Source organism: Parasteatoda tepidariorum, chromosome 3 (genome assembly GCF_043381705.1).
Source record: "Parasteatoda tepidariorum isolate YZ-2023 chromosome 3, CAS_Ptep_4.0, whole genome shotgun sequence".
Classification (NCBI taxonomy): Eukaryota; Metazoa; Arthropoda; class Arachnida; order Araneae; family Theridiidae; genus Parasteatoda; species Parasteatoda tepidariorum.
The window spans coordinates 93311607-93383695 of NC_092206.1; the positions used below are offsets into that span (position 1 = coordinate 93311607).

The following is a 72089-nucleotide window of genomic DNA, read 5'->3' on the forward strand; positions in this document are numbered from 1 at the left end:
AGCTTCATACAGTAAACACGCAATTATCCATGCTCCAGAACTAGGACAAATTTTGGTGAAATTTTTCATGATATTTGATAAACTATGAGACTGTCAGACGATATTTTGTCCGAGTACATTTTTGTAGCAGGAGATTTCTTCGAGTGTAATAACAAATTTTGTTCGAGTCAGTTGAGAACGAGCAGTAGTCAAAATGCTGTTCGATCTTAAAAAAACGTGACAAAAATTGTTTCAGAAATTTACGGTATTCTGAAGAACTAATCCAAAAAATTAAGAAACGATTTACGGAGAAAGGGACCTGAAAATGGGACAATGGCCCCACAGACATTACGGTCACATAATGAACTTCAGTGCTTCAGGTCCGCCAACATTTTTTCCCCTTTTCTTGTGGAAATTAAAATGTTTTTATCTATCTCCATTCGCGTTACTCTCCGGATTTCTCACTAGGCTGCCTCTCATTCCTCCCAAAAAGTAAAACATGTAGGCCCCATTTTTTAAATTCTTCTGTGTATAGGGCAAATTGAAGGTCATCACGAGTCACAGAGCGAACAAATCTTAAAAATGGCGATTAAAAAATGTCAGCCAGTCGCCCCCCGATCACAACTTTTTTCGCCGAAAATGCACCCTATAAGCATTCTATTATAGAATTTTTATAAAAATTTTATATTGTTCAGAAAATTACTTTATTTTACTCTTCTTTCTTAAAGTTTTTCTTCATTTTAGAAAGGAACCTTAAAAAGTTTACTCTGTATTGAGAAAAGCCTTAAAAGAAATGCCTCCATTATTAAAATCAACAGTTTTATTAATCGTTCAAAATTTTCAAGTTTTAAAAATGCTACATCTGGCTACTGGCTAAATTACCTAATTTTAACGGTCACTCTTTGAAATTCAAACTCTCGAAATTATTTGAGGATAAAGAAAGAGGTTATTTTTTTTAAAATTGCTATTTGATTTCGTCGAATTTCTTAGAATTTGAAGTAAAATATAAATTTTAAAGCCCACAGAAAGTTAAAAAAAAATGGTCGCCAAGAAGCGAAATTGTATCGCCAAGTTTGGAGTAGCAAAAGGAAAAATTCTTGGAGAAAACTGAAGCTGGGATCACTCAAATTGCATTAGTCGCTTCACAGAAGCGCCTCTCGTTAAGTGGCGCACTTCCTCTTGGGGGTTAAAGATTGGGGAGGGGGTGGCTAATTGGACCTGGGGCTTCACGTTACTCCAATGGTCAAAACGCCATCTGGTGGACAGAGTAAGTGTGCGCCCAATCTCCTTTTTCTTTCCCGATCTTTTTCCTTTTTTCAATGAAACTTTCCCCTCAACATTGTTGGTAAGTTGTTGTGACTGCTGAGTGGATTTTTTAAGGCTCGGAACAATTTTATGAGGAAGGGAGAGGCATACTACCACAGCAATGTCATTACTATTACTATTAAGTTTCCTATTACATAAGGAATACAGAATTTCTCTGGAATGAAAATGCGAAATGTGCAGAACAGGAACTATCTATCACTCGTCCATACGTTTCAGCATATCAAACTCGCATCGCAATTTGGAAATTCTCAAAAAATAGAATATTCTTCATAAATTTGTAAAGATTTAAATTTTTTTTTAAATATTTACAAACTTTTAGTATATATTTCAAAAATCAAGAAATGTTAAGTATGTATTTCATAAATTATACCTTTAAAAAAAAAAAAAAAAAAAAAAAAAAAAAANAAAAAAAAAAAAAAAAAACAATTATTTAATTTTTTTTTAAAAACTAAAAAAAAATTATTATTTTTTATAAAAATTTTAAGATAAATTAAATGTTTATTTATTTAGAAAACTCATGATTTTTTAATGATCTCTTAAAAAATGAATGATTTATTAATAATTTTTTCAAAAATCATGATGCTCTACGTAAGTATTTTAGGAATTATACAATTTTTCAAAATTGTTAAAAAAATAATAATTTTAAAAACTTTCTCAAAAATTAATTAATTTTAAAACAAAAGTTTTTAAATAAATATCTTTAATATTATAAAATTTAGAATAAATTCAAAGTCAAAAATATTTTTTTTTCAATTTTAAATTTAAAGTTTTAATTTTTTTTAGTTATTTAAATAAAGGGTTAATAACTATTTAGCTTTTTAACAACTATTTTTAATTAATTATAATTTTGAAAAAAAAATTTCTAATAAATATTTCTTAAATAGCTTGTTATCTTTTCTAAAAATGAATAAATTTTAATATTTAATAATTGGCAAACTTAATTAAATAATTTTGCTACTGGTCTTTATGCATTCTGGGAATCCAACAACTCCGATAATGACTACAAAAATATTATTCTTGTGTTATAAAAGTTGCCAGAGTCCGAATTCTTCACTTTTCAACAGTATTGGAAACTTAAAAACATTTTAATATTTAATATTCTTATATTTAATGAATAAATACATTTTAATATGTGATAATTGGAAATCTTATTTAATTACTGTTACTATTAATCTTTATGCATTCTGAGAATCCAACAATTGCGACAACGACTGCTACATTCCTCCCAACTTTTCAACATTCTTTCCAACTTAAAACACAGTTCTCAATTTTAACACTTTTTGAAAATGTTCAGGCAGAAAATGAAGGAATTTTTCAATTATCGTTTTAATTTTTATGACAATAATTATTTTATTATTATCTTTATTATTTTTTATGCAATTATTCTGAAATTAATAACTAATTTTTTGTTCGAACAGGTGAAAAGGAGATACACAATTTAAATAAAAATATGTAATGAAATAAAAGAAGAGGATATCTAATGTTAAGAATTAAGTTCTCATTACTGGAAAAACAAAATGAATAGATAAAATAGCAAAAACTTTACGATGTTTCCAAGCATTTGAGGGTCATGACTTTATCACATTTCAACAGTTTCGGGGGTGTCGGGGGATCAAAGTTCGACTCAGAGAGATTTCTAAGAGGGTTCGTGTGATGGCAAACCTAACCCTTGGAGCAGCGATGAGGTCTAAAAAATTCATATAAGAGATCAATGGCAGCATATTTTTTTCATAGAAGTTGAAAAACGGCAGTTTTATTCGGAAGTATATACAGTTGGATAGAAGACACATCTTTTACAAGTAAAGACACCTTTTTTCCTTCTCCCTTTTTCCTTTTTTTTTTTCCTGAACAGTTTAATTTTTGCATAAATAAAAGGAAGATGAATTCAGAATTTATCTTTGAATAAAAAATTTAATAGAGTTTAGGTTGACGTATTAAAAATATTCAAATGGTAAAAAGGACAAAGATAAAAATAAAGGAAACAAAATAAAACGAAATAAAATCAAGATAAGAATAAAACGAAATAAAATATAACGATAAAAATTAAACGAAGTAAAATGAAATAAAACACGACGAACCTTAAGTAAAAAGTTCTTTCATCGTCGTCTTGCCTAAAAAACATCTATTCATACTCGATATCATTTTTTAAAAAAAAAGATATTTAATACTTTTAAACCACCACCTGAAAAATGTAGAATTCATCTTATTTTTTATTTGGAATCAACTATAATTTTGCAGAAATTGGAGTCAAAGATAATTTATTAGACTCCAATTCTGGCTCATTGAAAGCTAGGCCTCGTACGTTAAATGAAGAAAAGTTTTTAATCTTGCGAAAATTATTTAGACAATTATGCGAAGAAAGATACTTCTCGAATGAATACTGTGATAATTATTTAAATCATGCCTTATATCAAAATTACTTAGTTATATTTGGTAAAATAATTAATTTGCAAAATTAATACATTTATCACAACATTAAATATGATATTTTATAATTATGAAATGTAATACCTATAATTATAATAACACATAAAAAAAAAGAAATACATTGCTTGAAGTGAACTATCATTGAGTAATGCTGTTAATACTTTTCTAGTTTTCCTTTAAAACATTTAATGAAAGGTAATCCGTAGTTGGAATTGGTATCTTGGAGAAGTCTGGAGTTGGAGTCGAATATTTAAACTACGAAATTTCCAGATGGGTTTCTTGTAGCTATTTGCGAATGAAAACATATCTCGTTTGAGAATATTTTTTAAAGTATAGTTTGGCTTGGTACGTAATTATGAAAATATTTAAGTCATGTATTGTCATGTTAAGTCATGTAAAATATTTAAGTTATTATGTCATCAAATTTTGTGCCATAGCAGTTTTCTACTTTTTTTTCTTTTTATATATATTTTTTTAAAAATAAATTTGAAAATCGTATCAATTGAAAAGAATGGATAGATTTCTGAAGGAAAAAAAAAAAGGTAGAATAGAGATTTAAGTGGAATGGTTAATTAAATAATGTAAAAATCTTTTTTTTCGTGTTTTTATCGACGAAACAAAAAATAAATTAAAGAAAAGATAAAATGAAAAACAGACAAACAGGAGAAAACAGAAAAGTTAATCAAACTCTTAATGAATTCGTTATAATGAGGTGTTGTACTTCAAATACTCGGATATATTTTCACTAAATGAGTGGTTCGTTGTAACGAGGTGCTGTTACACATCAAACACTCAGACATATTTCCACTGAATGCGTTGAAATAAAATATTAAAATTACCGTTTCTTATATCCAAATTTTATTTGTGGAAAAATGTTTACAATGTGTAAAATGTTTCCTATTTTATCTTGAAATAAAGTAACTCAATATTTACCCTGGGGGATATCATTGTTTTATCTTCACTTCACCAGATTTTGGCGATCATTTGGGGCGATATCGTTGTGGCAACCCTGGAGGGGAGCGCAAGCGCCGTCGGCTGAATTTCAAAGCAAAGAGGCGCACAGTTCCATATTGCTCTTCCTTCGGAACGGAGAACACTCTCTCCTGTTTACAGACAAAACCCTTCACGTGACACGCTCCTGTTTTTCCTCTTTTTTCTCGGGAGTTTCTTCCGCTTCGGCGACTATGACTTTTCACCGGATTGTGCGCAATTGTTGTTTCGGTGCTTTTGAGAACTGTGTTTAAGAAATGAAAGTTTATTTATAAATAAATATCGGAGAATTCGATTTATGAACAAGAAACAATATTTCTTATTTTTGTAAAAGAAGAACAGTGGAATTATTCTTGGTTGAAATCGTTCAAGAAAGAAAACAACGTAAAAGGTGAATTATTTTTATGACTATTTATATTTCTTACTTTGGAACCTACGTCAATATGCAAGTCGCCTATTACGTCTGTTTATTAAAATTGTTTACGTTAGTTGTCACTAAAAATAGTACACATTTGAAATTGATTTCACACTAAAATTTAGTTAACGAATTGAGGTAGGAGAATTAATTTATAAATAAATTTGTAAAGTTAATAATTGTTTGAAAAAAGTAGATAGTTTATACAAACTAAATTAATAGGTATTCTAATTTAAAAAAAAAAAAAGAATTATGTCTTTTTTCCAAAGATCTATTAACAAAATTTAATAATTAATTGATTGGGCTTTACAGGGTAAAGAATATTCTATTATGGGACAATCTAAGAGCAGTTATAAACTTTCTTCTTCAAATGCAATAAATTGCGCGTAGTTCATTTCAATTTGTTGGCAATGTATGCGAAACTAGCTTAGAAAATTGATCACGTATTGTGCACATTTGCCATGCATATTTAATCGAGAGATAGACGTTGATATATAAAATTATAAGTTAGTACGAAAATGATTTAATTTTTAACTCTGCGCTTGCTAACTTTTGTAGAGATTTTTGTCAATTGTGGTTCTAAGTTTAACAAGTTTATATTAATTATCAACACAAATTGCTGCCTTCACGGCTATCGCTTAAATGCGTACATTCACAATAATGCTGTTACAATAATTTTTCATTCACAATAATTTTATTCTGTCATGCATAAAATTGTCTTGAATATTGGCCGTGCATACTTAGTTTATCAAGATTTTTTTTGATCTGGCATCGAACATTTTATGATCTACTGCATCATAATAACAGCTGACTGTATAACGATGAATTCATATATGTGCCTTTATAAGATTATTCAGCATAAATTTATAACTTTAAAAAAAGTCTTTTTTTTAATAATTCGATTTTTATGAAACTATTCTACCAATTTCGTTCATATTTTGCATGTTGCCATATAAAATTTACATTAGATAAAATGATTATAGAATTATGTACCTTACAATTCAAAAAGTAATCGACAATAATTAAATAAAATAATGAAAAAATTTTTTTTTTGAAAGTTACTTTTTTGCATAGCGTCACTTTTTGGTCAAATAATTGTGTGCGAAACTTTTTCGATTCGCTTAAAAGTTATCGAGATTTGGCGAAGTACGCAAAAAGTAAAATTATTTCTTGGAGGTCTAACTTTAGACAGGTCTCCAGATCAAACTATAGGGACCTTATCTTTCAAATTGCGGCTACCCACATATTTTAAGGATCAGGAATCCAAATTGGTCGAAAAAAGGTATGTTTATTCAGAGAAAATGCGTTTTGTTCCGGATTTCGTTACTTAAAATGCCGCCTGTACTAATTGATAGTATAATTAAGCTTAGACCTTCAAGCCATCGAGCCTTAGTACGTGAAAACCCAATCAGTAAATCAAAAGTTATTCAAGGTGTTCCATTTTTTTTTTTATTTTGCGCTCTGTATATTGATTATCAATGATGCTATTAAAAGGTATTCACATTATCTGCTAAGATTGAAAAGTTATTGTCTCGATAGTAATCCGTGTCAAAGATGGGTTCTTAGACAGCCGAATTTACTCGATGAGTTATTGCAATTCACTCGTTTCTTGGTATAAATTACATGATATTGAAAAATTCGTGGAATATTTAAGTAGCTTTTAAATTCTGAACTCCGTTAATCTCTTAGTTTGTTTGTTAGTTTCCGGTAAGCATGGTAACCATGACCTCGAAATAATTCAATTGTGTTTTCTCTTATTTTACGTCTTACGTAGTTTATAACATCGTTTGGTCAAACTGTGTAAGTCCCTTTACGTTTTGAAGAGTATAGTTAACTCGATCTATTATGCCATCAGATTCCACATTTATCAACTAATCTCAGTTTTATTTAGTTCTCCTTTGCCATGAAGCATATGTAATTTTAGCTATAAAATCACTGTTTTATTGTTGTAAATTAATTTGTCTAAATTATAAAAAATTATGCCCACTGTAACAATATAAATTATTTTTACTGCAATGCATTATTTTTTTACAGCATTGCAAGTTTATTTCCCGTTTCTGTTTCTGCACAAAATGAAATTGTGCTGTTATATGACATGAAATTAAATGAGTCGATGTGCGCCGGCATAAAATAAAATTGTGTCAACGTAAAATAAAATTGTGCCGATATGCAAGGATATAGAAAGAACATCTTGATATAATGGTTGAATGTATAAACATTTCATTGCATAGCGTGAGATTTACGTTATTACCTATTTTATTTTTTTGGTTATTTTATTATTTCATAAATTGGTTTTATTTTATGTCTGCTTTTTTTTTTATTTCCTTCCTTATTTGCGCTTATTTATCTCCGATTCTCATTATTAAAACCCTTGGTGTCCTTACATACATTTTGAAGGACACCAAATCCCTTTGGAACACTGTAAGAATGTTGTAAAAATAATTTTTATTGTTTTAGTCCTGACAATGAATTAAGCAGTTCGTCATGTATAATTCTAACTTGCGTTTCACAACTTTTTCTCCTCAATCATCGAATTATTTTAATTTTGTTTTCTCTGTCATATTAATTAAAAAACGTAGCAAAATAATATTTTTGTTCCTTAAATACTTTTAGAAAAATTCCATTAAAAAGTCCTCCACGAAGGTTATTTTCTCCCAATACTTGATCCAGGAGTTCTCTGGTCTTCTGGATTGGGTTCAAAATTACAAGACAACGGAGTTGAACTTTGGTAGCCGTACACTCAAAATTGGGTCGGTTGTTAAATGATGGTTATAAAGTATAAAGTAAAAAAAAGACATGTTTATGAAATGCAGTGACTAAGATTTCTGGAGGAGTCTCAAAACAATGGAGTCGGAATCGAAGAAAGATCTTTAGGAGAATGAGTCAAAAAATTTTGACTGACTCTTGACTACGGTTAGTTAAAAAATTGTTGGGTATTTTGGTTTAAAGGAAATAAATATTTTGGCAAGTATTTTTAATTATGTGAACAATAATATTATTCAAATGAATATTATGAAAATTATTTAAATTGCGACTAATCACAAACTTAATTTAACACAATTGATCGATTTATAGCATATATATGATTGAACTATTGAAAAAGAATATAAATTCAAAGACTAAATTCATTTAGTTCACTTAAAAAGTTAGTTATAAATAAATGTAAACCAATTCTACTTGTCATCTGCAATAGTAACCTACTTTGTTCTAGAATTTTCCCAGAAAAAACTTTTTTCTTATAAAATTTCTAAGAAATTTGTGGAGTGTGCGCAGAAGATAGTGTCCTTTTTTCAGTTCAGTTCTTTTTTCATAATGCTACGGTTCTTTTTTATAATGGTTTTGCAGTTTATTTTTATAATGGTTTTGTACAATTTCAACATTTTGCACAAATAGATTTTGTTATTACAGTGACCCCGTCACATCTTAAACTAAACTTAAGCAATTACTGCTAATAATTACAGAGGATTTGTTGATTTAACATGTCCCTAATTGCAAAAAACAAGGGATATGAGAAGCTTACCCATTATTTATTTCATTATTTTTTCTTATTTTATAACCGTTTTTGAGCAGTCTATCCTATCTTGTGCTTACGACTACCAATGTTCAATTCCGTAGCCTTGTAATTTTGAAGTCAATTCAGAAAACAAGGGAGCTCCTGTATCAAGTATTATGTGAAATTTATTTTCGTCAAATACTTTATAATTGAACAAACTCGCATTTAAGTTGCATGGAGAGGAAAACAACGAAAACCTCCCACAGTCAGCCCAACGGCAAAGGGACTCTAGCCTATGATCCGTATACTACTGAAGATATTTTACGTCTGCACTGTCGTAGTGTCGTGCACAAGCCAGGTGTGGAATTCGTATCGACCAGCCACTGTTGGGATTCGAACCTGGTTCACCTCATTGGGAGACGAATACTCTACCTCCTGAGCCGCCACGGCTCTATTGTGTCATTATTAAAATAATCTGGAAATAATCAGTTAATTCAATAATTCTTATTTTATTCGCTAAGTCATTGCTAAACTTAAGAAAGAGTCACTTTGATGACAAAAAGGTGAAACGTGAACAGTTATTCCTCCATTTGTCTTGTGAGCCACCATGACTTTTCTTGTCTGAATCATATTTGCTTATTTGAATTCATACCAATCGTATTAACAAAGAGGCAGTTATTTTACATTAAATCGTTCAATTCGAAACGTTCTAGAATTCTAATAAAAGTTTTTTTTTGTTCTTATTTTAAATTGAGTGATGATGAGTTTCACAATATTTTGTGAAGTTTATTTCTTCAACTGTTGTGATATGTAATTTTAACTTTGTGTACTCCGATGACTCTGCACTCTGAGGCTCCGTCAACAGTCACCACTCCCAAAATAAAAATTTCCTATACCTTAATAATTAACAACCACAATACTTAAAGAATTTCAAAAACAACGTAAAACTACTGCATTTGTATTTTAAATGATTTAGTGCTTATATTAGTTCAAACAGCCTTTTAAAATGCAAAGATTTAAATTATACACTTTTTAACTCTAATTGTGCGTATATAAACTTTGCTTATTATGAACTTTCCAATACCTTACTATGTATAAAAATCTAACAATGGTGTCGCAGTTTTCCATTGTCCGTGCATTTTTATTGGCCTGAAAATCACGTGGTAGGATCCAGTTTTTTCTAATTCAATTCCATATTGTTTTGGTTGTCATCAACATAAAATTAATAAAAGTCATGAAGGTATTGTTTTGCATGAAGTATTTCTGTATTCCAAATGCAAAGTTATTTTCCTACACGACTATTAAGACCAGGGCTCGAAAAAACTCAGAAATTTTACCTGTCCCCGAGGGCGTCTTGTCCAACAATGCACCCGTCCTCCGTTGAAACTAACCCGTCGCTTTTAAATAAATAAAAATATAATTTTCTCCTATTTATAACAAACATTTATATAAATTGTACAATGAATTAGTCGTTACTAGGTATTAAATGGTGGTATATAAGATATTTAGTGCTGCTGTGTGTGTAAAAAAGAATTAAAGTTTATGGTGATGAGATAGAAAATCATTAATGTACGAAAAGAAAATCATTCAATAAAACTTAATCAAACTAGCCGTATAATAGAATTAGATAAAATACTGGATATAATCATCCTAATTAACCTAGCCATTAACTGATTAAATTTGCTGCCACACGTGGTGGATAACTTAACAATTTAGTGGTAGTATAAAGCTAAAANTTTTGAAGGATTTTATAAAATGTCAATATATGCGCAGTATGTTGCTGTATTGTGGGTCATTTTGCTGCCTTGTAACTTACAAGACTCTTGTAAGATAACGAAAATTGAAAATCTATCACGAACATTAACGGGAAAATGGCCGTCCGCGCGGACGTCGGATTCGAGAAATTCGTTGTCCGCGGAGAATTTTTGACCGTCGAGGACGGGCTGTTTTTCGAGCCCTGATTAAGACGCTACTAATTCATGAGTTTAGAACTAAAAGAATTTTTCATTTATTTTTTATTTTATTGTTATAATGTAATTTTGCGCTACATTTTTAGATTAAGTTATTTAGAAAGGTCATCGAATCCTATTAACCGTTTTATAATTATTATTTTTGTGCAAATAAAACTACTATTCTGTTATAAATAACAGTTAAAGAGACCTGTTAAATGATTTAAAACTCAACGATCAGCTTCATGCATAATGCGAAGCGAGCAAAAATTTTATTTAATGTATCCACCCGTTTTGCAAGCGAAAATATTAAATTACGGTTGCGTATTAGCTTGAACAATATTGTGTTAAAACGATATAAATGTTATTTTAAAAAATTGCTTCTGTTCACCAATAGACCTAAATATTTATAATTCTAATATTTGGAAGTAGGAATTGGAGGCGCAAGCGTAAGCAAACAGAATTCCTTTTAGTACATAAATGTTAAGTGAATAGTTTTAACTTTAGTATAAAAACTGTTCTTTCAAGAAACAACAATTATTGCGAAGCAATCATCGGGATTGGTGAGCGGTAGCGAACTGGGGGGCCAGCCCTCTAGTTACTTATATTTTTTAAGGATTCAATGAAAACTTCAATTTTAGTTTAAATTGGATTGAAACTCTCCAACTACCAACTTGACTGGCCTGCTTTAAACGACAAATACCGCTTTCAAACCCTCACAAAACATTGATTAAAAAAGTAAAGAAAAACAAGCCAAATCATTAAAGTTATTCAACGTATCTCTAATCTACTCAAAGGGGAAAAAAAATCAACTATTTAATCTGATAATCGATTTTTGAAACTGAAAATAACAATAAAAAAAAACGTGTTTTCTTTAGCATCTGCGTATAAATCGAATTAGCGATCTTAATTAATTTGATTTCATTGACTTCCTCCCCCCCCCCTATCGACAAAGTAGCTGGTTTTAATCTCGAACTGTTTGTGATTAACTTTTACGCAACTTCTGCTGCTGTAAGTATAAATAACTTTACTTATTAAGGCCGGAAGCAATGTTAAAATAAAGTTCATTAGCTGTTGCAAAGAAATCTTTAATTAAATGAGAGCGTTTCCGCTGTCAAAGGGAGTTAATGAATTTCCTGATGGAAGTTAATAGGATTAAAACCACGTGATATTCTCCCCTCATCTTTTTAATGGGTATCTTCAATCAGAATGGGTAAGAAATGAATTGAAACCATTCGAAGAATCTTCGAAGGGCATAAATATGAAAATTCTGAAATGGAAATTTTACCGTTTGTAGTACCCATTCTTTTCATTTTAATACTAAATATGTTTCAAAATTAAAATCGAAATGTTGATATATGTTTTGCGCAATGGGAAATTTCATCGACACTTACTATACTTACTGCTTTCATCATCAGTTTTTAAGCACTTGTAAGATGCATCAGTTGCGGTTCTGCAATTCTAAAATACTTTTAATCATTTATGAAGAAATCAATTTTTTTTTGTTTTATTGCTATTTTTTTTAGTAATAAAATGGTACAAATGGTTAAAGAAATGAAAAATACGAACTTCAAATTGGAGAAAATACATTTTTTTTAATTTCCTGGAAATCCATTTCTATTTATAGGAGAGTTAGCATCTTTTTAAATGTAAAAAAAAATAATACAAATTCTTAAATTAATAAGGAAATGCTTTCTTTAAATTTGGTTAAAATTAACAATTTTTAATTATTATTTTGTTTTATTGAAAACGAGTGAGAGTTCATGAAAATATAAGTTCTAGTTCTTAAAATAATTGTAAACTGTGTACGTAAAGTTACATTTTAGATTACTTTCAAGAAGTTTTGGCCTATCTGATTTAGAGTCATCCCCGGCAAAACTAATTATTTTTATTCTAAACATTTATAGCTTATTTTAATAAAAAACAATTTAGGCAACAAATTGTAATAGAATTAAAGGATTTGGTTTCGTTGAGAAACAGCATATTTTAAAACATGTGTTTGATTAAAAAAAAAAAAAAAAAAAATTTTTTTATGACAGGTTTTTTCCTTTCTTAGCTTCTAGTGATCTATGCATTAAACCCATAAATCAACAGAAAAGAGAACAGAAGATCTACCAAGACNTAATTAGCATTAATTTTAACTCCCTATTGCAACGAAAATAATTTTTTTAAATAATTAAAAAAATCTGTAATACTTTGAAAAATAAATGTAGTGTGGCGTTTATAATTTTTTAAAAATTAGTTGACGTGTCTAGAGAAGTAATTTTCAAATGGGAAAGTTACACCTTTCCATGAGGAGTGAGTATGAGAGTGTTAGGGGAGAAACCTGCTTTCCAATGATGCGCAGGATGAATATCCCTCTCCCCAATAATCCAACAAACCTGAAATGTATTACATTCCCTCGCTCCCCCCTCCCCATAGAAACATCACAAACTAGCTGATAGAAATCCATTTAAGAATGAGTCACAGTCTGTATAATGTTTGAGGGGTGTTAGTGGAATTGCCTCTGTAATTGAATCTTTTGGTTTTATCCCGCAGTTATATTCCTCTAATCCGAAAACGTTCTTCTCATCTGTGTTAGGTCGAACATTTGGTAGGTTTTCTTTTCTTCCATTATACGATAATTTCATTGGTCTTACAGTTTTACCAGCTTTGCTTTAATTGCATATTATCAGTAAACTAGGGGTCTCGATTTAATTATTATTACTATACAAGGCTTCATAAAACGAAAATTTAATTTGTCTTGCTTTTTCCCCAGCTTGGATCAAACTTCAAATTGCTAATAAACTAGGTTTTATTAGAATGATAATTTTCTTTGCGATATTCTTCAGCCAACTTTACTCAATCTCCACATTATTTAAAAACTAGGTTTCACTAAAACGGTAATTTCACTTGTTATTCTCTTTGACCAACTTGGCTCAAACTAATTATTGATAAACTAGGTTTCATTAAAAAGATAGTTTCATTTGCAATATTCTTTAAACAACTTAACTCAAGCTACTTATTATTTATTAACCAGGTTTTAGTAAAACGATAATTTCATTTGCAGCATTCTTTAATCACCTTAAGTCAAGCTTCAAATTATTTATCAACTAGGTTTCATTAAAACGATAATTTCATTTGCAACTTTCTTTAACCAACTCAAGCTCCAAATTATTTAGAAACAAGTTTCATTGAAACGGTAATTTCATTTGCAACTTGTCTGAGCAGTATCCGCCAAGTTATTTACCGGATTCACTAAATATAGGGCGTCATAAAAAAACGTAAAATTTGGAAGTAACGCAATGTTCACATATAGATATGGGAAAAAAGTATTTTTTTTCACGAAAAGTCATGTATAAAGCATTCCATTTATGTTTTATATTTTTGTTATCTTACATATTGTCCTAGTGTTTCTTAAAGATAACATAGGAAAACTCGCTACACAAACTATTCCGAAGTGTCCATTAGAATGAGAACACCATCAGAATACATTCATTTCCAATGGCATTATTAAGAGGATGGTGTTCCACAGGAGAAATTTTTCCAGACAAATTTTGTTTCAATTCCATTAATGCTTTAAAATTTAAAGTTTTAAGAAAAGCGAGATCAGGTAAATTTGGAGTAAACACTGAAGTTTCAAATGTGGAAAAAATATTTTCAAAGTGCAAGTAAATTATTGTTGGATTATTTTCCCACTGCGTAAACTTTATTTGTTTGCATTGCATGTTGAAAAACTTTTTTTTTTGTATTTGAAACTTTATGGTTTTTTCTTGGTTTACCAGAACTCGCTTTTTCTTTACTCTAAATTTTAAACTTACCTAAATAGGTAAAAAAGAATTTGTCATAAAGGTTTTCTCTTGAGATAGTAGACAGTATGCATCTCTGTGTTATAAAAACATAAACTATTTAAAAACCCTTCCGTTAAAAACGATATTTTCCCCCTGTAAATTTGTGAAAATTATGTTTCTTCGAAATGTCTCGTGCCACTTCTGAATCTCAGCGGCATGTGTGGATCGAATCGAATGTTAAAACTGAATCGTATATTGCAGAAAGCACACGATGTACTTGATTTTGGAAAATTGAGATTTTACTTGTTTTAACACAAATTGTAAAAAAAAGAATTCAATTTAGGAATCAAAAATATATTTACTTTGATTGCATGCTTTTGCCTTTTTTTATTTGATTATTTTCTTGGATTAAAAAAAACCTGGAAAATCATTTAATTTCATATTTTTACTTATTCATACATTTAAAATTTGGAGAAATAAATCAATGTAATAGTTTCCAAGCGGGTTGAGTAGTTTCAATGGGTAAAATTTATAAATGTTATGAAATTACGTTATATTACAAAGTCTATTCAAACGCTTAAATGTGTTTTTGCGAATTGTTAAATAACTACGGGAAATGAAGATTTTACTGTGAAATAGTAAATTGTTCGTATGTGAATTGTTCGTAATGTCGAATGTGAATTGTTCGTAAAACGATGAAAATAAGTATTTAATATAATCAAATTACATTTTGGAACTGAAATATTTAGAACTGAACTCTATTTTTCTTCGAAAAGTTTTCGTTTTAAAAAACAGTTGTAAAGATTCTAAAAGAAAAAATTTCAGAAAGCATAGAATCGACAGTGGAGGAAAAAAGAAAATGGCGACGAAGAAAAATTTGCAAACGATTTCCATAAACACACGCATTGTGGGGACTTCATGTCTAGAATTTTTGTTCTGAAAATGCTACAACCACTCATTTTTATTTCATACTTTACCTCAATGGAACATTATCATAATTTAAGTATAAAAGACGACATAATCCATTTCGAAAACAATGTGGTAAAGCCTAAATTGTCCCTCTTGGAGAAAAAAAGTGTTCTAAAGAATAGAACTGTGTTCCTCGTAACTACTTTTACATAAAAAAATTTTGTTATGGAAAATTGTAAAAGTGGACTCGTGTTATGTATATTTAACGGTTAACCGTCTGAAGCGGACGTTTACAGTTGATGGATCGGTCACATGTGCATTTTTATTTGTTGCTCAACTGAGAATAGAACAGAACAAAATGCAAAAATCGTGAATTCCGTGGAGGGTTTTTCCTCTTCAGACAAAAGACATTTTAGCGTTTCATGCCACTGTTGCCCGTGCACTAGACATTAGGTGAAGTAGAAATTTTCGCAGTCTGTTTACGTTTTTACGTCGGAATAATATTTCCATTTGTGTTTGTTTCGTTGCTGCGGAAAGGACTTCATTTAAAACTCTTTATCATTCAGAAGATTTCAAGTTTCTTTCCTCTCGTGATGTATTTAGTTTGGCGCCATTATTTCAAGTTGTTTTTCTCAAAATCGCGCTTTGAAAAAAAATTCAACAAATATTATTTTAAAAGCTTTTCCTTTTTATGAATAAGCTACTCGTATAAAAACTGCTTACGTGTTCTGTGTAAAAGCTGGGTTTTGCATAACAGTCTGAACTATTGGTTATTATGATAAAATAATAACAATTTTAAACTTTTAATCATTTAGTATTTATTATTCATCAAAGCAAAAACCAACGCAAATGTTTAGAAAAATAAAAGCTATTTAGTTTATCAAATTGACTATTTGTTGTTCTTTGTAACCTTTTAGTTATTGCTTATAATAATTGAAGATCATGGGGGGAGAACGATTTGTGTCCAAAAGTGATGATTGGATCATCATTTTTTAAATTTCGGGGATTACTAAATTTTGATAAATCAATAACGTGGAAAATTGGTTCTTCCTGATAGTTATTACACTGTGAAAATGAGCAATTCTCGATAAAAACTGTTATTGTCCGTGCACGGAATTCGTTTTTTCTCAGAATCAGCTTTCATCGCCTAGATCTTCAATTGATTAAAAAGCATTATAATGCTTTAAAAGTTTTGCAGAAAATGTAAAATTATTGTAAATTTCCAGAATTGACGAGTATTGTTAGTAATAAATAGTTAGTTCTGTCCATTTTTTAACTTTAACAGCAAGTGCAACCTGCTTTTTTAAATTCAATTAGTAATTTTCCGGACATCTCAAGTACTAATAATAAATAGAGTTCTACACATTTTTTGAATTTGAAAGAATTAGTACTAAACATGTTTTTTCCTTTTTTCAAATTTTTTCTTCATAATTTACTAATGTTTTATTAGTATGCATAGTGAATAATTATACAAAATAAATAGTGCTACAAATCATTTGATTTTGTAAGCATTCGTCAGAGATTTTTTGGTTATGTATTGAAACTAGTTATAACACGCAATTGTTTCTTGATATATAATAAATATGAGCCTTTATACGTAATAAATGGTTATTGTAACAAAAACGTAATGCATACAAATTCATCCATTATAATCTCTCTCTTTAAGTTAATTAAAAATTATTAGAATCATTGTTCTGAAAAAATTAAGACTGAACTTGTTACATTTTTTCAATTTGCTTGACTATTGAAAATAAATAGCTGAATACTCGTTCTTCGTATGGAGTATAAAATACCATAAATAAATAATAAATCAGCTAATATCGCTATAAAAATATTCACAAAGCAGGAAGGTATATGCCGATACAATTATAATTTTTTTTAAAAATAGTTTTAATTAATTATTAATATCTGTGTTGCCTTTCATTCTTGAAAGTGACTTTACATTCGTAAATTGTTCTTAGTTGTTGAATTCATTGGTAACTTCCCCGATGTATTGGCACTTAAGTAATTTTAGTTTTTTTTTATTTATTTAAAACTCAATAGTTTGGCCAGGAGGGCAGACCATTAAGATCTTTACCTCTTAATATTAATTTTACTTATTGCGTTTTCATCTTATCTCGAGAATTATTAAGCAAATCAAAAAGTTTTTTAACTCTAATCAAATTCGCTTATCTAAATATAATTCTTGGCAAAAATTATTATTTAATCATTATTTATTATATTTTATTGTTACATTTTACTATTTTATATACCAATGTTTTATTTAATAATATTTTATTTAATAATAAAAAAAAATTGAAATGTGAGATATCAAATTTTTTGCCTAATGTTTAAGAATGTAATTACGATGCACCTAATAAGGCAAAATCTAAAATTTGAACAAAATCGTTTGAATAGTTCTTGAGAATTCGAATTTTAAAGAAGTCGAATGTTTAAAGTTTGATTTTCTGGGAACTATTCCACAAATTTCGTTCATACAGTGAAGTTTGAATTACATTCTTTAAAATCATGTAAAATTTTTTATTCCTAACAACTCAATTTTTAAAAAAAAAATTATATAAATAAAAAAAAAGAAATAAGAATTATTTTTAGATAAAGGAATTATAACATTATATTTCAATATTTTCATGAAATAGAACAAGGTTTTTTTTCATGGCAATATATAATACTTTAAATGTACAAAATTATGATTGGATGATGACCTTTTATTTTACATATTTCGAAAGATACCGCCGAATGGATTAAATATCCACTATCAGTCTATTTGTGAAAATTAAATGAAAAAGTATTTAAAATATTTTCAAAATTTTCCCTTTTCTTTTTATTCTTCCAACCGATTTGACAGAAAAAAAATGCCTCTTAAATGACCATATTTTGCATTCTTTAGAAAAAACGAAACGTTTTAAAGAAAAACGTGAATTCTGTTCTTGCAACTAAAATAATTCACTTCATAAAAAAATTTTTTGGTTCTTTTTCCTTAAATTTAACTGCTATTTATTCAGCTGTTATAAAACGAGGAAAGACTAAAAGAATTAACTTAAAATTATAATTAATTCTATGCAACATAATTTGATTTTGTTAAATTTTATTCCTTAAAACGGGATTCTCAATAATCCATTTATTAATTAAGGAGAGTTAAGACAGATTAGGTTTTCCTAGAGAGCAAATTATTAAAATTAAAATGGTTATAAATTATGTATCTGACTGTATCTAAAACTCTAACGATGGTGTCGCAGTTTTCCATTGTAGTCGGTGCATTTTTTTGGCCGGAAAATCACATGGTAGGATCCAGTTTTGCCACATAATTTTCGTATTAATTTGGTTGTCATCAGCATAAATTTGATATAAGTCATAGAGATAGTGTTTTCCTATAAATATTTTTGAATTCCTCATTTAAAGATATTTATTTGTACTGTTATTATTACGTTTTTGATTTTGTTTGTTTTCTAAATTAAGGAGTTTAAGTGGATTGTTTTCATTATTATTATTATTAGAATTGCTTGTGGCAAATATAAAATTGAATTTTTTTAATAGAATTTTTTTTCCGATTTGCTTTAGACTTATATATAGTAATAACTATATATAAAGAAAGAAGAAAAAATATTATTTCTATTGGCTATTTCTAAGAGAGAATTTCAAAAAATCTTTTATTGTTGGATCGAAAGTCTTTTAACTTATTTCGCCACCGCTCGTTCTAGCAGCAGCACTCATGGATTTAATTCTGTTACCCCCCGGACAAGTTGTTCTTTTTCTTCTCTCGTCCGGCTCGTTCCTCTTTAATTGTGTTTTCCTGATGAGAAAGCAATCAGGTTAGATCTAAGCCTTAAAAAAAAAATCAGAAAGCCCCGGATAAAAAGTGAAGAACGAAAGAGGACACCAAATCCGCACAAATGATTAAAACTAAAAAGAAAAAAAAGAACTTCCAATTCAACACAGAGGTGGACCACGGGTGGGAGAAAGCTCTTCTTGATCGATTAGATCTCATCGAAGTGAAAGCGTATAGGAAGTAAAATAAAAATATCCGGACCTTTCACTTCCGATTCTTATCTGTAATGGTCTCAAAAAGGAAGAGGTCAGCCTAGGACATTAACTCTCCTAGGACAAACCACTCGGACTGTGTCAAGTCCTATTTGATGGCTTTTATTTTTCTGTCCCCCTTAACAAAATGGAACGCGTTGACGTCTGACAGTAAGTGGACAAGTCCAGTTCCTTCTGACCATTTGGATTTTTAGACCCTTAATCTGACGATTTCTCTGACGTAAGACAGTCCTCCAGACAGACAATTTTCTGCTCGATGTTCCTGGAATATATATATACTTTTTTTTTTGTTCGTTATCTTCCTTTTTCGAAATGATGTCGAGACCTATATCCATCTTGTGTTCACCCACCCCTGAATTGTCGTTTGGAATTTGGCGTCGTTAGGGGGTTGTCACGTTCTTAGAGGGGGTTGACGGATTGAAAACAAGGTCCCTGTCCTTGCTGACACGAGAGCACTGACTTGGAAATTAAATGGTACGGTCCTCCCTTTCTAACTCACTGACAAGCAGCAGTGATTGTTAAAATATCGTCTGCCCTTTTGCTCTCCTGCGGTTACAGTTTATTCCCTTCTTGGGAGGCATGCTGCATAAAAGTTAAGAGGGCAATTTTTTCGCCTTTGTCGTTGAAACGGTGTAATGATGCAATTCATGATGTCTGACGTTGCAGGGTTCTTTTTAAAGAATAAAACTATACTGAGTCATATAAAGTATGGTTTGGAAATTGACGTGCTTACTTGAAATAATTTGTTCCTTAGGAGTCCAAAGACATGAAATTGCGTTCTTAATCTTCCTCTAGTCTACTTTTTCATGTCAGTTTTTCTTTTCGTTTATTGTTCTTTCATCTTAATTACATTAACTTTAACTCTTGTTATTATAATTATATGACTGCAAATCCCTTTATGAATATAAAATCTATTTACAGTTCAATTAGTTATAGTTAAAGTGAAAGCCTAAACAAGATATGATTTGAAGGGTTCGCATCAAATATGCTAATTAATTAGTTCTAATTAAACGGCTGTAATACAAGAACATAAGAGGAAGTATTAGTTTTTATTTAGATTTTTGTAGTTGGAAACAGTTTTTTACAGCGTTCGTTAACTTTTTTAGCACTTTTTTGTAAAGTATTAAAATCAATGAATACCAAATTTGTTTTAGCAAATAACATTTTTATCAATCTATAAGTTGCTACACGATTTTTTTGCAATTTCTTTAATTGAAAGACATTTATATAGTGTTCGTAAGCCTGTTTTGTAAAGTTCTTAAAGTAACGGATAGAATATATATATATATATATATATATATGAAATGTTATAAGTTCATAACGAAGAATAAAACAAAGAAAAATAATAGACATATGAAAAAAAAGGGGGGGGGAAATAATAAGTAAAAAATAACAAACAACAGTTTATTAATAATAATAATAATAATAATCATAATAAAAAAAAAATCATGAAATGTTAATTAAAAAACCGGAAAAAAAGGATATAATCTTTTCTTCAGCCCACACGATTATATCCGCAAAACAGAGTGCTTTCTGATATTGTATCAATAAAGCCAAAGCTAAATAAATTAATACAATAGTGTGAGGAGCACTCAAAAATTTTTTTAAAAAGAACAACAAATTAAATAGATCTCAAAAAGTACAAATAAGTAAAATAACATGTAAAAACAGATAATAAAATAAAAAGAAAAAACATTAAAAAGGGGAGACATAAAGCGAGCAGCAAAATCAGTTCAACTTACATGGACGGATATTTTTCAAGAATGATTTAAAAATGTTTTCGCAGAAAGATTGCCAGATTACGAAATATGAAAACAAAAGCGCAAATTGAGTGTAACAAGAGGTACATAATAACCCTCTTGTTACACTCAAAAAAAAAGAAGAAAGAAAAATGGGGATCCCTATGTTTTATTTTAAATTAAATTACAAAACAAAATTTTGTAGAAATATGCTCAGTAGCTGATTACGTTTTGTGATACGACCTTTTCATTGCTATCAATCTAGTCTGGTTTAAATAAATCAGTTTGTGAATGCTCCCCACAAATGTCAATGTCATGTTATTTCCTTTTTTAGTGAGGTATGAACCCCTCACTCCCGATCCAGGTAACGAGCCGGGATGTGCTCGTTATGTGGGCAGTTCCCAACAACGATATCGTCATGCCATCCTGGAGGGATGGTCCTCCATTTAAACTGCGACCGTGTACCGCAATGGAACAGTGGACGTGTCATCTATATACAGAACATCTCTCGGTGTTGAGTTAGTTACGATTCCCTCCTCCTCTTCCACATCTTTGGATGGATCAAATTCTGGATGAGGATGAATTGATGCGGCAGCGTTTGTTCATTGAGGTTTTGTGTAGAGAAGGGGATGTCCAAGAGCAGGGATGATGCTGAGGAGAAGTAGTTCGTTTGCTTCATCTTTCTGCTCGTTCACGATTTGAGATTTTGTGCTGAAATATCAAAGAATAATACAAAAGTTAGTTGACTTAAAGCCTTAAAATTTAAGTTTTTCTTCTTCTTTTTCTCAAAACAAATAATTTAAAACGTTTAGTAAAATAAAGTTTTTTTTTCTTTTTAATATTTAGTTTGGATCGAATCTAGAAACTGTATGAAGCAGATAAATTGTCAAATCTCAAAAAGAACATTGCACAGTGCCATTTAATGTTTAGGCCACTTAATAAAACATATGAGTTTTCGTAACATTATGTTCAGAATGTTATGAACAAAATCTTGTATTTTTTGACCGAATTAATATATTTCTATTTATTAATTTAATTAAATTAATATTTAGACAACTTAAGAGTTTAGTCTTCAGAAAAATAACTTGAAAATTTTATGAAATCTTGTACTCCAAGATAAAATTAGGAGAAAATGCCTAAACCTAATCGAAACCGTGTCATAAGACCCCCCCCCGTGTCATAAGACCCGTGGTGAATGAAATAGCTTTTATTTTCATTTGAATGAAAAAATAGCTCTTCAGCTCTAAAAATGAAAAAATCATCTAATGTTAAAAAACCTGTATTTCTGAGAGTAAGTTATTATTATTAAATTTTTCGGAAGTATGACAAAACTCCTGTATATATAGAAATAATTAGAAAACCTATTTTTCCTACTTTTAAATTAATTTCAGCAACACATTTATTATATGACCTTCCAAAACTAAGGATCATTCAGTGTTTTAAAAATCTATTAACAAAATGAATGTACTTGGAATTTAATGTAAATGAAATTAGCTGATCAAACTTAAGAACAGAGAGGAGGATTAATTTTTTATCAAGTTCCTCTTTAATGTTGCGATAGGCTTCGTGCCACCATTTCGACAGTTGAGACACTCTATCCAACCTTCCTGAAAGTTTGATTCGGGATATTGTAGAATATAACTAACTAGCCGGTCATGTCTGACTGAAAAAGCGCAGCTATTATTCGATAGCACCATTTAATAATAATAATAAAAAAAGACTCACCTGTGTGTGATGTTGAACGTTAAGAAAACCTGTTTAAAAAATTGAAAACAATATCAGGTGACGAACATACCTGAAGTAAATCTTCAAGCGATAATAAACTGCAGAATTAAATTGGTGGAATTAAAAAACATAACTTTTCTTATTAAATTTTTAACAACGCTTGCGGCGACAAGTGAAAGGCCTGTTCTGTTCGTCATTCAACATCAAATAGTATCACGGCTTCTGTTTGCAATTAGTTTCATCAGATTTTTAATAAATGGCAGCAGAGCCGTGGTGGCTCAGGGGATAGAGCGTTCATTTTGCAATAAAGTGAACCGGGTTCGAATCTCTGAGATGGCTTTTTGATACGAATTCCGCACACCGACCACAGTGCTGACGTAAAATATCCTCAGTGGTAGACGGACCATGGGTCAGATTCCCTTTGCCGTCAGGCTAGTCGTGGAAGGTTTTTGTGGTTTTCCTCTTCATTTAAAGTAAAGGCGGGTTAATTCCATCAAAAAGTCCTCCGCGAAGGGGAATTCTTCCCAATCATTGATCGAGGTGTTCCCTTGTCTTCTGGATTGGTTTAAAAATGACAAGGTTACGGAGTTGAGCATTGGCAATCGTAAACTCAAGATTTGGGTCGGCTGTTCAGCGACGAAAATAAAATAAAATAAATGACAGCAGTAGGTTTGTTAAAAATACCGGGTATAACTACCCATTGAATAACTTTTGATGCAATGAGTGGATTTTCTTCGCATTCTAGGACACTATCTTAATGGATTGAGAGGGTGACCTCACATATGCTAATTAATTAGTGCAACCGATATTTTATGTTGCGAAATCAGACACAAAAATGCACTTACCTGGAAGAAATATTCGTTTTTTATGAGGGATTCGGATTTCTGTCCCCGGAAATTTAAGGGGTAGCAGCAATCTGGGATATATGGTCTTTACAGTTTAATCAGGAGAACGATTCTGACGTTTTGCGTATATCGCCATATCTCGAGAAATTTTTAAATGAATTAAAAAAAATAAAATTCATTTGTCCGAAGATAATTCCAAGCAAAAAATAAATTTTAGTTAATATTTATTATTTTTTATTATTTTATTTATTAATAATCGAAAAGATTATTATACATTTTTAAGTCGAATCCTAACTAGTAACCCAATAAACTATTGATATGTTCATATAAACAGATCTAAATTTATCGCAATAATAGCATTCCATGAATATTTCGTACACGAGCTATAATTTCTCAAAAGATTAATTGAAATTAATGGAATACATTATCTATCCAAGAGAGGAATAGGATATCTCTAGGCTATTATGAGACAAATAAAGTATTGGTACTAATGTGAAACACGATGAAGAAGCATCATAGTTTTTTTTTTAATCTTGTTAGACATATATCTTAGAATTATTACAAACATATTCTTAGTAGTAAAAATATGGGTTTAAATATATGTATGCTGAAAAATATTGACATATTTATGAGTTCATATCAAGCGATAACATGTTATATTTTTTCAAAAAATCATCACTTTTAGTTTTATGCTTTTCATTTTAAATAACCAATCCATCACACATTTTATGTAATTTTTATGTTAATTAATTTATCAAAATATAAAAAAAAAAGATACATTGGTTTAAAAAATTGAATTGGTTTTAAGATGACGTTACTGAAAAAGATACTAAATCGTTTTAGGACTGACAGCTACTCACTTCATTTATAAGCTGACAGCTACCCACTTCATTTATGAGACCACTAAGACTGATAGTTACTCATTTCATTTAAAAGCTCTTAATTACATTTTCATTACATCTGGAAAAAATGGGTTTATTGAAATCAAATGCTTTCCTTTTTTTCCTAGAAATCTTATTTTCGTAAAATTCTGAAATTATATACAAATTTTAAAATTCGAATACATATATTGTGAGAAATAAAAATAATTGTTTTGTACTATTTCGATTTATTTGCATGGTTTTATGATATATTTTAAATACTTATTTGAAATGATTTTTTTTATTTTCTTTAATAAATTAGTTCACTCTTAAATTAAATAGACTCAAAGGGAGTAGTATAGGGTATATAAAATGATTACATATAGTCCTAATTTAACTTTAAGTTTTTTTTAAGTTCTTACGTTCTCTTAGTTAAGTTCCTACAGAAAGTATTTTTTAATTAAGATTTTGAATTCGAAAAAAGTTCTTCATTTAATACGTACTTCTTCTTGCTGTAAGAAATTATTAGGACTTGATAACTGACAAATAATTTAAATGTTTTGGAGGTTATTGAACATTTTTAAAAATTACCAAATTGACGAAAATTATCCAAATCAATGAATATAATTCTGAATTATTAAAAATTTTTATGAGCTCAGATAATGCTGCGTTAGAAAATGTTTTTTAAAAACTAAAAAAAATTAAGTCGCAAATAATTTTTATTTTTACAAAACTGTAAGAAAGTACTAGAAATGTGAAGTCAAAAAGGAAAAAAAAGTCCACGAGTAGTGATGTCATTTTTGACCCATAGAGCGTGATCCGGCCTCTTTGAAATTTAATCGCTCGCTAAAAAACAGCCTCTACAAGCAGGGATTTGAGGACACCGTGAATTTTATTGAAAGGTTCGATATGAATTGTTTTCATTCCAATTGAAACCCAAATCCTAATTTATTGGAACATTTCATCGCAAGACCCCATTGTTATTTCTTGATAAAAAATGAAAAAGAAGGAGCCACAACAATTCATTCTCCTGGACTCTTTTTTTTTCTTCCCCTCTCGCCAACAACACCTGAATGCCGCCAAAAGATTCTTTCTCGGGAATGAAGATTCTCCTGTCTCGTCTTCTTCTGGATGATCCATTTAATACCGGGGACAACCAACGTCTCCATTCCCCAAATGGACAGCCAGGAAAATTAATCCATCAAGTTGGCAAAGAGATGGGAAAACTGATGGAAAACTCCTATTTTCCGTCCTCAGCACTTAGGCGGACGACCCAAATTAAAAAGCAACCGTGAAAATTTACGAGTAGGTTAGCGAATGGGTTGAGAAGATGAGTTGCGAGAAGGGCTTTTAGCGAAGTAACTCTCCGAAATCGTCTACATTCTCATCTTCTGGAAATCCGGGAAAAGGAGTTCTCCTCTTTTAAGGAAAGAAAAGATTTAATGGTACTTTTGGGACGGACTACGCGATGCGGAGATTGGTACAGTTATTGGTTTTTGAAATGACTGTGTGAGGATTGCGGTTTATGAAACTCGAGTGTTTTTCTCGATCATATGCATTAAAGTTCGTAGCACAACATTTGATTTTTTACTCTGTTCTTTTTTTATTTATATTAATAAAAGAAAAAAAATTTTTACGTTTTAAGGGACTAATGAATAATGAAAGCTGAGTGGAAAATTTTCATGTGACTCAAAATACATAAAAAATATCATATATATAGTCAAAAATATAATAGTTAGCTCCTAAATGAAAATTATTGTAATAAATTTTTTTGTTGTACTTCCGTTACAAATATATTGGATTATCTGCAAAAACCTGTCAGAATATAAGTGCTGTAAATTAACTGGATTGATAGTACTTTCGGAATGTACTATAAAATACGGAGATTGGGAGAATGACAGTTAACAGAGCTCTTAATATTTTCCCGATGACTTGTATTCCGATGACTTGACTTTTAAGTTTGTAGCTTGAAATTGTATTATTTCCTGTAGGCTTCCTTATAGAGAGGCTTTAATTATAGAAAAAAAAAATACGAAATCGAAAACTAGGGTAGGTATTACATTAGTGGATTCTAAGAAATGTCATGGAAAATATTCCTTACTACCGATTCCTTAGTGGAACGTAGCTTAATAATCATATTTGATTAAAATATTTTTGTTTTATTTACTGTAAAAAAATATACCATCTTGTTAAAAACAGGTTGCAGCTATTTGTGTTTGAAATTAATAAGTGAATTGTGGTTTAAGAAATTCACTGTTATTTTTCAATGGAATTAAATTACTAAACACTTATTAAGAGCATAAATGTTTACAAGAGTCCAAAGTTTGTTTCTGAATTTCATGAAATATGTTTTTATAGTTAATTGAATGATTCATTTCGTTTTTTGAGATCGATTATGAGATTTGGTGTTTGATACAATTTAAATGTGCTGATAATAATTGAAAATGCACTTTTTTTTAATTATTTCTTGTCATATCAATGAAAATTATATAAAAAGCAATTTAAAATTGCAAATAATGAAAAATACACTTAAATATATTCGTTAATGTAAGATAATAACACACTATAAAAAATATTTTAAAAATTAAAAACATGACAGTATCTTTATGACTAAGTGTAAAAATAAATTTTATTTATAGTTATATTGTTATCTTCAAGAGATGCACAAGAGAAATAATAAGATGAATTATATTATATACCTTGTGATATTGTTATTGCATTATGCTTCTTTATTACTTTTTCCCAAAATTAATAGAAGATTATAGAATTTTAAAACCATATTTTAGTTTTTTCTTCAAGAAACGTTCCAAAAATAAAAATAAAAGAAATTAAGCTTCGCATTGTTTGACAATTTAAGCTTTCAGAAATATTTCTTAAGATAGTGGGATAGTGCAATTAAAAATAAATATCCATTTCAGTCGATTGGAATAAAATAAATTCTTTCCCGTTTTATGTTTTCAGAATGCAAAATTACTAATTAAATACTTTTATTTTCGGAAACGTTTTTTTTTTAAATGTAAATGCTATAAGTAAAGTGATTAAAATATTGCAATTAGAGCGTTAGTTATAGTAAGAATTTGGTATATAATATGCAATTTAGGTATTTGTCTCCTCATGAATGGGAAAATTATAATCTTTATTTTATTTTTCTAAGAGAATGTCTTTACCTTTCTTGTTCATAATGTACGAAAATTTTGCATTGAGAGCTTATTTAATATATGATAAATTATTCATTGTTTAGACTTATAGACAATTTAATTTTTGGCATTGTTTGCAGAATAGTTCCTTTCATCAATTTTCGTATTAATTTCAAAGTAATATTACTTTGTTAAATACTGAAAAAAAAAACCCTTTAAAAATATGAAAAATAAATCGAGTACGAAAAATATTTTTAGCGTATAATCAGAAATCGAAATCATACTATGCACCTTTGATTGCAGTGTTATTTTTATCTGTAAATAAATTTTATTGCAGTCAGGTTTCAGTGAATAACGCTTAATAACATAAAAAACAATCATTGATATTTCTTTTTTCTTGTTAAATTGAAAATTCAATACTGTTAAAAGCTAAAATGAAGAGTAACTGCAGATAAAGAACTTTTGAATTCTAGTGTAATTACAATGAATAAAATTGTTTCTTTTGCATCCAGTTTTTTAGATTTACCAATTAATAGTTATCACAAACAGTCCAAACTTTAAATTCTCATTTGCCAGACATTTTAATAGATGTGTATTCTGGGATGCACATTTCATTGCACATTTGGAAGCAGTAACAAGAAGACATCAGGATTTAGTTATTAGTGTGTTAAGCAGTGTTTGAACTCTAACTTTCTTAAATAAAACGGACCATTTGAGTTAATTTAAGTAAAAACGTATTAATCAGCTAAATTTTATGATTCAAGCACTCATATAGCTTTCATAAAGCTATGAGTGAAATCGAATAACACCGCACACGAGAATCATTCCATCTTTGGCATTTATTTGCTTAACAATGCAAGTATTCAACAATTTGTCCAAACTTCTGCGCATTTTTTTAAAATCTTTCTTGACATTCTATCTGTTAAAACGATATACAAGATGTTTCGCACATATTGACATCTAAAATTGTGCACATTAAGGGTCACAAATAAGTAAATTAGAATTAAAAAGAGAGAAAGACTATTAACGTTTTAAAATTTGGACAAATCACTTTAGAAACCAATAAAAGCAAAAGTGGGATTAGAATAATTTAAAACGTATTTATTTGGGGTGACGCATGCATTCCTATCACACTCTGTAAAATCAAGTGGGTTTCATGATGATTTAAACCTTTCGTTTCATTTCTTGACTTCAATAATGTTTAGTTAAGATTTGAAAAAAAATTTTTCTTCCATCAGCCCAAGTCCATATTTTTCAAGGACATAAAGTACATCATAAAAGAATGAAACAAAATTGTTTTATAAACATTATAATTTATATTTATCTACATATTTATCAATTTTTTATAATTTATTTTTATTTTTTTACCTTTATTTTTAAAACAGCATCGACGATGGAAAATAATGTTCCACATCGCCTCTAGAAAGAAAGAAAAAAAAAAGTTACCACGCTGCAAGAATTTCCAATTACACTAACTGGCGTGTTCAAAATTTTTAAATCAAATATCAGAATCCCGTCTCATCTTCTAAATTTGTCAGTTCTCTAGAGATGGCGATTACTTAAGTGTTTTGGCGCGTCCGAGCAATCGCCAAAACCGCAAGTAGATTAATCACGAAAATGAGATTTCCGTATCTCAAACCGCTTTGCTCAGAGAGATGGAAAATCGAATTTCTGATCCGACACGAAGGGGTTGAAGGAGAGGAGTCTCCTTCCTTAACTGGGGCATTCGGAGAATCAGCTCGCCTTTTCCAAAAGCCCCACTTACACCGCTATCGACGGAATAGGCTCATCAAGTAAATTATGAACGATATTCAATTACAAGAGGATACGTAAAACGCCACTTCGCTCCCCAATCCCATACGTTTAATGGTTTAACATAAATTACATTTTATTGGACTTATGAAAATTTAATTCCCTTTTGCGCTCTTCTGTCTCTTTTCTGGTTGGCGTTTCATGAATATCTAATGGCCAATCTGTATAATGGTAATTTCGTACCGAAGGATTCCCAATGTCCTTAAAAAGCCCTGGTATTTTTCGACTGGTGGTGGCGGCGGAGTGATGGTGTGGGGATGGCTTTTATGAAGATTACAGTGGCCTCTCTGTGTTTTGATGTGGTTAACTTAAAAGCTGGCGTGTGTTTCGGGGCGGATGTGAGTACATGTGGCGGCCGGATGTTCCGGCTAATGGTCGCGTCTGAAAGATTAACTTCTGCTGGTTTGGTCTGCACTGGCTGCATTAATGCAAATTGCTGTTACTTTGGGAGAGTGAGCAGATGAATTTCTGTTATGCAGGCAGCGAATTGAATTTGTTAGAAGGGACCGTCAACTTGTGACTTCAAAATGCCAGGTTGGACATTTTTTTTTCCTATGACACTCAGTTTTATGTCGGATGAAACCTTCATTTTTTTTTGAGGTATGACTCGTGAAAAATATTGGATTATTCTTCATAATCTAATTTATTTCTTAAATAGCTGAAAAAATTTTAAAAAATCTTATATGGGTTTTACATTGAGTTGGTCTGACTGATAATTTGGTTGGACTTTCAGTTTTAAACGTTATTACTTTATTCTTTTACTTACTTAGGTTTTATATTGAGCTGGTCTAGCTGATAGTTTGCAGAGGCTTTCACTGGAACGTTATTAATTTTGGTGATTCTTCTACATTAGTTCTCTGTTGAGCTGGTTTAGCTGATAGTTTGCATAATCTTCCATTGAGGCGTACTTAATTTTGTTGATTCTCGTACATTTGTTTTCTATTAAGCTGATTTAGCTGATAGTTTGCATAAGCTTCCGTCAATTTTATTGAGTTCAATCGATTCCCGATTGTTATTAGTTTTGTGTACGTTTGGAGCTGAAACTCAACAATTCTAATGTTTTGCTATTGAAATGCACTTATTTGAAGGGAACACGCTTTGCTTATTACATTTTTAGCTCTTCCAGGGGTAATGTAATGAAAACTATTACATTTACTTTTGACAATAATACAAACCACTAAAATAGTAATAGTTTTATTTCTTAACCTACACGAGTTTTAATCAACAACTTTTCATTTAGAAAGAGATGTGTATATACATATAAAACAAATCGATTCATCGTGGACATGCCTGCAATAATCATACTTCTTATGGTTTTTCTTAACTAAATATTTGGATTAAATTTTTCTGTCTCCAAAGGTTTCAAGGAAGTCTGCATTATTATCTGAAGGTTTTAAGTGTGTAGTAAATTTTTGAAAACGAATTACGTACAAACATTTTTTTAGCGAAAATTTAACAAATGAGTTACATTGTTTTCTGATTAAAAAGTGAAGAAAATGTTAAAAATATAAGTCTTCGTCATAGACATGTTCAAGTATATAATTGAAAGTTTATAATTGAGTATGTAATTGAAACTGAGACCATTTCCGAAGTCTTTGAACATCTGGGTTTGTTTTGATGAACATCTCAAAAACCCAAAATGTAAATGACTCATAAACTTTTTCTACCCATATAAGTGAGTCTACCCATAAACTACCCATAAGCGTATTTTCTATCGGGTAAGATTAACACATTATACACATGACGCTACCGAGTTTACACGTGCATAATACATGATACTACGCACAAATACTACTGAGTTTAACACATTATTTAAATATTTATTGACGTTATAAAAACGACGATACCCTTAAAATTTTATTTTACTGTAATCATTTTAAATGTCTGCGCATTCCATAGGAATTTTTCGAAATCTTCTCCTGTAATTTCACTTTCTTCTTTCCAATCTTCGTAAAGATGTAATGATTTTTTTTCTTCAAATGTATCTACAATTTCATTCCCCCCTCTTTTTTTTCAGTCTTTGGATGGAGGTAAAGAGCGAAATTGTACAGCAGAGGCCAGCAATGGGGTTCTCCACAACCGGCGGTTCTTGTGGTCAAGCCAGCTGTGCTGCCTGCCAGAAACCTATTCGTGAGAGGTACCTGCTGAAAGCATTGGATCAGTATTGGCATGAAGATTGCCTCAAGTGCACTTGCTGTGATTGCAGATTGGGAGAAGTGGGCTCAACTCTCTTCACCAAAGCTAACCTCATCCTTTGTAAAAGAGACTACCTAAGGTAAGCTGTGAAATATCCGAACCTATAATTAAAATTTGTGACTCGTTACCGCGAGAGGTTCTCTCAGGAGAGGAAGCACAGGTCAGCACCAGCTCGGTGGTTGAGAGACCCCGACAGATCCAAATTTAAAAATATATATGAACTTGATGGCAACAACCGTACATCAAAATTAGAAGCTAGAAAGGTTACGAAAAGAGCCGTGGTGGCTTAGGGGATAGAGCACTCGCCTCCCAATGAGGTGACCCGGGTTCGACCCCAGCGATAGCTGGCAGATTCGGATTCCACACCCGGCTCGCACCGTCCACAGTGCTGACGTAAAATATCCTCAATGGTAGACGGATCATCGGTTAAAGTTCCTTGCCGTCAGTATAACCGTAGTAGGATTTTGGGGTTTTCCGCGTCCAAAAAAAAAAAACGCAAATGTGGGCTAGTTCAATCAAAAAGTCCTCCTTGAAGACAAATTTCTCTCAATATACTTGATTCTAGTTCCCTGGTCTTCTAGATAGGGTTCAAAATTACAAGGCTGGGGAGTTGAACATAAGTTGCCGTAGACTCAAAATTTTATGTCGGCTGTTCAACGATTGTCATAAAAAAAAATTACGAAAGAATCCTGGTGAAATGCTTTTTTCAGGTTAATATGCCTAAATTTAAAATCAATCTGAAGTTCGGTAAGAATTTTGGTTTGCAGGCCTGGTGGGGTTAAAAGATCATTATAAAAACCAAGTACCTCTTGGAAAAACCTCTATCTAATGGCAAATAATTACAGAAATAAAAAAATAAATACATAAGAAACAAGCGCAAAATAGTACAGAGTAACATTTTCAGAGTGGTTCGGTCAGCAAAAAAATTAAAAAACATATTAAAGAAAATAAATTAAAAAAAAACAACTCTGGTCATTTGTGGCCATAGATGGAGCCACTAGAAAATAAAAGCACTCGCACCCTTTGCCATATTGGCCTGCGACGACAACAGCATTAATTCATAGTAATCATTATTGTTCATAAAATCTTTAATGCATAAAATAAGTAAACAATTGTAACTATTTAATAGATTTTTAATGAGCAATGACTGTTTCAGATTATTTGGCACAACGGGCATGTGTTCGGCGTGTAACAAAACTATTCCAGCTTTCGAGATGGTGATGAAGGCGAAAGGAAATGTTTACCATCTGGAATGCTTTGCTTGCCAACAGTGCAATCACAGGTAAGGATATATTTTTGATGATTATATTTCCTTATGCTATATCAGTATAGTTTTGTTTTAAACAAAACTGATGAAACGTACTTGAGTTCAGAACGCAAATTTCCTCCATACTTTCTGTCGATACAACTCATATAGTTGTACTCAATTATCAAATATTTGTTGGGAATGAGATTGGGTGAAGTGAAACAAAATAAAAAGAAAATCAGATTGAAAGGATTAATATATATTTATTTTTTTTTTACGAAAAATGAAATGATTAGGTCAAAATTTGTCTTAAAAATTATTTTCTTAAATTTAATAATTTAAATTTTTTCTTAAGATTTGATAATTTTACGAAAATTTATTTCAAAACTGTAAGCATTTATTTAAAATATATTAATATTATGACAATTTACTAAACTTATGAAATATAAATGCAAACAAGTACCATATTTATGGAAATTTTATAAATATTCAACATAATTATAATTGTTTTGTAACAATTAAGGATAATCATAAAAATTGAAAAAAATTATAGGAGTGTTATATTTTTTTCAAAGTTATGTTTTTTCAAAGTTTTGGGAATCTTCATTAAAATAATGAAATTTCAGGAAAGTATATTGAAGTAATAAAAAAAAAATTCATTTTGTATTGAGAATTTTGAATTTAATTTTGAAATTTAATAAAGTAAATTTCTTATAAGCAATGAGCAGAAAAGTGTGCTCTATCCTAAGGAATTAGACAAAATTGTTCTGATGTATATTGTTCCACTTTAGCTTTTTCTGTTCTATTTTCTATCTTCTATTTCGTGGTCTTCTGTAATTTCGTCCATTAAAAAAAACTTAACGTTTAATATGCACAAAATGTTTGGTAGCAGAACAGTTTTTTTAATAAATTGGAATTAATAATTTTCTTATTTACACGTTATCTTTTAATTTTTCATTTTTATTTCTTTTTTGACTTATCCTTTTTCGACAACTGTTTCTTCTTTCTGGACTAATACGATAATCGGCGATTATTCACAACACTATGATTGTATAGAAACGACGTTTCTGTGATTTAAAATAATCGAGATTCAGAGTTAAAATAGAAATCAGTAACTTTGAACTTCAATTTGAATCAAAAAGCAATTATGATTTCTGTTTCTGTGTAGATCTTGCATTGTGAACAATGATATGATGTTGAACTTTAATTTGAATCAAAAAGCAATTATGATTTATGTTTCAAGTAGAACTTGCATTATGAACAATGATATGATGGTAGCCGTTACATCCAATGAATGATGATATCAGCTATAAGCAATGCTATAATGGTTGCAAGTATAACGAATAAATGACAATGTTAGTTATGACCAATGATATGATTAGTTCCAGCTATAAACAATAAACCATGATATCAAACATATAATCATTTTTATACTCTGTAAGTTAAGAAAAAACCATTTTCTCTACGGAGAGAGCTTGTTAACATCTAAGTGTGCAAACGACGTTGCACTGCCTACTTTTTGCTCGATTTCTTGAATTATGTGAAGCGAGGAAAATAAAACTTATTGAATAATCAATTAACAAGTAATAATAATTAATAAAAATGAGATCTAAAAATCTTAACAAATATACGCCTTTCTGCTCGCACTAAAAAAACCGATGTAAGAATAGTAAATATTGTTTCTTGCAGACGATTTTCCTCTACAGTGAAAAAGTAGAAGTTCTTATCTCGCATTTGATTTGTTAAGGGCATGCAAGCATCAGGCGTTTGTCATTTTTAGCTGTCCAATCAATTCTATGCTTTTGCTACGACATATAGTTGTTTGACTTCAATTGGACTTCAAAACTATAATCTTTTTTTGGGCTATGCATGTCGTGAAAGATAGCTGAAATTAAATTTCTGTTAAACGTATTTAACTTTTAAAATGCTTTTAAATTGTTTTGAAAGCATGTTTGTACACTTTGATAACGAAATAAAGCTGAACGATATGCAGTCGAGGATGATTACTTAAATCGTATACCACAATGGTCTTTTCTGAACTTGCAACGCAATATTTAAACGAAACATTCTCTTCTTAAAGAACAATTTCTAGGATAAACTACCCATCATTTTTAAAAATGAACCATTGACATTATTAACATAGGTGAATTCTTGTCTAAAGGAAACACAAAGTTCTATTTTAACTGATTGTATTAAGTTGTTGAAATTTTTAAAAAAGCAAGTGAATCATTTCTTGTCCTTATTTTTAGGTTCTGCGTCGGAGATCGGTTTTACCTCTACGACAACAAAATTCTGTGTGAATACGATTATGAAGAACGTGTTCTGTTTGCATCTCTGCCCTTCACATCCCAGGGGTTAGCCCAACTGAAAAGGCAGGCACAACAAATGACAGAAACTGGAGTCAGAGATGATGGTTCCAGTGGTTATGGTAGTGGTGATTCGCCATATGATGGACGGTAGTAGTTTGCTTCAGTTCAGATAAAAAAAGAAAAAGCGAGTCTGCTGATCGTTTTATGCGAGTCATGTAATCGCCATTTTGAAAGAACTTTTCGAAAGAAAAAATATTCCTGCGGCTAGTCCAAATCAAATTATTCTGAGTGAATGAAGTTTATTCAGTGTAAATAAATGACTCATCCCGAATAAATTTGAGCGAATGAAATAGTGAATGAATGTGAATGAATGACATGATTCGAATGAACATATGTGATTGAAGTATACTTACATGAAACTGAATGAATAATGCATTTCAGTTGAATTTGTATGAATGAAATGTTCTCAGATGAATGTGTCATAATGTGTTCAAATATTAATACGAATGTGAATGAATGGCAAATTTTAAATGAATTTGTGTGAATGAATTATATTCATATAAATGGGTCTGAATGATGCATCTATGAAGATCTCTTATCTTCCACGTCTCTAGTGAAAGTGTGTATATAAAAGATGTAAAGAATGTAAAGCACCGTGGTGAATTGGATTTATAAAGATAAAGAAGTCAGTGTGAGAATTTTTCACTTACCATACATGTAGTCTTCGAGTTTGTGTTCAAGTGCAATCTGTTGTTTTATTGTGTTTAAAGTTTGTTTTATTGTGTTTAAAGTTTGTTTTATTGTGTTTGTTTCTTATGATTTAATGTATGTGTTCATGTATTTTTATTTTTATTAATCAAATTATTATTATTCAAATATAAATAAGTCTGACTGATCATGCTAGTATAAATAGGGACAAATATCTATGAAGTCATATTTAATTTAAAATATATATGCATAATTTAAAGTATAAATATTTTATTCATTTGAATAACGTTTTAATTGCAATTTCATATGTATTTTTCCTAGTTCTCATAGATGACATAATGGTGAAGCAATATTTTTAGTTTTTCTTAGACTGTACTGAAGTATGTATGTATTATTTATGTGTTGAAGCAATTGCAATACTTTTGATAAGTAAGCATCCAAACAAACTGAATTGTTTAAATTCAAATAAGTGCCGGGCGTTGCAATAATTAAAATTCACATACGAAAAGGTTAAAAATATAACTTGGTGAATGAAAGTTTGTTAATAAAAAAATGTTTAACGCTTCTGTATCAATTTTTATAACAACTCATTAAAAAGTATAATACATACCACCACAAAAAATCATACATTTAAGATTTTTTAAAAATTATTAAATTTTTAAATGCTGCTTATGATTTAAAAAATTTTCGCATTGTTTAATATTTTTTAATTGAATTCTTTTTTTAACTTTATGTTCTAATAATTCAATTTAAAAACGTTGTAGCTTTCGATGATGTTTCAAATAATGCAATGGTAACGATTTACATTTCTTTAATAAAGCTCTTTTTTCTTTATCTATTGTGATAAAAACATAATAACTACCAAAGGAATTTTAAGTGAATGAAGACATACTATAAAATTACAAGGATTTCTTAATTCAATCGCTAGTTTAGTCAAAGCATTATTTCGTTTTCACAACTTATTTTCAATTTTTAACTTAAAATTTAAACATAAATTTTTGTAAATTATGGAGTTGGTAATTTTTTTTTGTTGGTATTCATTATATAAAATAAACCTTTTAAAAGGCATAAAAGATAAGATTCTTAAAGCTTCACTGTAACTTGTTCATTTTTGCTTTAGAGAGTACATCAAAATATGTTTTTATGCAAGTCAAAATTTTTTTTTATCTACTACGTTGAAATATCCAATATGTACAGAAGTATTTTGTGCCATACTTGTACAGATATTTGCCATAAAGTTGATGTAAATGATGGCTACATTTAGCGCTAATGTTTGTATTGTTGTTTGTAAATAATGAAAAATTTGCTTGTACATTGAAATTATGTATATTCAAAATTATCAAACAAGTTTTTTGTTGATTGTATAGTTTTAGATTGTGAATACAATTTCTGTACATTAATGTACAATTAATAAATATTGTTGCCAATAAATTGCGTCATTTATTTTTAAGTTAAACTTCATGCACAATTAAAGATTTATACAAGAATATTTTTGTGCAATAAATGATAAAAAGATAAGATTTATTATTAGAAAAATTAACTTAGGTAATTTACAATTAAATAAAATTTAGTTAAGTAAATTAGGTTATTATATTAAATAAGACGCATTTTAGTGAAAGAAAGTATTAGATTTTTCAAGTTAAAAAAATTATTATTGGATCCATTGCTTGAGATTGATTAATACATAGATAAGAAGAAAACGAATTCTTATAGCATATCGACTAAATGATAGTACAATTGCAAGTATTTTAGCAAAACCAATTTTTTAAAAATTATTTTGAAAGCATTTATTATCATCTTCTAAAAAAATATTTAAAAAAAAATGTACAACCTGTGTATGTTAGCTGGAAAAGAACCTTCTACAAAAAGTTTTTAAAGAAATTACAGCCTGTGTAAGTTAGCTGAAATGGAACCTTCTAAAAAAAGATAAAAACATTATACAACCTGTGTAAGTTAGTTGAAAAGGAACCTTCAAAAAAAAAAAAGAAGGATGAAAAAAAGTGTACAACCTGTGTAAGTTAGCTGAAAAGGAACCTTAAAAAAAAAAAGAAAAAAAAAGGATTAAAAAATGTACAACCAGTGTAAGTTAGCTGAAAAGGAACCTTCTTAAAAAGATTAAAAAAATATATACAACCTGTGTAATTTAGCTGAAAAGGAACCTTAAAAAAAAGAAAGATAAAAGAAATGTGCAACCTGTGTAAGTTAGCAGAAAAGGAATCAAATATCTAATCACTAGAAAAGGTCCAGAAAAAATTCTCAACAATGATACTCCGATAAAAATAGCTTTTTATTAAGTTTTCATCATTTTGGGAGGTGATCCCTAATCATTTTTGTAGGAGACATTTTGGGTGGAGTGGATTGGGTCAACGGATCGCCAAAAACGGTATCCATCAGAAAACAAAAACAGTCGCAGGGCTCAGCAGATATTCAAAAGAATAACCAGCACATCTTGGTTCAGATTTTTTCCACGAAGCTCATAGGATCATCAAAAGGTATCCATTAGGAACGCAAAAATAAATATCTCAGGATTCAGTAGATATTAAACTGAATAACGTGGGGAAGCGTGTACCCTTTTTGGATGGCTAATTATTCATCACTGTGACGGAGGCTTCTGGTACATGCTGAAGAACACAATTACGAGGCACTTGGCGTGAAGCGGCATCTTTGGCGGCGGATGAAGTTCATCTCAAAGTACCATAAAAATTGAAGCACCGAGAGAGGAGAAATAACAGGTTGAAAAATTCAATTCATATTCTTTCTCAGTCGGGAATGTCTCGGTATTTATACTAGTGCATGCTTTGTCCCCAATTTATCGTTCTTAATGAGCCTATTTCTGCCAACTTAAATTTACAACCAAATTTCATATTTTATAAAGAGTTAGAGCAGAAGAAAGTTACAACTCAAACCGAAACTGACAAACTCTCACGTTCAAATCAAAGAGGCCGACAAACAGGTGTAAAGGCGAATAGAATTTGAATGCTTTCGCCTTAAAGAGGGAAAATGTACAAATTGTAATTTAGTGACCCGATGTCACTACTTCGTGGTGTTAAGGAAAAATTTTTTCCTTATGCACATCCATCACTTGGAATTCACGGGGAAAATATTTAACATCGATGGTAAACATTAACGAATTTCATAAAACTGTTCTCGGCTGCCTTACAAGAAAGCAGAATATGATGAAATTCCCCCGATTAGTGCATTATTTGATTCCTAAGCTCCTCAGTGTGTACCCTTGTTAGGTTATGAACATGTTAATAAAAATTTTTTCGAAACACTCCTACTTTCAGACATACGAACACAAAAATAATTCAGTTAAATTAATTATTTTATTTTTATAATGGCAAAATATGCTGCGATCCCTTGTTGATACTTCCGATAATTGTACTTGTCTCACTTTACTGTTGGTCGGAAACGAATGGAGTTTTTGACCTACGGGGAGGAGTGCTGGTATCAAGACTTCAATTCGAACATCAATTCCCTTTTCGTGCGTTAGTGACTGGCAGCTAATACCCGCTTCAATTCCTCTCAGAATTAAGATCAAATTTTCTTCTTCCAAATATGATTTTGCGCAAACATCTTTTCGCAGTTCCAGCCATTCTCTCCCACCAGCTTCTACAGAAAGCCGCTCGAGGTGCTATAAACTTCCAATTTATGCAATGGTCAAAAACCCAACTTAGTTTTTGACCAAATATAAGGTGAGCCAAGTTCCACCATCGAAAGTTTGGAAGTATCAACAAGCTCTACTAGATTAATTTTGGAGCAGATGGTCAAAAGAATATTCGCTAGATTTAAAAAGCAGAGCTATCACGAAGTCAGAAACACTAGAAAACTAATTAAGATTAAAAAAAAAGAAGATGTAATATTCTCCAGGAAGAGTTTCGCCCTCTCCAAATGTGGAAAAAAAGTTCTTCTTCTCAAGCTATACCCCTGGCTATATGGAGTTGTGAGAACTGTCCATTTGAGATGCGAAGATCACGTCCTTTCGAACTGGTCATTCCCTTATAGATAGACCAGTGTGGGGAGAACCGAGAACCAAGAACTGTAGGTTCGCATAAACATACAACGAATACAAAATATTCGATAAATACGCTATTCTTTTTCCGTCATACTTGATGTTTAATAAATAGTGTTTGATCTTTTATATTTCCGAAATTCTGGCCAAAATTCAGAAAGTGTGATTCGTACTCCTAGGTGATGCAAACGTGTATGAGTGTGTCGAATTAGAAGTTTTGTAAATGTATCATGTTCATCTAAAAGCAAAGGATGTTTTTCAAAAGAAGAAAGTTAAAAAAATTAAAGTCCTCCTCCCAGGCTTATAAGTCCATCTTCCAGAAAAGGATTAAATTGACTTACTTTCGAATTATCAGGTACCAAAAAATTGTTTTCTGGAGCTCGCACGTCGTTCGGAAAGCTAATTTGTTGACATGCTCTTATAAGGTAATTTCTAGCTTCTTACACTTCAAAAGCTGTAAATTCTTTTGTTTTCCGTGTATGAGTTCATGCGTTGCGAATTTAGAGAGAGCACAATGCAACAATACGGAGAAGTTCTTTCTTGAATAATCAATGATGTCTTCGCTTAAAGAGATTTCAAGTACCAAGAATTGTTGGTTTGCATATACATGCAATGACTGTTAAGTGCTTTTAAAATATCCGAAAAATACGTTATCCTTTTTTTTTTATTCAACATTTTCTTCCGTAGCAGCATTAAACGTTTAAATGCCACATTATTGGATGAAGAATATTGATGTATTGAATATTATGATGATGTTATTTGATGTAAGAATAACGCTCGGTTTCCGTGGCAGACTCACAACTCGTATCTTATAAGAATTTTCAAAACGTTTTACTATTTAAAGGGTCACGCGCAGACCAGATATTTTCCTCATTAACTTTTATTCCTATTGTTTCCAATCCCTAAATTTCTCTAGCGGGATTTTATAACCGTCGTTGAGCAGCTGATCCAATTTTGGGTTTAGGACTACTTATGTTCAATTCCGCAATCTTGTAATTTTGAAACCAATCCAGAACTCCTGGATCAAATATTGGGAGACTTTTTACTACATGGAGGACTTTTTGATGGAACTAACCCGCATTTGCTTTACATGTAGAGGAAAACTATGAAAACCTCCCACGGTTAGTATGAAGGCAATTAGACTCTAACCCATGATCCGTCTACTACTGAGGAAATTTTACATCAGCACTGTGGTCGGTGCGAGCTTGGGGAGAAATTTCGTATCGACTAGCCATTGCTGGTATTGGAACCCGGGACATCCCATTGGAAGGCGAACGTCGACCGTCGAACCACCACGGATCTCGCTGACGTGATCGTCGAGAACTGGTACCAAAGTTTCTGTACTAATGTTGTGAACTGTGTGAATGTTGTGAAGAAACGGAAGAATATGCTGTGGTAGTAATGAACGGTCACCCGAGAGGATCCATCCAAACATAGGTATTAGCATAAGAGTTGCAAAAAGTGGAATAGGTGATTGAGTATGTGCTATTTTCCTGTAAAAATCATCCCTATTAGAATTTCCATAGGTAAGTTGCTTAAACAGTCTGATGGATCAGCAAGTTGTAACTTTTGATTACGTGCAAAAGAAGAGGCAGGTTGTGGAGCTGAGGAATGCGAGGCATGGGTTTTTGAACATTCAAATGTTTCGAATTTGAATATTCATTTTGGAGTTGTTTCAAATGCTTGTTAAATCAAATTTAACTTTTCGTCTCGGCTCCGTGTGAGCTGCAATGAACAAGAATGTCTGGAGATTCAATGCCTCTGATGTAATAGTTTCGAGTTGCAGGAAGTCAATCAAACTAGGATGAATGAAACTAGATTGACTCCCACCATCTAAGAGACACCGCTTTATTTCCATTTTACTAGTTGGAACCTATAACATACACTCGTGCAGTCGGCAAATGGGCAGCTTTCGGTGTTATAATTTCAACATTGTTAAAGGAAGTAACTGGAACGGCGGTTAAATTTGAAGTCTCATTGTTAGCGTCAGTTTTACGGATGGAAATATGATGCCAGTACCGTCTTTATGCATGGGCACACCCGGACAATGCCGGGGGCTCCAAGCACTCAGGGGGCCTTTGAGGATTTTACTTTTTATAAATTGTATTGAAAAAAACTAAGAGCAACTAACATTGCCTTACACGTTTTTTTAAAATAAATACATTCTCGTATAAAAAGTGGGCATTTTTTTCTATAAATAGGGATTGATTATCATGCAAATACCAATAATTTGAATAGTTTATCACCAGGTAAACTTAAAATGTCAACCGAAATCTATTTTTCTACGCTTAATGACGTTTTTAGGTATTCAACTAATTTCTCTAAATATGCTTGACCACCACCCACTCCGTTTAGTATTTACAATTAGTTAAATAAAGTAATAATTGAAAGAGTTTAGTTCAAAAGAGAGTTTACTTCAAAATTCAGCTTTCAGCTATCCAATTTCAGTTAGTATTTACATCGTATACCTTTCTAAACTTTGCTTTTAATATTGCACCCATGAATTGGCCCTAGATATTTAAAACTTTGACAATTTTACTTCTAATTATCTGATCTTTTCATATTTAATGTTTATTAATACTTATTGAGCATGAGTGTATTTTATAAAAAATAGCGTTTTTTTTACAGTGTCTTTTAGTTTGTGTGGTGCTAGACAGAGTATTACTGCGGAAAAGCCATTCACTTTTTTTTCTTCGTAAAATAGGTAAAAGTAACAAAAGATCTTCTTTTTCAGAGTTTAGGAATATCGCTTAATTTTAAGCCGGAGATTTCTCTAAAGGAGCAATTAAAGTGGGTAGTTTATCAACCGACTCAAATATCAATGGCTGCCCTTCCTGGAAATGTCATTTTCGAGAATTTGTAAGCTCCTCCCGTATAGATTTACCCCTTTACTTCTGAGCCCTTCTCGTACCCCATTCATCTCTTGGAAAACCCCGAAGACACGTCTTTTCTAAAAATACCCCTTTTGCAGCAGACACAGAGAAGAGTAAAGGATTACTGCTGTGGGGCTTGCACCGGGCCATTAACAGTTCTGAGCCATGTCGTTGATTACGACTTAGCCCTCCCATCCCATTCCATTCCTACCTTTTCCTGTTTCATCCTGGAAAAGATGACTTTCCAGGTGATTAGTGGGACCGAAGTGTGAGCGGATTATAGCATCCGTAATCCGCCCATTCCATCCGACCCTCGCCACTCCTGAACTTTTCGCCATGCTTGGCACCGTAAATGGGGTAAGTGGAAATTATCGATGGCGCAATTTCGTGCTCTGGACTTTTGGGGAAAGGAGAAGGTATTAAGTACACCAGAGGTCGTAAAGTAAAGGTGCCATTAGCGGTTTTAACTCTTAAAACTGGAGTTTGTAGGAGTTGAGAGCTCTGTTATGGATGGCCAGGCGCGTGCGAGGTTTGAGTAATGGCGGTGATCCAATGCCCCCCACATGATGCTTTCCCACACTCCTCCCTCAGAATAGAAACTTAATTTCTGAACCTTCCATCACGCTATTTTCAAGCTATAGGTCCGATAACTGGCAATGTCGTTATAGTTATAAAACAGGGCTTCTTCCACTCAATAGTTTGTCACTGTTTGATACAATATTTCCCTCCTCAAAGAATGATAATCGGCGAGACATTCTAAGCAAACAGAACAATGTGCAAATCAATCCATCGAACCCGAATTCTCCGTAAAATGGTGAAGTAACAATTTATTTATTTGTTATTTAGCCATATTCAAACGAAACAGTCAAATGACCTTAAATAAAATGGTATTCAAACTGTTAACTACGAGAAAAACCGTTTATGAACTGCTGTCACCTATTACGGTTAAACAGCTAGAATTTTATCTCACCATCTAGGTTCACCTAATGAAGATACTAAGTTCCTTGCATCTGGGAACATATTATAGCCGAGCGGGTCAGTCTGTCTATCTCATGACCGACTGAACGAGGGTTCGAATCCCAGCGTTTAGGCATCACTATAAAACTACTTTACACAGACAAGCGTAGTATTTCCACTCTTACGATAGAGGAAATAACCAGATAAACTAATTAAAACACATTCCATGGTTAATTTAATTAAGCATAACAAACCACTTTCTTACGGTTTTGAAACCATGCTAGTTGTAAATGGTTATAAAACCTTATTGTTTTGTATTTTCTGTTTTTTATACCTTACTAGTAGTAACAGTAAAGCGTAAAGGTAAAATATGTTCTTTACCGAAAACTTTATGGTTAATTGTTTGGACAAACTTTTACCCCAATTTCAGAAAGAGAATTCTTAGAGTGCGTTGTAAAAATATTTTTATGATTGTAAGAAGAATTTAACTTATTGTTTCATAACTTTTAGAAGTTCATTAGCTTTATAAATGGGGTATTTGAAAATATTATTGTAAAGGTGGACTTTGAATTGGCTAACGTAAAAAAATAATGTATTTATAAATTTGCATGCATATGTTAGTGTGAATTAGAGAAATCAAGAGAATGTCGACTTTCACATAGTCGCCTAGGTGAATGGCCAAAATACTTGGTCAATCCGAATTCATATTAATTTATTCGCTGATATTATTGTAGTTATTGGATATTTTAATATCTGCTTAGGATAGATTAGGAGAAACATTATTTGGAGTACCGGGTAGTGGCACTTGGCCTTAAAACATTAGTGTAGGATGTGCCAGGCATAGGCACTGAACATTAAAAAAACATTAGTGTAGGGTATAACGGGCAAAATGCATACCGGGCAGTGGCACTTAACTAGACCTAGTATATATTTCGGCTATTTACCAAAGCAACTATGTGATTGTCAACATTTACAGGTGGAAGTCAACAACCCAATTTTGGTCATTAACAGAACACATATATTCACAACACAGTTACTAATTTGAACATGTAAAACTATAAATTTTATTTTCTTCTTCATTTCAGTTGATCTCTTGAATATTCGATATTCTTTGACTGTAAAAGCTTGAGTACCATAAATATCGAATTGTAAGAGGTTTTGTTTCTAAATTTTAATTATTTTTAACAGAAAACTGATTGATTTCCTAAAATAATTTTATGTCCATTTTTATCTAGCTATTATTTTATTCTTATAGATATTTGCGATAAATTATTTTTTGATTATGTTTTAGTTTCCTTCAATGATGTATTGCGTTTGCAGGAGAACACATGTTCTACCAATTTCTATAATTTTCTCATGCTTTGCTACCGATTTTACGGGTCGACAGCGATCTTGTTAAGAGGGATAAAGATAGCAGTTTCGCATGTACTGAATGATTGCATTGCCAAAATTAAGACCACAAAAGCTGCTTACTGGGTCTGTGTTAGTCTCTTACAATGGAGAATTATTAGAAATATAAGAGATGTTATAAATGTTTGTTTTTTTATTATGAAAATACTTTTTCTTAATTGCATTTGGAGTTTTTCCTGAAAATAAATAAAGTATTTATAAAGTATATATTAAGTATTAAGTAATAACAAATAAAGTATTTATTAAAACATAATGAGGAAACAATAGTTCGCACACACAGAGCTACACATCTGAATCAACCAACAACTAGTCAGCTTCTTCAACAAATATATATCTATTTCCCCTATCGGGAAGTCGTTGTATTACATCACGCAACTCGCGCAACTTATTTGAGAAGGAGAGGAANTAAAATAATTTTATGTCCATCTTTATCTAGCTATTATTTTATTCTTATAGATATTTGTGACAAATTGTATTTTTATTATGTTTTAGTTTCCTTCAATGATGTATTGCGTTTGCAGGAGAACACATGCTCCACCAATTTCTATAATTTTCTCATGCCTTGCTACCGATTTTACTGATCGACAGGGATCTTGTTAAAAGGGATAAAGATAGCAGTTTCTCATGTACTGAATGATTGCATTGCCAAAACTAAGACCACAAAAGCTGCTCACTGGGTTTGTGTTAGTTTATAGCAGTGGAGAATTATTAGAAACATAAAAGATGTTATAAATGTTGTTTTTTATTATGAAACCCACTTGAATTTCTTGGCAATGACAGCGGTGAAAACTATGTAATAAACTCTGCCAAAATTTTCATTCTCTTCAATGCAACATGAACCTAAAATTACAATTTTTGAATTGCATTTGGAGTTTTTCCTGAGAATCTCGTCACTACAAACGACACAGGGAGTGATTCCAGCAAGATATTCCAACATTACAAAATCATTTTAAAGAAAATCCAAATATGTTAGTTAAATTAATCCAGGAGCTGAAAAGGACAGATTTTTAAGCAAACTGTGGAAGAAAATTGTTAAAAATGACATTTTGATTTAAATTTATCCATATAAGTAGCTTAAATAAAATTAACATTTTTAAAATAATATAAAACTTTTAATATCATATTACAAAAATAATAGGGGTTGCAAAGAAAGAACGAAAAAGGAGAGAAAAGGAGGCTTATAGGAAAAAGGCCAATCTGGTTTTCCTTGACATTTTGATCAGAGCGTATTTAAATTTTTTTCATCACATAGTTTAAAAAATTATCGAGTATATTGAAAGAAAAAATGTGGGGAAAACTACCAGATTATGGTAAAATTTACCAAGTTTCTGGCTCTGCTAAAGAAACGCTGAAAACTCGGTTATTTTTATCGAAGCACTTAGTTAATAATGTTGGCAAAAAAAAACAATAAAATATGGTTTTATAGTAATAGATAAAATTTACTAAATGTATTAAAATGTGTAATTTTTATCGTGAGTCCTTTAGAGCATGGCATAAAAACTAATTATTCGGTGAAATTTACTTTTTACATTCGTATTTTTTAAAATGTATGATAATAAGGACTTCCAGAACCAGAATTTTCGGTAAAAAGTAACCAAAACTTCCATTAAATCGTTACCCTACGAATGGAAAAATTACCAAATAAATTATTTAAATACCATATATTTAGGTTCTTATTTCTATAGTTGTGATATTCTTTTTTACGAGAAATGTCATTACCCTACAATAGAGATGAGATGGACTTAGATCGAGCCCGGACCCGACGCGGGCTCGTTTATTGAGAAGTGTTTTCGGACTCGGGCGGGCTCGGATTCATGATAAAATTGTAATAAATTTTTTTACTACTTCTAAACAAACATTTGGTTCAGTTATTAAACATAAAAAACGCAAAGCGTATAAGGTATACGAAATTTTAAATCTGTTATTTCTGTCCGGCGCTTTTGTTTTGTGAGGCTTAAGATTAAGATGTTTAGCTCAAGACTTTGATATTCATTTTTAAATTTTAGTCATTTTGAAGTTTCCGTCGGTACTATACCAGGTGTAAGACGTCGTTCTATGACGGGTCGATTTTGATCCAAATGCAGTTATAGTAGCGAATTTATGGTGCTCAAATGAAGCAGTGAGAGAGAATAAAAAATAATATTCAATGTATGATGTGAAGCGATCACCTTTTGGGGGTTAGCGAGCAATTTACCTATTTGAGCCTATTTTCTTTACATTTTATTTTATAACCGTCGTTGAACAGCCGACCCAATTTTTGGGTTTACGACTACTAATGTTCAACTCCGTAGCCTTGTAATTTAGAACCCAATCCAGAAGACAAGGGAACTTCTGGATCACGTATTGGAGAAAATTTTGCCTTCGTGGAGGACCTTTTTAATGGAACTAACCCGCATTTGCGTTACATGGAGAGGAAGACCATGAGAACCTCCCACGGTTAGCCTGACGGCGAAGGGACTCCAACACCCATAATCCGTCTACCACTGAGGATATTTCCCGTCAGCAGTGTGGTCGGTGCAAGCCAGATGCGGATTCGTATCCACCAACCATGGCTGGATTCGAACCCGGTTCACCTCATTGGCAGGCGAACACTCTATCCCCTGAGCCGTCGCGGCCTATATGACTATGACTAGCCAGTTTGAAGAAAAGTATTTTTTGTGTTTTAGAATATCGAGATGGAGCCTCCGTGTATATTGTAGTTCTTGTCTGTAAAATACGTTAGAACAAAAACGGTTAACAGAAACGTAGAACATTTCTTCCTCTTTTATATTTAATATCACATGCATTTTGCATATTATTAATTTATAATTCTGTAGTTTTCATTCGTCAAAGCATATTTTTAAAGATTTGTTATCCTCAGGCAAAGGAACGAAATTATATGACATATTTCGGGCTCTGGAGGACTCGGGCTCTAAGTAATTTTATTCTGTGTATCTCACGCTCGGACGGGCTCGGATAAAAATTCTTCGGATTCGAACAGGCTCGAATCTCCATAAAAAAGGAAACAAAAACCGAGCTCATTTCTATGTTACAGTATGGCAATTTAATTATAATTTTTTCTCCCTGTACCTTCTAATTAAATTCGTCATAATTACTACCAATTTTGTCAATAAAATCTGCATTTCTATATTACCCCTTTTTTCAACTAGATTATGAAAGCAAAATTATTCATTTATATTTAGTAGTGGAATAATTAAATTCTTCATAATTACTACCTATTTCATCAAAAAAATCTGCCTTTCTTTATTATCCTTCTTTCAACAAGATTATAAGCAAAATTATTAAATTATATTTAGTACTGGAATAATTAAATTCTTCATAATTACTACCTATTTTATCAATAAAATCTGCATTTCGTTATTAATCTTCCTTCAACAAGATTATAAGCAAAATTTTTCAATTAAATTTAGTAGTGGATTAGTTAAATTCTTCATAATTACTACCTATTTTATCAATAAAATCTGCATTTCTTTATTAACCTTCCTTCAACAAGATTATATGCAAAATTATTCAATTATATTTAGTAGTGGAATAATTAAATTCTTCATAATGACTACCTATTTTATCAATGAAATCTGCATTTCTTTATTAACCTTCCTTCAACAAGATTATAAGCAAAATTATTCAATTATATTTAGTAGTGGAATAATTAAATTCTTCATAATTAATACCTATTTCATCAAAAAAATCTGCATTTCTTTATAAACCTTCCTTCAACAAGATTATAAGCAAAATTATTCAATCAAATTTAGTAGTGGAATAATTAAATTCTTGATAATTACTACTTATTTTTTCAATAAAATATGGATTTCCTTATTAACCATCCTTCAACAAGATTATGAACAAAATTATTCAATTTAGTAGTTGAATAATTAAATTCTTCATAATTACTACCAATTTTATCAATAAAATCTGCATTTCTTTATTAACCTTCCGTCAACAAGATTATAAGCAAAATTATTCAATTATATTTAGTAGTGGAATAATTAAATTCGTCATAATTACTACCAATTTTGTCTATAAAATCTGCAATTCTATATTACTCCTTCTTTCAACTAGATTATGAAAGCAAAATTATTCATTTATATTTAGTAGTGGAATAATTCAATTCTTCATAATTACCACCTATTTTATCAAAAAAATCTGCATTTCGTTATTAACCTTCCTTCAACAAGATTATAAGCAAAATTATTCAATTATATTTGGTAGTGGAATAATTAAATTCCTTATAATTACTACCAATTTTATCAATAAAATCTGAATTTTTCTTTCAACCAGACTAAAAACAAAATTATTCAATTATATGTAGTAAACGGGGAGCAACAACTTAAATGCTGGGTTTCTGCGAGTATGGATCTCTTTTTAGCGCTTCCCACTTTGGAAAATATTTGCATTATAAAAATTAATGCTTATGGTTTTCGAAATGTTTTAACGTAATTTCCAATTGGAAAAGCTTAAAAAAAAGCATGTCATAAATAAATAATGTTAATAGATAGATTGAAAATAAAAACTACTTTAGGAGAAAAAAAGGTACTAAGAAAGTTTGATGAAATTTTATATTCATACAGAAGGAGATTAATTAAAATACAAATAAAAAATACAATTACTCTAATTTTTCTCATAAAAAAGTAGTAAAATATAATGAAATCCACTGCACAGAGAAGGAAAAAAAAATTAAACGCAGCGAAATTAAATATCTTTCAAAATAATGTAAAAGCGAAGCAAATATAAAAGAAATATTTCGTAAAGTATGAAAAGCGGTTCGTAAACATATCTTATCGCTTAAATGAAGCGAAAAAAATTGTTCAAGTAGGCTACAGTCTGTTTTGATTTACATATAAAACCATTTCACCAAACAAAATACAAAAATAAAAATTAGTCTCTTCAATTTATTTTATGGACTATTCATTAAAAATAAGACGTTAATTATAATTGTAGAAATAAATGTTTTTTGCGTCATCCGCTTAAATGTCTTCCAAAATTAATGAAACAAAGAAGTTTGCGTTGGCAACGATTATTTTTGATGATAGTGCTTTAATTAACCCTTCACTGCCCTGAGCTAACCAGTTTTTTTCCTTCTCGTTCGAAAAACAAAAATGTTCTTCGCATTCATTCGTACGCTAATTAACCCAAAAATTTCAAGTTTTTAAAAATAAATCTCTTTTGAAAATGAGCTTCGATTTTGAAAGAAGAAAAAAAAATAATATTCGCTTGGAATCTTTTTTTTTTTTATGAGTTCCCATGGTGTTTGCGATTCGCAATAGATATTGAGTTTTTTTCTCTTTATTATTGGGCGCTTGGATTTAATTTTTTTATTTATGTTGCTCACATTCACTATTAATTGTTAAACATGAGATTTAATAATTAGCGTTTTTTTTGTATCCTTTCTCTTTGAATCTTTTATTTTTAACGAAATACTCATATTCGAGTTAATTACTTTTTGAAAAGTTTTCTTCTACTTTTCACTTCTAGTATGTTGAAAAGAGAGAAAAAATATTTTTGAGTAAATTTTTATATAATTTTGAAGAGTATCAATTTTTATCATTATTTTTTACTCGCGTCCTTAAGAACTCGAATTGGCTTCTTTGCTAATTAAAAATCCTCTCATTAGTTTCATCAGAATACGAAATACTTCTTATTAACCTCAACTTTGTTTTTATGTCGTACTAAAAGTCGTAGAATCCTTCATTAGGAAATACTAAAAAAATTTATTTAGTTAAAAAAATGTGAAATTTTGTGTTTGATCTCAAGCTTTTACATCAAAATATGAAAGAACACAAATAAAGAAAAAAACATTTCATAAAAACTTGAAACAATATATTTACTTAAGCGAGTTCTTTACTAATTAAAATGAATTATTTTTCAAAGATGCGATTTCATACAAATTTATATGCGTCTTATAGATGCGTAATAGAAATATAAAACGGAGTTTTCTTTAAAAAAATTTTAAATAGCAAAATCTATTAAAAGTAAGAGAAACATGGTTGAAAAATATTTTATATTATAAAGAATTGCTAATTTTTTAAGCAGTTGTTCGGATATATTTTATAAAAAAATCATAGTTAGACTTTGTAAAACAATATTCATAGTAATGAGTTTTGATTTTTTAAGCATGACTTGAAATCTATTAGAATAAAAGAGGCTTGAATTGAAAACTCCTTCACATTTTTTGTAAATTAAACTTAGGTTTTTGAGTCAAAAGCTAAAATTAAAACTTTATTTTGCATCAAAACAATTAAATACAATTAAGGAAATAGAAAAAGCTTGAATCCATGCATTTTGTAGTATTAGAAACAAAATGTTTAAGAAAAAATTTAGTTATTTAAGGTGTTTTGTTTCGAAAACAAACGTTAATTTTTTGTAGTTAAATTTTGTATGAATCAAAAATACCTCATTCGCTTTATCACAACATTTAATTTTAAAAAAAAGATACTTATCTAGTCTTGGTTTTAGCTTTTGTACAATATTTTCAAAATAAAAGTTTAAACATTAAAAAATTGCTTTAAGTTTTCATTTTATTTTTTGATGTAATTTAGCATTTTTTAAATTTATTTAACGACTCAATCACAAATTAAAATAGTTGTCATGTCATCTATTATCATTACTTTTTCCACCAAAAAGTAAACTTTAAAAACACCGTTTTTTTTTTAAGTAATTGCACGTCAGATTTTATTTTATGAATTAAATTTTCTGCTTTTGTAGGTATTTATTTTTCAAATTGTATGTTTCATACAATCTTTAATTTATTTAGCTACACAAAACAATACGAAATGTACTTTTCACAGTTAAAGCAGATTACATGTTGTAATTTATAATATAACTTACATGTTTCCGCCATTATATAATTTGTTTAGAAACTTATATGTTCTATATTTGTTATACAATGTTATACAATTTAGAGTTATATGTTATACAATTAGTTGACGATTTACGCTTTCAATGCATGTTACATTTTATTCCGTAACTAACATGTTCCCTAAATATTGTAATTGATTTTGTAAGCTGCTTGTTTCATGAATGTTTTATAACCATTACAAAACTTTGTTTGTATATAATAGTTTTTTTTCTTCAAAGTATTCATGTTTTATACATCTTAAAATTCATTTTGCTACACATATATTTTTTTATTGTTGAAGATTGATTAACAAAAGGGAAATAATTTTAATTCATTTATAAATACCATCGGGTTCACTTTTATTGTCTTAATCATTATGAAACTATATTTATTCTTAATTCCTTAATTTGTTCTTATCTACTGTTAAAATTTTCATTCTGAAATTATGGTAAAATAACAGGCAGCCGTTTGTCTATCTGATAAACCATAAAGTTAACAGTAAAAATTTTTTTTGTAAGTTAACGGTTTTAAAACCGTTTACAGCTGGTACGGTTCAAAAAACAGTTAATGCAGAACTATGTGGTTTTGTAACCATTCACAACTAGCATAGCTTCTATAATGAAACATACATTGGAGTGTTTTGTGGGTGCTGCGCCATTTGTAAGTGAATAATGGTTTCATACTCTAATAGTCCTGTGTCATCGATTGAAGAGTTAATGACATTGGAAATTTTTCATGTATTGAAGGAAGGCAAGAAATATTGTACTATCGACGCTGGGATTCGAACCCCTGTTCATCCGGGCAAAAGACTGACCGATTAGTCCTCTCAGGGAATAAAGGGCTTTAAAAGGTGGGCCTGGTTGACTCGGATAGAATTCTGGTTTTTTAACCGTATTAGGAAAAACAAACAAAAAAATGTTTTTCTCACTCTTAACAGTTAGAATACCATCTTATTAATAGTTATTTGACTGTTTTGGTATAATATGGTAAAATAACAATTAAATAAATTGTTATTTTACCATTTTTACCGAGAAATTACTAATTGCGTCGAGGCAACTTGAATGTTTCCTACTGCTTTTGAGTTTGATTTGGATTAGGTATGAACACGTAATCGATTTTACACATTTTATATTACCTTTTTAGCGAACTTCCTTCAACTCAATTAAATTTTTCTGCCACTCTGAGTGTGGAATTCATACTTGTTTAATTAACATGTTTCATGCAAGTAATATGTTTAACTTGAAACTTGAAAGTTCCCGACACATCCTAATTCATTTTGCCCTTATCATATTTCATGCCTGTTGTAATACTTCTGTAACTTATTACATACGCTCAACGCAGGCTATATTTTATTTTGCAGAATACATGTTCCATACGTATCATATTTTATTTTGTCACTCACATGTCCCATACGCATAGTATATTTTTTTTGTGACATACACGTTACAAACATATTAATATCGTTTTCGAAACTATCATGTTATACACTTCTTATAATTTGTTCCAAACATATTGCGTATTGTTGAACTTCGATAAGCGAATGGGAAGTAACTTTCGACTAATTGTGTTCATTCATTTTCACTGTCTACAGCACTGTACGGTATAGTCATAACTAAAACTATAGGCAAACGGTAATTTGTTCTTATCGAAGTATCTTGAATATTTCCTATTTCTTTGGCATTGGGCAGTAAACCTGTATTAGGAATGAACACGTAATTGAATTTTCACATATTAAGCAGGAGTTCCGATTTTAGGTTCTGTCTTCAGTGACCTGGCTTCAAGTCGTTTCCCTTTTCTGCCACTGTGAGACGAGGGGGGGGAGAGTGAAGAAGGGGTGGGGGGACTGAAGCTTAATTTCCTGTGGTCTGCCAGAATGCCGGAATCAGAGTCATTCTGTGGTCCTCCCAGCTGCAATCAACCTACTACCCCATGTGCCGTGGAAAAGGGGGAAGAGGGGGAGATGGAAAACGAAGACGATAACAGAGGGCAGTGTATTTTCATCTCTCTCATTCTCTTTCTGGAAAGAATCCCCCAAAACATCTCCCACTTGGTAAGAAAATGAAAACTGGAGAAAGGGGAGTATCCCGAAAATTGAAAATGCAAACTTAGGTTCAAACCGCAGCGCAGTTCGGGATAATGCACAAACTGAAAAGGATCTGAACGACGAAATTTAGCTCCCCTAAATATTTGACAATTTTGAAGTATAATGTTTTTACCTTGGCGAACAAAAAACTTTCTTTGGCCAAGGTTTTTACGAACTCAAAATCCTGTACCAAAAATCTCTGCAATGCAAGTGCAGAATAACTTTTGTAACTAACGATATTTATTATAATATGAATAATTGCAGCATGAAAAATTTGTCCCCTATAATGGAGTGTTCCAAAAATATTGATACAAACTCTTAGGGGAAATAGGGCTCATCATAAAGATTGAGAATTGCACAGAAACTCAGAGCCGGAAATGTCATAGTACGTCACTGGAGACGTTTGCATAAACTTTCGTGAGCTTTTTAAGTGGTACATTTATATATCTAAATCATCTGTGTTATTTTGGTGACTAAATTCCCTCTCAAGTTAACTCTTTTAATCAATCCATTGGGAGTCGTGGTGGATCAGGGAATAGAGCGACACTTGATACGAATTCTGCACCCGGCTCGTATTTTCCTCCTCCATATAATGCAAATGTGGGTTAGTTCCATCAAAAAGTCCTCGACGAAGGCCAATTTCTCCTAATGCTTGGTTCAGAAGTTCCCTTGTCTTCTGGATTGTTTACAGAATAGCAAGGCTATGGAATCGCGCATAGGTAGTCGTAAACTCAAAATTGTGTGGGTTGTTCAACGACGGCTATAAAAAAATTAATCCCTTAGATTTTACTGAGTTGACTGAAAGATTAGTGATTAGATTGGTAACTAATGATTACAAAGCAACCTATTTGAAATTTCTACTGTGCAAGACATTTTGTTTGGAATATGTTCTCGCAATGAATTTTGAAATTCCAACGCCAATGGAAGCCTCTCGCAGGGAGCAAGACCAAAGCTGCATGGTTTCTGAACAATCTGAACCTTATTTTCGATCATGAAGTCAGCGAATTGAGAGGAATGTATGAGGGCGAGCAGTGATTGCCAATGCTATATTATCAGAACCATTATTATATTGAATGTGGTCTTGCAGGTAAAGCATCTCGTGCATTCTACCCTCTCACCTTTTCTTCAGCTGTTTGCATCACTTAAACGCTCTTGCGCGACTCACAAACTCTTCTTGTGTAACATTTCAGATCTTTGTTATTGATTTCGAAGAAATAGCGCAATTTTTTTTATCATGCAAGGCTTTTGTAGCAACTTTTCTGTACCATTCGTCAAAAAACGATCTTTCTGATTTGGTCACTCTATAAAGTTGCACATCATTAGCAGAACAACCCGAGTTCTTCTACCTAATAGTTTTGAAGTCTGTGTTAATGGAACCCAGCCAACGAATTTATGAGTTCCTTCACTTCCACTATCAATTGTTTAATGTTTGCAAATTTTATGTGTTTGGCTAATGGCATATAAGTCCTACAAATTTCCTTCTGCTTTATAAAATAAAATTTATGAAGTTAAATACAATGAGTTACCGACACCATGGGTATTTTTTACCCAATAATTTCAATAAAGCCCAAACTTTGAATTTCGCGAATAAGGCAAGGAAATACAAATAAATCAATTCACTAGCACTTTAATGATAGTGCTGCCCTTTTTGTAGAGCTTAGTGTATGGTCCCTGGATACTTTGTCGCACCACACGAAAATAAAGGAACCAACGGTTGCTGATTCCAATGGAGTTCCCCGATGCACCAAAATGCAGTCTGGGTTATTGCTTCTTTAGAAAGACAGTGTTCGACTAGCCCCTTAAATGGCTTCACTTAATAAAGCGGTGGGGGCTGTATTATCACTCCGATGATTCAGACTCCTGTTTCTGGAAACGGGAAATGTGCTCATTCCGCGGAAGGAGGCTCTTCAAATGTTCCTTTTTGGACTGGATATTAAAGCTTCGTCCTCCAGGGTTTGCGTGAGTGCGATTTTCGTAAATTGCAAATCCCCCTGGGGCGGTAGGAAGACAACAGGATGTGATTTCGGTGAGCTGGATATTCTCACCTAGAGGATTGGAACAACCACTTCTCGGTGCTCGGTAACTCATTAGGCGGCTGTTTCTAAATGCTTTAAGAACTTTTTTCAGCATAACAACAGTCACTCCATATTATGCTTAGTAAATAGAAACATTTAAAAATTATTATAATATTGTTATGCATGAGTTTATGATTGTTGAGCATTAACTTATTAATGTTCGTGAAGAAGATTGAGAAACAAATACTTATTAAATTGATATAAGTTAAGTTAGAGACTGGATAGGAATCGCTGAGTGTTTACACCTTAATGTGCAATTTGAAAATGGAGCACGTTATGCTTAGTAAATAGAAATTGCTAAAATGTAATATTGCTATGCATTATAAATTCCTGGGTATTAACCCACTGATGTTGGAACGTATGTTTAGCAAATAGAAATGATCGAAGAGCAACATTCCCATCAATCAGCGACTGGCTAAGAATTGTTTTGTGATGCCAAGTTAGTATTCAACTAGAAGATGGTGTAACCTATACTTAGGAAAAAGAAATAGAATAATGTAGCCCTGCATTCTGTGCCTGTTACGAATTACTGAATGTAAACGCATTAATGTTCAAAAATTCTTTTTAGCTTTACATTACACTATCCTTTACTGAGTAAACAGTATGAAACGTAGATACTTGAAAGTACTAAAAAGTATAGAAAAAATATTCAAAGAGTATGATGTATTAAAAATAAATAAGTAAAATTCGATTATTAGTTTAAGAATTCTCAACGGTAGAAGAAAGACCACAACTCAATTACAATAACAATTGGTTTGCAATTTGTAGCAAAAAAACCACTTGGGTTGATCTACAGCCTGCTGATACGTAACTACAGAATTGAGATCTGATGTGACGGAAAAGCCATTTTCATATATTAACTTAGGGCGAGTTTTTTTCCTTCTAAGTTCTAATATGTTCGAAATTTACAGCAATTTTAAGTGCTTTTTTCCTCATGTGTTTGACTTTAATTAATGACTAATTATCCATGATGATTTTTTCTCTCTTCTATGAGCTCGCTCTTAAATTAACGTCAAAAGTTTATGAATACAATAAAAAAATAAGGAAGTGAAATATTAGTTGCCCGTTATAAATCTAGTAATTTGTATCAAAATTATTAAAAATATAAAAGTTTCAAGAAAGATTTCAGTTTGGACTGTTACAATGGAATAAGTCTCATTAACGAGTGAAATAACTAATTTATTCGTTGTTGAGTCACAGAATCTGAATTTTTCGATTTATTTTTTTTTCAAGCAAAATTGCTCATTTTTCAAGTCTAAACAAGCATTAATTTCATTACGATGAACATGTTAACAAAATGTTTTTGCATAAAATTACAAATATTACATTGTTTTGTTAAGAAATATTCTTTGTTTTTGTGGAAAATACTTAACTATTGCTCAACTTTTAAAGAAATAAAAGGCGATTCAGAAACATTCCCTTGGGTTGGCCATCAGGGAGAGAAACCTCCTAGTAGTTTTAAAAGGTCCTTTCGTTACGTTGTAGTTTATTCTAACCAACATTTAAAAAAAAAAAAATAGCCTTTCTGCGGAATATAAAAAGACACATATCTACGTATTAATTTCCTTCTTTCTCCGAAGAATATTATCTGTAACCAGTGAAAGCAATTGTAATTAATTCCACCCTCTTCCTTTTAGCGATAGGCCGATTCACCTCCAGAAATTGCTACAATTAACGATAAGCATTCAGAAATTGAGGGGGAGGGGGGTTCGAATTTAATTGGGTAAACAGGAAACAAGAACACATTCGAACCGCATGTTTCATCACCGCTCATTACCCCTTTTCCACTTTAATGATATTCTGTCAATTAGCCTGATTGGCTGAAAGGATTTCCTCACATTCGATCACATGATTTATATTTACGTATATGCATGTTTCTTTGGATGGATAGAAATCTTTCGAGAACCTCCTGCTGTTTTTGATAATTAATTCAATACTGGGTATCAGATTGATAGAGAAAGCATGAAATTAATAAATTAATATATATTTATACTAAATTATAATTCTCAAACTAATAATCAAATCATATTTCTTACTATTTTTTAAAAATTTTATTGAATTCTTTGTTCACGAAAGTGTGTAGAGGAATTATGAAAGTGTTTAGAAAAATACACTTTTGCAATTCCAAGTCTTGTAGAGTTTGAGCAGCAAAGCAAAATAAAGCGGAAAACGAAAAATAATTGAAAAAAAAACCAGAAGAATCATTTAAAATTGCCATTACTTTCGAATAAGTCAGAATTTTGAAAAAAAAAAACAACAACCTCTGTCTTAATTTCATAAACAAATATAGCCCTTTCTACCTGTCAAATTTGAACTCTGTTGTTCCACTTCTGCGGTCTGTAGAGCTGCCTGTATTTTCTCGAACTAATTATCAAATGTTCATGTTTTGTTCTCTCATAATCCCTGTATATTTTTGCATTTTATATTTTACAACCGGCGTTGAACAGCCGAACCAATTTTGGGCTTACGACCACTAATATTCAACTCCGTGGCCTTACAGCTTTGAATTCAATCCAAAAGACAAGGGAACTCGTTTATCAAGTATTGGGAGGAATTTGCCTTCGTGGAAGACTTTTAGATGGAAGTAACCCTCAATTGCGTTACATAAAGAGTAAAATCACGAAATCATCCGACGGTTAGCCTGACGGCAAGGGGACTCTAGCCCGTGATCTACCATTGAGGATATTTTACGACAGCACTGCAGTTGGTGCGATTCGGGTGTAGAATCCGACTCGACCAGCCATCGCTGGGATTCGAACCTGGTTCACCTCATTAGGAGGCGAGTGCTCTGTTCCCTAAGCCACACGGCTCACACCGTAGTATTTTCAAGTATCTGAGTTAGATAGTTTTCGTGCAGTAAAACGAGATACAACGTTAAAGGGAACATCGAGAGATATTTAAATCCTTTTCTGAAAAAAAAAAGAACTAAAGACATAAAAAAATAACTATAGAATAAAAGTAGACATAAACTTATTAAAAAAATGAAACTTAATGTTGTACGCAAATACGTATGAGTGAGAAAGAAACATTATGTAGAGTTTTAATCGTCCAATTGCTGAAGTAATGAGTCTTTCAGGCGAAAATAAATAAATAAATAAAAATAATATAAATAAAAATAAAATAAATAAGAAATAAACACAAGATTTTCAAAGAATCAACTAAAATGAAATATAATAATTATTCTCTCATTTTTAAATAATCTTAAAACAACTTTCATGCAGTTTGTTTGACATATTCAGCAAGATTATCGAAAAGGCAATAAAATCGTAAATTACTCTTAAAATATCTTTCAATTTTTTAAAAATAAATTAAGAAAAAAAGAAAAAAAACATGTGGAAGAGCATGCGTGAACGGTCTTTCAGTAGTGTGAATGGGTCTGAAGTTCTTCATCAAGTTCTTGCACGCATACCGTACAGAAGCATTACCAGATTTAACTAATAACCAGGTCATTCAAGGTTTTCCCCATACCTGTCAATTCGCCTGGCGTAATTATAGAAACGAAATTCTTTAAGGCAGGCAATGTATTTCCAATCATCCAATGAGAGTATTTGGGGGAACAGTGCAGTCGGCATACGAAAATACCGCAGAAGACTCATATCAATGATGGTTTGCATGATGACAATAGTATACACTGAGTGGCCAAATTATTATGACTACCCCCCTCAATACACTGTTGGACCACCTTTATCTACTGTCCCCCCCCCAGTCATCTACTGTCGAATCCTTATGCTCCATTGCAAACTGGAGGCGTCTGCTCTTGTTCAAGGCTGACAGCAGAGGCTTTCGAACGGTCCCCATTGTCCATACGGTGGGATGTGCGGCGCGCAGCTCATTCAGAGACGTTCGTAGTTGTACCTTCATTAAGATTCCCCACCATCTGACGTACTGTTGCTCTTCTGTTGAACTCGACAACTCTGGCAAGTCTCCTTTCAGCATTCATTAGCCTGGGACGACCACAAACCAGACGTTGAAACCCGGTTTTCTGCTTGGTAGTCCACTCTCTGTACACATTAATAACTGCTGCCTTCGAACACTTCACAAGATCATCCGTTTTGCTGATACTGGTTCCGACGCTTCGAGAGCCTGCAATCATCTCGTATTCAGACTCGGTTAAGTCACGTTTTTTTGCCTATGTCTCTGAGTGTAACACAGTGCAATTGAGGGTTCACTTTCCTTGCATTCTTTTTTTTTAATGCTATCTTGCCCTCTAGCGGCAACACTGTGACGCAATAGCGCATTTTGCCTAGAACTGTCAGGTGATCATAATAATTGGGCCATTCAGTGTAGATCCCAACATAGAAATCTGCAACAATCTGAGGATAGGTTGAATAACTATATATCTTATTTAAGGGTTCTTTTCAGTCATTATTATCGGCGTAACCGCTACTCCAGATTAGTTATTTTAACAGATGAGTTACCAAATTTAAGTCACATTCATAAAAACGTGAAAACCTATTTTCCTCGTCGCCTTGGAGATGCTATGTCATATACATGCGTCGATTATAACACCATGTCCATATTGATTTAAATCTTACTAATTTGCCATCGTACCAGCAAGACGCTGATTTGCACTGATTTGTTTCAGATTTCATTCATTAGCATATGTAAGCCCTGTGGTACACCAATGTAGTTTCAGTGTATATGAATATATAATGCAGAATTCAACGACAATTCCATAAACAACATTCGATGTTTCAAGTGAATGAAATCCAGCTTTTGACTTAAGTCGTACAGGTACAAATCAAATCTTATGAATAGACGCTTGTTTCGAGTTTAGTTCCCGGTCTGTAGCAGTTTTAGCGCTGAAGCAAAACACCTATAATGGTATGGATCATGGATTAGGTTCTAATTGCCATTAGGCTAACCAGGTTAGGATTGTAGTTTTTCTTTTTTAAATAATGCGAACTAAAATTAATTACACTCAAATTTTCCTCATCAAGGCATATGTGTCCCATTGCTTGACGCAGCAATTTTACAGTCTTTTGACTCGATTCCGAAAATACAGGTTAATGAGCTTAACATTAAATGCTATACACCAATATTTAAGTTTTTCTGTTTGACGCCTGGATAAAATTGTTTCATTTGAACTGAGTTTACACTTGGACAGAGTTTACATTTGGACAATACTCATTAAGAAGAGTGTTCACTTTTGAAAAAGGCGACGCTACTTTGAAATTTGACAGTGAGTGGTTGGTCCAGATATTACTTCTGGATCACTCATTCTACAGTGCTAACAGTGTTTATGTGTATTTCCCCCCGTTAGATAACGAAAAATGAAAGTTTATCCTGGTTCAACTTGTCATATAAGGCAGGATTTTTTTTCTCGATTCAATGTTATAGGAATACAAAAGAAGAAAAAAAATTGTCGTTCGTTGTAGTTGCTGCATATCTCCGTACTTCAGCAACGCTAAATCAGGTCTGTCATTCTAAGAAAGACAAACACTACAATCGGGTTTGTGAGAAGATCTTGTCTGAAAAACCCCCAGACAATTTAGTGTATGATATGGGATGGCCGAATGGTCAGGACATTTCACACAGTTATTAGAAAAAAACCTTTTTTCCCATTGGAATGAGACAGAGATCTCGAATGTCCACTGAGCCTGGCGATGGCCATCTCATGGTCCCGCCTACAGAACCTGAGTGATTAAGCATCCCCAGGGCATTTTTCCAGGTACTATTGGTGGGATGGTCCAGGATGCATCTTTTGTACATTGTCGTTAAAAATACTCTATTGATAGATTGTTACTTTGCAAGAAAAAAATAATGAAAATAAAATTATATTGTATATAAAGATAAATTAATAAATTTTGACGTGAGAGACAGAGGCCGAATTTCTTTCTGTTACAGAAGTGGAAAGATAATACGTACGGGTTATACGGGTGATATGGGTGTGGGTTATATGGATATATTCTCACCAAATATGACAATTTACTACAATTTCCACTGAATCACGCAATAAAATGATGATTTTGTTGAAGTTTTATTAATACCATTATTGTTAGCCTTTTAGAATGATTTTACGCTGATTTTATACACATTTAAAAAGTTATGTTGAGTTTCAAAATGCCCTTTTCCTGGCATGTCACCAGAAAATTTTCAATAATTACTTGCTTTAATTATACATGTTCATTTTTCTCTAATTAATAAATTTCTAAGCGGTTAAATGCATTTCTAGAGTATATGCACAAAGAATAATTTCCGAAATATTTTGTACAAATATAAGTTGTTTAGTAGATTATTTGTATGTTACCCGAAAATATGTCACATTTATGGCCACTTATATTCATTTCTCTTAAACCTAAATAAATGACGGTAGCGTTAGTTATTTTAGTTTAAATGTCTGATTGGTAAGGCATTTCGTTTAAACAAATCTTCCGGTAGGAACATTAAAGACAGTCTCAAAGAAAAACCCTTTTAAGAGATTTCAAAAAGCGTGTTGGTTTTTATTTAATGTTGTTATGTTTTATTTTATGTAGGGGTTTAATTTTAATTTGGTAGGGTTAGTGAGATGGGCGTGGAGCTTCCTAATAGAACTCTTTAAATGCCAACGTTCCGAAAATGGAACGATAGGTTTTGAACTTATATTTTAACTTTAAAATTTTGAAATAAAATTTAAATTTGATTCCTAAAAGATGTTTATAGCATATGCTTGTGAAAATTCATTCGTAAACAGGAGTCGTACAAAAACTAGATTTTTGTAATTTATATTACAATTGGGAGAAAAATTAGTAATCGATGAATTACATCGAATTTTTGAAATTCATAAAATATTAAGTAATTATTTAAACGAAATCAAACTAAAAGCAAAAAATACTTTTTATAATGTATATTTTAAATGCATGAAGAGTATTATTATTCGGAGTTTAATCACTTGTCAAATTCAAACTCAAAATCCGTATTCTATTTTTGGTACATTATCTTGTAAAATGTTTTATTTTTCGTCAAGCAAAAAAAGATGCCATATAGTTAGTAGTTTTGATGCAGTTTTGCAAACTGCATACAAAAATCTGCAATTTTTGCACCTTCCCCAGGAGTCCACGCGAGCAGAAAATGGAATGGACAAGAACCACGCGCTTAAGTAATGCAGGGCTTGTCCGAGAATGGCGGGCTGGAAGTTGTTACCCAGCCGGGAGTGAACAACGAGAGATAAGCAGAGACGAGAGGAAAAGCCTGACGAGATTATGCAAAATTTAAAGACTATCTCCAGAACTCCCTCGTACGTCCACTGGTCTTAACGAGATGGACGTTGTCTCCAATTAGGGAACGCATTCGTGTTCCTGCTAATGAATGCAATATTAGGATTGACCAGTGTTACGAGTTTCGCGCCTTCTCTTCCTGACACTCTGGGCTGTAAATGTTAATTAATGAATCCGAGAGGTCAAGTTTTACGGATAAGGCGTTCTCTCCAAAGTAGAAAGCTTTTCTCTAGTAGACGCTGTTCGCTATCCCGAGCGGCTGATAAATTAGAGGCCAGGTAAGGCGTCACTAAATCATTTAGGCACTTTTGGGCCTCGGTCTACTCTGCAATGCATCGAAGAATTATTCACGCACGAGGCTTCTGGGGACGGTTGCAGTTAATAAATTGACTGGCTATGAAGATTGAAAGAGAATCTTTAGATGGGTCCGCTGGGAGGAATTATTGTGGTGTGTGCCTTCGTCTGAAAGGAGGGAGGAAATTTGATTGGAGGTAATAGCATTTTCCATTCTTCCTTCTCGAATATTCCAATCGGAGCAATATCTCAATGCGGTTAAATATGAATGCATCCCCCGATTTTAAAGAATGTATAATAAGAACAGTAATTATGTGCAATGGGTAGCTCAGTTTCGTAACCTGCTTATTGGAATAACGAGCCTACTGAATAAGTTTCATAATTCTAGAGACTCATTCTTGCATGAAATCCATTGGTTGTGGAATCCTTTTAAAATTCAATATTTTGCCTATTTGCAAACAGCCGTTGTCAGTTCCATGTGCACCAAGCTGATTGGAAATGTCTCCAATATTTTTATAAAAAGCCTGACCCTTTTTGGGCTTATTTCAGTAAGCCTGAGTATTTTGAGTCAAATTATGAAATGTATCAGTCATTGCTCAATTAGCTTCATACATTTCAGGTAGTTTTCAATAAGCACAGACAAGTGTAGGTCAGTTGTTCTTGGAAATAGCCTTATTAAAGTTTATTGTATTAAGATTAAAGATAAGAGTGAATATTTTTCAATTGAATAAAATTACTTCATTACAATCGAAACATGAGTTCAGTTCTACTATCTTGAGTATTATAGGCTATCTGGTAAAGTTCTATTTGGTTGAATATTATGTTCAAGAAATTGAGTTACATTTCAAATACGTTTGTTTGTAATAAGTACGAACTGAAAATAATAATAATAATAACTTTAAAAATGTCTCTTTATATTTCGGTTAAAAGTTACTATATAAAAATCTTACGTCGAAAATTTATCAATTTCTTAATACTAACAAAATATTAAAAAATTTGTTGGTAACATTTATAAATATTTTCTGATCGAAGATTCTTTTCAATGAAAAGCTGTGATATTTAAATTTTCACTAGAGGGATCGATCACAGAGTTGGCCGTTGATTACAGTAATNATGAAAAGCTGTGATATTTAAATTTTCACAAGAGGGATCGATCACACCAAAGGTTCACTTTCCGACCTCAATGATTGTTGTAAAAATATTATTGTCTCTTAACGATAAACACATTGTTACACATCACCCAACCATGAACAAGTACCTAGCCTCGTTTTTAAGGCTCTATCTTTCACCGGCCATAGAAGTAAACGCATTGTTAGATCTAAAATTTAAAAATTATTTAAACGAAAGATCCCACGATTTATTGTCTTTTTATCGAAACACGTACAAATTTAATTCCATAATCTGAAAGGCTAAAATTTACCCCGAATCATTTTGCTTGGTTACCATAGTAATTTTAGCCACAAAGTTGTTCCTTGAAATAAATATTTACTCTTTGGCAACTATAAAAACTTGCTCAATATTTTTCGACAAAGTGATAATTAAGTAAAAGTTCTAAAAGATAATTCCTTTATTGTTGTTCTACAACTTTGAATTAATTTTTAAACTGCATATATTGAATGGACATCTCCACACAGCACATTGTTAAAACAGATAGTAAAAGCTAACGGGAGCAACCATGGCCTCTTCTAGGCTGTAGGGCCAAAGAAAAAGAGGTGGGTATTTTATTTACTATGTACCAGAGCTGCACAATGTTTTATTGGCGGCGGTCTGGGAAACATCCATGAGGATGATCCAAAGACATGCCATCACGATTTTGATCCTCTGAAGAGGGGATGGGAGCAACGATGAAGAAAAATAGTAATTAGTTATATACAAAGGTAATTATATTTATCTTAAAGTGCTTTGCAGTAAGGTAATATCATAAGGAAGCTTTATAATAAAGGAACACCACGTTTAGATTTAGGGCACTCTTCGATTTGTTTTAATTTGGAAAAATAGTCAAAACAGCGGAGCGGAAATAGTACTAAGAAAAGTAATAATAATAATAAATAATTACTAAATAAATGATTCAGTTAAATATTGTTAAGTAAGAGATAAAAAAAAATTCTAATTTTAAAATACCTTAATAAATGTTATTAATTTGATGCCGATTAAAACCAGAGAGGTCAAGAACTATTTTATAAATTAAGGTTCTTATTATTAACTATTTTTGGCCAGTAAGAATGCACTGATAACAATGAGGAAAGGACAATTTTCCTTTTATGCTATATTGAATAAGGTTATGTGCTATATTAATGTCAATATTATGTTATAGATCCGTGGTGCTTTAGAGGATAGAGCGCTCACCTCCAAATGAGGTGAACCGTGTTCAAATCCCAGCGATGGCTGGTCGATTGATATTCCGCACCCGGCTCGAGCTGACTACGGTGAAGAGGTGAAATATCCTCAGTAGTAGACAAATCCTGGATTTGAGTCCCCTTGAGGTTAACCGTAGGAGGATTTCGTGCTTTTCCTCCCTATGTAACGTAAGTGCAGGTTAGTTCCATTGAAAAGTCCTCCACTAAGACAAATTTATCCCAATACTTATGATCTAGGAGTTCCCTTGTCATTTGGATTGGGTTCAAAATTACAAGGCTACAGATTTGAACATTGGTAGTCGTATACCCAAAATTGGTTAGACTGTTCAACGACGGTTATAAAATTATAAAATATTACGCTATAGTGACGTAGGTCTCAAAATGTTAGGCAATTTAAAAGATTTGTTCAATATAAATCGAAAAATCTTGATCAAAAAGCATTTTCGTTTATGCTCTTAATAGATGGTTCAAGATTTTATGTTTTTTTACAATACTTTTTAAAATAACAAAGATTATAAAAACATTTTCAAAGTATCCAGTACCAGTTAACACATAGATTCCTTTTTTATATTCCAACAGAGAAAAAAAATCTACATGGAAAAAAAAAACGTTTTTGTGAAAAATCATTCAACATTTGGGAACTTTAGAATGGTACATTACGCCGCCATGATGGATTTCTAATGATGCCACATCGAGGAACGGAATTTTTACTTTGATAAATGTCGATTCTTGTAAGCGATATATCCTCGAACATTTACCTCTCTATGAGTAAAAGGAAAATGTTTCTCCACCCCCAAAATCTTTAGTGGTGGTAGGGAATTTTAATGTTTTGATGTCCGCACAGAATTACCGAACATTTCTTGTTCCAAAAACCCTAGGTATGCGACATCGCAGTTCTCGCTTGATACGGTAGATTTGACATCATTGCATCGGTACTCCATGTACATTCCATATACTTTTCTATTTTTATCTTCTTTTTTTTAAGGAAGTTTTTTTTCCCTCCTTTCATTCTACGTTCTATTTCATAGATGTTTTTGGGATGAGGAAACTTGATGGACCGTAATCATTACAGATTGCGGGTTCGTTAAGTTGGGGAAAGGAATCATGACGGAGCGTTTTCCAGTTTTTGTAGTTTTTTTTCTTCCTTTTTTTTCATTTTGGGTGGAGAATAAATGGACCTTACTTCTATTCCACAAACAGAACTGAGAATGTAGCAACGCAGGTCATTTTTTTTTCTTTAGAGAATTTTTTTTTGGCTCAGAATTTTTTTTATTTATTAAAAATTGTTTCATGCATTGTGAGAATTCAACATCATTTGAACCTTACCTAAACACTGAGTTCAAGTTAACACGTAAATGATTTACAAAATATGTGTTTATATATACACAGGGCTCTTCTAAAAATACACACTCCTACCAATCACGGCCAAACACCTAAAGGATGGGTATGCGATGTAGTTAGTTTTGAACCCGGTCAGATGACGTGTACAGCACATGAGCTGGTTCCCCTCTTTCCAAACTATTACATAACAACAAACGCGAGGGTTTGGTGTTAACAACAATGGTAAGTATGCCATAGCTTGGTACATATTTTGCGCTGCGATAGCAGTGCATCATATTTTTCTTTGTTTTATTGTCCTTTTTGTATTGCATGTTTTATTTATTATTAGTTTTTAAAAGTCGGAAATATAGGTCAATAATGGAAGCAATAATTTCCTATTGTTCAAGTTATGAATGTTGATAATAGATGTCAGATGGTACTAAGCTAAGTGAATGTATACATTCAAATTCGCTTATAACTATAGTGAGGGATCCGCAATATTTACGGATGCATGAAAAAAAGTCATAAAAATTAATACACAGTAACTAAATGAGAAATACAGTATTTGTGCAGTACAAGAGAAATTAGTTGCTCAGCTTTCTTACCTATTTGTTGTGTTGATGTCCTTTGGATAACATTCAAGGCCTAAAAAAACATCTTCGACATTAAAAAAGAATTCGTCTACTCGAAAAATATAAAAAATAAATCTTTCCAAGAGGGGACTAGCTAAGCAGGAGAAGTGAAATTAAGCAGAAATAATATGAATCACAAAAATATAACTTGCAAAAACTGACCTCTGCTAAAAGAGAGCATTTCCGACTCTTTCAATCCGAATTTGTGTGTTAAAATGTAGAGAATTCAAATTAAATTAAAAATGTTTAATGAGCATTCTACATTTTTTGAGGTAATAAACAACTTTTAAAATTAAAAATATTTCTATATCATAAATTTGCTAAAATATTCTTTGCAAAATGATACATTTGCAGATATAATGGAACAAAAACAAATCAGTATTTAATTTAATTACGAGAATTTTATTATAAACATTTTATTAAAATGAACGTTTTATTTAGTTATTCAATAATTTTATTAACTAAAGAGTTTTCCTCAAAAAATGATATTTCTTAAAAAATTCGCTATTTTGTTTAAATTTCGCAAAAATGTTAGAATGATGTTGTATCTATTAAGTTCATTTACGAATAACTATTAAAACTATAGGCTAAATGTTAAAGCTATATTTGTTATCAATTGTTTTTTCAAGAAAATCATTTAAAAAAAACTCTCAGTTTTTAAAAGCTTACGCTTGGACGTTTGTGATATGGTTATTAAATCAGATTTAGAGAATTTCAATTAGTTTAAAAGTTTGTTGGAATATTCCACATTTTTGAATGCAAAATACTAATTATAATGATTTATAAAAATTCTATTTCTACATTAATATTTATACAAATCCAAATACGCTGGGTTTTTTTTTGCAACTAGACGACATTTAACTTTCTTCTTGCTAGTTTCAACTCATATCTACACAACGAATATAATTAAAATATTTTTTATCAAAATCATTTAAATAAATTTCGAGCTTTTATTTTATACTATTATAAATTATTACTGTTTATTATAAAAAGTACCTCCCTCCCCATTTCTAGCAAATTCATTAATTTTCTTATCCATATCACCACAATGAATGTAATTAAAATATTTAAATTATTTTCTTTATCAAAATCTGCTAAATAAATCAAAAGAATTTCATTTTGCACAAATATTAGTTAATCCTATATAATACTATCTTACGCTAAGTTATTAATACTCATTCTCCAATACTAAATTTTCTTTTCTGCCAATTTATTAAATTTCTTCTACCCAAACCTACACAATCAATATAACTAAAATATATTTTTTTAACAAAATCACCTAAATTAATTATAAAATTTTTTATCATATACAATCATAATTTAATGCCATTTACTAATAGAAATATGCTGCCAAACTTTAATTTCCTTCCAGCCAATTCTTGCTCTGCAGAAGAAAACGAATTTTCAAATAGGAAAGGGAATTCCTAATATCAGCGTTCTTTTCCTTCAACTCAAACTAAGCACTATTTTATTACGCCGGCACTTAACGTTGGCAAATATCCATCGATCCAGTGGAGTGGAGTTCGTCCCGCATTATCGAAATTAAACGGCGCAAAAATTAATCCTTTTTTAAACCAATCGATGAGCCTAGGCCAACTCCTTCTTTTTTAATACTTGAAAGAAGAGAGAGAGCATGGCCTCTTTGCTTGCTCAAACACTAATTTAAGCCAAATGGAAAAATTCTCCTCTTCCCCACGTCTTAAAACGTTCTGAAGCGAACTTTAATTAAAGACCTAGAACCTTATTAATTTTCATCTGTCCTCCTCATACCCTTAATTGCGATAGTCTAATGAAGCGTCGATTCGCCTCCGCAAAACCTCCTTAAATTCTCACTTAAAACGCAGGCCTTCTCGCTTAATTCTTTTTATTGAAGACAATAATACGTAAGTATATAGATATAAAAAGAAAAAAAAGTTTAATGGAAAAAAAGTGGTTTCTCGAGATTAAAAGACGGGGAGAAGGAGAATTTAAAAGAAAAAAATGGCAACAATAACGCCCGTCGCTCTTAATTTGGTATAACAGGCAGTCTTATCACTCATTCTATAATCAGCCTCTATTATTGGTCTCGTTAGGCCTAATTATGTTCCAAAGAAGGCTCTTTGGCATTAGAAGTCGAAGGTGTGAGTGGGGGGAAGATATCTGACCCCCTCAGTTCAAGCCACCCACACTTTTGTCCAGACATTAATTGGGAAAAGGGGGGGCTAGCGGAAGAGCCGCTAAAGGGTCGTGGACTTCCTCTTAGAATGGTCCTGTAATTGCTTCATTAGCAGGATGGTCACGGTTACGACTTGTATGGAAAAGGAAAGGAGAAAGAAAAAAAGGAAATCGGAAAGAAATAAAATGGGGGTGATTTCCGGGGTGGGGAATTTAGTGGTGAGGTTAATTGGAAGCACACACACCTCATTCTCTTCTCCTTCCAAATACGCTAATGAGGCAAAAGAGATAGAAGACAGAATTTTCCTGAGCGGGCTTCCAATGTCAGCCTCGTTACTCCGCGATGATTGACAAGAGTTGAATGGGGAAGTGGTAGAAATTTAGTCGCACACTGTGAAAATTTGAAGCATAATTAAAAGTCATTAGATAAATGTTCAAAAGGAATTTCAATATTCATTTTTTACATCTCTAGTAATGAATCATAAAATCTATTAAAAGGGAAAGTGTCGGATATTCTTCTTGCTAAACACTTAATAAACACCATCAAAGTTTCAGAGGTAAATTAAAAGCAATATTTGGTTCATGGACAGCTAGTTCTAAGGTGCTTATGAATTTTCTATTATCTCAAGTCAGACCTTGTTATGACCGCAGTTGGTCTATGGTGTTAATCCATTATAATTCATTAGCGCAAAAAAGATTACAGCGATTTTTGATATCAACTAACTGTGAATGTCAGTATCAATTCAAGTTCTCCACTCATGCTGTTAAATATACATAGAGCAAGATAGGAAATCTTCGAAACGGAATCTGAGAAGGTTTCGTGAAGTAGGATGTCAAGTTTTTATTCTAAAGTTAGGAACTCCTGCAGGTTTTGGTAGGCCACAAGAAATGAGACTTTCCGTTAGAAAACCTCACATGTTAGCTCTAATAATTTTCTTAGCATTTCAAAAGCTAACAAGAGGATCAAGTTAGATACACAGCCTTGACCAAAGTTTCCTTTGACTTATTATCCTTATTTTTACAATAACTTGAGATTCACTACAAGGTAACAATAAGAGCTTTATATTTCAAAGAATTAATCGCAAGTAGACAAATGAAAACAATCTCACTGTTTAAAGCAGGACTAAAGACATTGATTTTACTACCACGATTACAGTTCAGATGATGCTCAGATAAATATTGACAAGAAAGTACTCAAATGATTGAAGGTTGGATGGTGTTCAGATGACTTCAAGTCAGGTATTGCTGAGATATCATAGTTCCAAGACACTGCCTTGTTGCCACTCATAGTTCCAAGACTAGTTTTATATAACCCCTCTGTACATTTATTCCTCATTCCTTTACAAGGACATTCCCAAGAGTCAAGTTTATTTTTTTTAAAATTGATTTATTTTCCATGACATTTGCATCGTTTAAAAGTTATCACTTACCACCGAACGTGTGAGAAATTCACAAGAAAGTGATAGTTTATCAATAATTCATTTCAACTTATTATGTTTATTGTGGTTTCAGCAAGCACTGACCTAATCTTACTTTGAATTTTTCAAAATGAACATCAGATTTATAATATTGAATATATTATCTTGTTTGAAAGAATGAGATAGTCTCAACTCGAGAAGAAGAAGACCGCTTATATACAAATTCCTGCCGTATGACCTCAGCGTCCTCTTGTGTTACGTGTTAATATTCTGGATGTTGATGTAAAGTTATAAAGATTAGTATCTCCATATAAGTTAGAATCTTAATTAACGCGAAGTTAATTAAATACCACGATATATCACATTGTGTGCTTAATTATTATTCTTTTTTTCTTACATTTTTTATTTAGCCTCAATTTATTTTTATTTTTTCATTTTATTACAACTGTTATTATTTTTTGTTTTCTGTGCTTTTTGCGCAACTTTGTTGCACACTTAGTTTTTTTATATCCTACATGGCTTCGTGCTCGTCTTTGTATTAAGTTAGAAATGAACCAAATCTTTCTTTGAGAACGAATACTTAAGAATACGTTGTGTCAC

At 31.4% G+C, this 72089-nt stretch overlaps 1 protein-coding gene across 2 annotated transcripts; it reads left to right on the forward strand.

Annotated features, from left to right (window-relative positions):
- The first annotated feature begins 4764 nt into the window (after positions 1-4764).
- On the forward strand, positions 4765-37304 carry LOC107436092 (LIM domain only protein 3). 2 transcript variants are annotated; one of them, XM_016047664.3, is made up of 4 exons: positions 4765-5113; positions 31432-31689; positions 32767-32892; positions 35106-37304. In XM_016047664.3, the coding sequence occupies exons 2-4, from the start codon at positions 31439-31441 to the stop codon at positions 35314-35316; spliced, it is 588 nt and encodes a 195-aa protein (XP_015903150.1). In that variant the 5' UTR covers positions 4765-5113; positions 31432-31438; the 3' UTR covers positions 35317-37304. The 2 variants fall into 2 exon arrangements, with proteins under 2 accessions (XP_015903150.1, XP_015903148.1); XM_016047662.3 differs by lacking the exon at positions 4765-5113 and adding an exon at positions 29745-29948.
- The last annotated feature ends 34785 nt before the right edge of the window (positions 37305-72089 follow it).

Excerpts from the sequence above, each read along its gene's own strand:
- LOC107436092 (XM_016047664.3), top strand. The coding sequence starts at position 31,439 with ATGGAGGTAAAGAGCGAAATTGTACAGCAGAGGCCAGCAATGGGGTTC. Across the intron at positions 31,690-32,766 it reads TGTAAAAGAGACTACCTAAG|ATTATTTGGCACAACGGGCA; the intron begins GTAAGCTGTGAA and ends TGACTGTTTCAG. Across the intron at positions 32,893-35,105 it reads TGCCAACAGTGCAATCACAG|GTTCTGCGTCGGAGATCGGT; the intron begins GTAAGGATATAT and ends CCTTATTTTTAG.